Source organism: Quercus suber, unplaced genomic scaffold, assembly GCF_002906115.3.
Source record: "Quercus suber isolate HL8 unplaced genomic scaffold, Cork oak 2.0 scaffold_2, whole genome shotgun sequence".
Classification (NCBI taxonomy): Eukaryota; Viridiplantae; Streptophyta; class Magnoliopsida; order Fagales; family Fagaceae; genus Quercus; species Quercus suber.
The window spans coordinates 3291738-3363826 of record NW_027069469.1 but is presented as its reverse complement, the minus strand read 5'-3'; the positions used below and the strand labels follow the sequence as shown (position 1 = coordinate 3363826).

At 34.1% G+C, this 72089-nt stretch overlaps 5 protein-coding genes across 7 annotated transcripts; 2 read left to right on the top strand and 3 right to left on the bottom strand.

Moving 5' to 3' along the window:
- Positions 1-11715: 11715 nt before the first annotated feature.
- LOC112032935 (probable galacturonosyltransferase-like 1) lies at positions 11716-13358 on the bottom strand. The gene has a single exon (XM_024065699.2). It carries the CDS (start codon positions 13085-13087, stop codon positions 12005-12007), a length of 1083 nt encoding a protein of 360 aa, XP_023921467.1. The 5' UTR covers positions 13088-13358; the 3' UTR covers positions 11716-12004.
- Positions 13359-31034: 17676 nt separating this feature from the next.
- Positions 31035-32602, bottom strand: LOC112032934 (uncharacterized). Its single transcript, XM_024065698.2, has 2 exons — positions 32407-32602; positions 31035-31926 (listed from the first exon to the last, which is right to left on the bottom strand). Exon 2 carries the CDS (start codon positions 31887-31889, stop codon positions 31206-31208), a length of 684 nt encoding a protein of 227 aa, XP_023921466.2. The 5' UTR covers positions 31890-31926; positions 32407-32602; the 3' UTR covers positions 31035-31205.
- Positions 32603-43109: 10507 nt separating this feature from the next.
- Positions 43110-47834, bottom strand: LOC112041130 (uncharacterized). 3 transcript variants are annotated; one of them, XM_024074028.2, is made up of 6 exons: positions 47383-47834; positions 46986-47079; positions 46669-46739; positions 46024-46080; positions 44413-44613; positions 43110-43570 (listed from the first exon to the last, which is right to left on the bottom strand). In XM_024074028.2, the coding sequence occupies exons 1-6, from the start codon at positions 47488-47490 to the stop codon at positions 43499-43501; spliced, it is 603 nt and encodes a 200-aa protein (XP_023929796.1). In that variant the 5' UTR covers positions 47491-47834; the 3' UTR covers positions 43110-43498. The 3 variants fall into 3 exon arrangements, with proteins under 3 accessions (XP_023929796.1, XP_023929795.1, XP_023929797.1); XM_024074027.2 differs by having other exon boundaries at positions 43110-43566; positions 47383-47833; XM_024074029.2 differs by lacking the exon at positions 47383-47834 and adding an exon at positions 46365-46491 and having other exon boundaries at positions 43110-43566.
- Positions 47835-61482: 13648 nt separating this feature from the next.
- Positions 61483-61794, top strand: LOC112041136 (auxin-responsive protein SAUR40). Its single transcript, XM_024074034.1, has one exon. It carries the CDS (start codon positions 61483-61485, stop codon positions 61792-61794), a length of 312 nt encoding a protein of 103 aa, XP_023929802.1.
- Positions 61795-66958: 5164 nt separating this feature from the next.
- Positions 66959-67270, top strand: LOC112041137 (auxin-responsive protein SAUR40). The gene has a single exon (XM_024074036.1). It carries the CDS (start codon positions 66959-66961, stop codon positions 67268-67270), a length of 312 nt encoding a protein of 103 aa, XP_023929804.1.
- The last annotated feature ends 4819 nt before the right edge of the window (positions 67271-72089 follow it).

The window sequence follows — 72089 nt, the reverse complement described above, 5'->3', positions numbered from 1 at the left end:
TATTGTAATTTTGCCCCATAACATAAAGGTTAAAATTAATTTTTATCCAACTTTTCAAGAAAAAATTTGGATTCCAATCACAGGAGTGCAGTGTGAATTCCATGTTTGAGGATACTTTTTTTTTTTTTTTAATAAGTAAACTAGGATATATTGTATCTATTAGAATATTGAGATAGATTGTATTCATAATATTGAGATAGATTGCCACTTTATTTGTCACCACCTACTTTAGGTACAATCTGTCACAAGATTAGTTAGCTAACATCTTCACCAAACCTCGTTCACCAAGATGTTTTCATGAAATGACTTCCAAATTCAAGTTCATCTCCATTCATCCAATATGAGTTTGAGGGATCCTGATAGAATATAAATTCAACGGGCTTAGGCCCATTGATCTAGATTTTTTGTACTACACTAATATTACTTGTACATCTTCACCTTGTGTATTTATATAAATATACTTTATTTTACACAATTTAATACACAGTGTTTTAGACTTATAGTATCAATTATCAAATAGACAAATACCCAAGGCTATAAGTTCAGAACACAAAGTAGCATAAGATGAAAATGGTTTTGGTAATATACTGATTGTTCCAAAGTTTTGTCATATTTTTGAGAGATAGATAATGGGAAAGGGAGAAGGGGGATTCAGATCACAGAGATAAAGCACCCCAAAAAAAGTCATTTATATTGAACTATTATTTCGACCCTGGAAGCTTACTACCTTAGTGGATGTATGTGGAAGTTCTAATCAAAATTGACATTAAACTAAGCAACCAATATATACTGATAAACAATCTATGTCAACGTTTTAGAGCAGAACTCCATTCTGCTTGTTTAATCATGATCGATTGATAGCTGCAGATGCGAGAAAATCCAATCGGTTTCCTTTCATGTGGTACAAATAAATTTAATGAGAAGAAAAAGTGTTTGTTTAATAATAAAATAAGATACAATCGTATTGATTCTCACAAAGTTTTGAAGGTAAGCATGTGAGCTTACCATGGTTGACTCTATCACAATGAGATTTCCCGATCCCATAGGGAACCTTTTTTTTTGGGTGTGTGTTTGAGTACTAAAGGGGAACAACTATTACTAAAGAAAAACTGATTTCTGAGGGTAGTTTTGAATACATCACCAGATTATGGATCATTTTATTGTTGGACAATATTTATTAATGAATTCCTTTTAATGTCACCCTCAGTAATAGTAAACCATCTAACTTTATATATATGAAAGCAACACATGATTTGAAATGGGTGAAGATATGCCTTGCACAAGAATAAACTACTTAGTCCATCAAGGGTGAAAAACTCATGGATTACTCGGTAATTGGTTCTGGCGGATGAGATCAGTTGCCCATAAGAGTTTAATTAACAGTGAAGATTGTTTGTTGTACTGTATGTTCTGCGATATGCAACGAATCTAAGTGAAGTTTTCCTATATCATAAAATAAAATTTAAAAAAAAAGTAAAAAAATTAATAAAAAAGATGAAGATTTGCATGATCTGATGATCATGACTTCCTGCTTACAGTAGCACAACCGTTGTAGTTTCTTTTTCACCCTTTTTCTAAGGAAGGATGTTCAGTGAGTCTGAATTTGCTCAACAGAGAAAGCAACGTTTCTCCTTACTTTCTGTTTTCCATCAAAATTGCCAAAACTCAGTCGTAATCAGCTGGCATATGGAGCAAACCTTATCTTGATGTTGTCTTGCATGTTCCACTGGGTTCAAAGAGAGAAAGAGAATGGAAACTCCACTCCCCGTGTTCTTGGTGGACCATCAACTATATATATTAACTAGTGCAGCTACACAATATATGATTTGACCTTTCGAATAGATAAATCATTTTAATTCATATTTAATTCTCATGTTTTTTTTTTTTTAGAAACAGTAATACTTATTAGAATACACGAATACGAAAATAGTATATAGAGTATTTAATACAAAAGTAGTATATAGAGTTTTTTAAACAGATTTATAATATATTACATAACTAGAGTACCACTACAAAAGGACCTAACATTTATAGTAGTAGCTTGAGATTATAAGGAATGAAGCTCTAACACACACAACCAATATGGGATAAACATCCCTAATTTTTTTTTTTTAGGAAACAGTAATACTTATTAAAACACACGAGTACGAAAATAGTATATATATATAGAGTTTTTTAAACAGACTTATAATATATTACATAACCAGAATACTGCTACAAAAGGCTTATTATATAAACAAGCTTATAATTCCCATGTTAGATCTTCATATCAATGATAAATTGATTGAGATTCAAAATATGCGGTATTTAATCATATAGTTTATATATTTGAAACAATTGCAACATCTTTAATACCAATAAGTCCCATTCCTGAAACTAAAAAACTCTCCATTGAACCATAGATCTCGCAGGCAGAATAGTACTGGATTGTCTGTATTACTTAATTTAGGGGTGTCAAATGGGTGGGTTTGGGATGAGCATAATTGGGTTGGATATATAAAACCCATTTAATTAATTACTTCTAACCCAAATCTAACCCTACCCAATTATTATGGGTAAACCTCAACTCACCCAAATACCCAATTATCAAAATTACCAAAATACCATTAAAGTGAAAACTCCAACACTTTCTTGGATTCCTTTTTCCACTAAATTTTCAGAGAACACAACAATATTATAAAAATAAAAATAATTATAAATTCTATTTTACCTCAGCTTTCTCGACAACCAAATAGGAAATCAAAAACGAAAACTAATATTACTAACATTAGAAGCATTAGAGCACTACCATCAGGTGTGTCAAATGCCAAATATTTGGCATTTGCCACAACAAACACCACTATTCAAGCCTCATGAAGTGTTCCAAATGTGTCAAAAATTTGCAACATGCTACAGTACTGTGATAACTTTGGCACAGTAGAGACCAATATAGCACATCTGTTTATTATTTTTTTATTCTACTTTCTGTCTCTTCTCTCACAATGACATTCACTCTCTCATCCTCTCTTCCTCTCCATCAATCCTCCCAACCTCTGATTCACTCTTTCAGCCTCTCATCCCCTCCCTCAATTCTTCCAATAGGACATTGACAATTAAGCTCCGCCACCGTCCAATCAAGCTCTGCCACCGTCCTCCCTGCTTGTCCCCTAAAGTCCGATCTCGCCTCCAATCTCACCTCGATCTCTCCTCTAAACTTGCTGCTGATTACTCCTTTGGTCGAATGATTTTAAGGTCACTATTCCCGAGAATTTATTATTATCATAACAAGCGGTTAAAAGTAAAGTAATTTTAATACCTTATACCAACCTCCAGTTGAACCTTTACCTCAATACCCAATTAGACTTGTTCTATAGTGACAATATCTCATTTCAATGCACGGTTCCCAGTACGTAACTAACCAATTGCGCGGATCTTAGTACGCGACTTCAATCACCAACTTGAGAAGAATGTTGGCTGCAAAGTTCTTCAGTTTTTCCAGGCGATGCAGATCATGAAGTTGCTTGGTCACAAAACCCTATGATATACAAATACAGCAGCTTCTTGAAGAACTAGGGCAAAACTAGGTCTCCGATCATACTCTTCTTCACACTTGTGAAATTTTCTCTTGTGCAACTTATGTCACCTTTGACGGCCCTTAAAATAATCTTTATATATGTTTAGGGTTATGAGAAAAGAAAGCTTAAACACATACTCGCGGATTGGATAAAAATAGTCTTGAAAAATTGAACTTCATAAACCTCGATAAATAGCCATCTATCGAGCTAGCTGTCGAGTCTCGAGCTGAAATAGCTCTCTTTAAATCTCGATAGATGCTAGCTGTCGAGTTTTAATAAACAGCACTTTCTGACTTAATTCTTGGATAGACTTGCATGGCTTTAACATTTGAACTTGAAATAAGGTTTCTTGAAGCATCAAACATATCCTAAATCTACCCAATTACAAGTAAAGTGCGTTTTGTCAAAGGATTAGTCAATTACATAAAATACTGACATATGTTCTTAACATGTGAAACACATATGTCCTAACAAAACTTCACTAACGTGATTGCTTGTCACAAACAATGGCATCTACACATCTCAGCTCATTAATTACGACAAAATTTGGCTATGGTTATAACTAATGGCTACAACACTACTCAATATCTTTCTATTAAATGTGAATTTTGACACATTTAGTATTAGAATATATTTTCTTTTTATATCCTCTATTCTTGAAAATTTTGAAGAAGATCAAAGATCAATAGTTTATGTTATCAATAAAATATTTAAATTTTAAGTTTTTGTAATTTAAAATTATACATAAAAAATAGGTTTATGAATTGAATAATAAATAATAACTTATCATTGGTAAAAAATTTAACATATGTATTAAAACTTTAAAGAAAGTGCAATTAGATTTTTAAAACATATAATTATTTTAATTTTTTTAGTGAAAATTGTGGTCATATGGTTACAATTAAGTTTGTAACCAAGCTTTGTCTCCTTAATTACTATATCCAAACACGGAAATTGATAAGATTTTCTAAATGCGGATGCACGATTCCCTAATTTGAAGGAGAAGCCACCGACAGTATTCTATTTTTAGCATTTAGAATTATTGATTCCCCCTACCAGAAAAGGTTTTCTTTTCCTTTTACCTTTCTTTAACTTCAAGGTATTCAATCAATAAAAAATTAGAGAGAAAACGCGTACGTTGTTTTATTTAAGGGTATCTCCTTGACTTTGTAAATCTTGCTTTGATGCCACGATTTGAGCTTTATGTTAATTCTTCATTAAGAAAGTAGGGAACCACAGGTTAAAAATGCTACTTACCCAGTTAAGCTCCATCAGTAATCTCAACCAAAAATTTAAGACTCATTCACATTGCGAGTGCATGGTTATGGACTTATGGGACTTGGCTAGAGCTAAAGATTGCCGAAATTATAGTTGAAATAATAAGAGTTTTAGATAACTGGGACCTGAAAGTTTTCATTATCATATGTATAACATGGGTCACAAAATAGAAAATCACACTACATTACAGCAAAGCAGATACAAATAAGTGGTACCAACCCTGTTCATTATTGAGAAACACTTGTACACCATATTTAAGAACAACCTTTTGATTTTATTTTTTTGGGTAATTAAACAGCCTTTGATCACCTGCTTATTTGGGCTGCATTTAATTCACGGTTTTAAAACAAAGCAATACAGTAGATTTTATGAATACATGACCCTAAACATATATAAAGATTATTTTAAGGGCCGTCAAAGGTGACATAAGTTGCACAAGAGAAAATTTCACAAGTGTGAAGAAGAGTATGATCGGAGACCTAGTTTTGCCCTAGTTCTTCAAGAAGCTGCTGTATTTGTATATCATAGGGTTTTGTGACCAAGCAACTTCATGATCTGCATCGCCTGGAAAAACTGAAGAACTTTGCAGCCAACATTCTTCTCAAGTTGGTGATTGAAGTCGCGTACTAAGATCCGCGCAATTGGTTAGTTACGTACTGGGAACCGTGCATTGAAAATGAGATATTGTCACTATAGAACAAGTCTAATTGGGTATTGAGGTAAAGGTTCAACTGGAGGTTGGTATAAGGTATTAAAATTACTTTACTTTTAACCGCTTGTTATGATAATAATAAATTCTCGGGAATAGTGACCTTAAAATCATTCGACCAAAGGAGTAATCAGCAGCAAGTTTAGAGGAGAGATCGAGGTGAGATTGGAGGCGAGATCGGACTTTAGGGGACAAGCAGGGAGGACGGTGGCAGAGCTTGATTGGACGGTGGCGGAGCTTAATTGTCAATGTCCTATTGGAAGAATTGAGGGAGGGGATGAGAGGCTGAAAGAGTGAATCAGAGGTTGGGAGGATTGATGGAGAGGAAGAGAGGATGAGAGAGTGAATGTCATTGTGAGAGAAGAGACAGAAAGTAGAATAAAAAAATAATAAACAGATGTGCTATATTGGTCTCTACTGTGCCAAAGTTATCACAGTACTGTAGCATGTTGCAAATTTTTGACACATTTGGAACACTTCATGAGGCTTGAATAGTGGTGTTTGTTGTGGCAAATGCCAAATATTTGGCATTTGACACACCTGATGGTAGTGCTCTAATGCTTCTAATGTTAGTAATATTAGTTTTCGTTTTTGATTTCCTATTTGGTTGTCGAGAAAGCTGAGGTAAAATAGAATTTATAATTATTTTTATTTTTATAATATTGTTGTGTTCTCTGAAAATTTAGTGGAAAAAGGAATCCAAGAAAGTGTTGGAGTTTTCACTTTAATGGTATTTTGGTAATTTTGATAATTGGGTATTTGGGTGAGTTGAGGTTTACCCATAATAATTGGGTAGGGTTAGATTTGGGTTAGAAGTAATTAATTAAATGGGTTTTATATATCCAACCCAATTATGCTCATCCCAAACCCACCCATTTGACACCCCTAAATTAAGTAATACAGACAATCCAGTACTATTCTGCCTGCGAGATCTATGGTTCAATGGAGAGTTTTTTAGTTTCAGGAATGGGACTTATTGGTATTAAAGATGTTGCAATTGTTTCAAATATATAAACTATATGATTAAATACCGCATATTTTGAATCTCAATCAATTTATCATTGATATGAAGATCTAACATGGGAATTATAAGCTTGTTTATATAATAAGCCTTTTGTAGCAGTATTCTGGTTATGTAATATATTATAAGTCTGTTTAAAAAACTCTATATATATATACTATTTTCGTACTCGTGTGTTTTAATAAGTATTACTGTTTCCTAAAAAAAAAAAATTAGGGATGTTTATCCCATATTGGTTGTGTGTGTTAGAGCTTCATTCCTTATAATCTCAAGCTACTACTATAAATGTTAGGTCCTTTTGTAGTGGTACTCTAGTTATGTAATATATTATAAATCTGTTTAAAAAACTCTATATACTACTTTTGTATTAAATACTCTATATACTATTTTCGTATTCGTGTATTCTAATAAGTATTACTGTTTCTAAAAAAAAAAAAACATGAGAATTAAATATGAATTAAAATGGTTTATCTATTCGAAAGGTCAAATCATATATTGTGTAGCTGCACTAGTTAATATATATAGTTGATGGTCCACCAAGAACACGGGGAGTGGAGTTTCCATTCTCTTTCTCTCTTTGAACCCAGTGGAACATGCAAGACAACATCAAGATAAGGTTTGCTCCATATGCCAGCTGATTACGACTGAGTTTTGGCAATTTTGATGGAAAACAGAAAGTAAGGAGAAACGTTGCTTTCTCTGTTGAGCAAATTCAGACTCACTGAACATCCTTCCTTAGAAAAAGGGTGAAAAAGAAACTACAACGGTTGTGCTACTGTAAGCAGGAAGTCATGATCATCAGATCATGCAAATCTTCATCTTTTTTATTAATTTTTTTACTTTTTTTTAAAATTTTATTTTATGATATAGGAAAACTTCACTTAGATTCGTTGCATATCGCAGAACATACAGTACAACAAACAATCTTCACTGTTAATTAAACTCTTATGGGCAACTGATCTCATCCGCCAGAACCAATTACCGAGTAATCCATGAGTTTTTCACCCTTGATGGACTAAGTAGTTTATTCTTGTGCAAGGCATATCTTCACCCATTTCAAATCATGTGTTGCTTTCATATATATAAAGTTAGATGGTTTACTATTACTGAGGGTGACATTAAAAGGAATTCATTAATAAATATTGTCCAACAATAAAATGATCCATAATCTGGTGATGTATTCAAAACTACCCTCAGAAATCAGTTTTTCTTTAGTAATAGTTGTTCCCCTTTAGTACTCAAACACACACCCAAAAAAAAAGGTTCCCTATGGGATCGGGAAATCTCATTGTGATAGAGTCAACCATGGTAAGCTCACATGCTTACCTTCAAAACTTTGTGAGAATCAATACGATTGTATCTTATTTTATTATTAAACAAACACTTTTTCTTCTCATTAAATTTATTTGTACCACATGAAAGGAAACCGATTGGATTTTCTCGCATCTGCAGCTATCAATCGATCATGATTAAACAAGCAGAATGGAGTTCTGCTCTAAAACGTTGACATAGATTGTTTATCAGTATTGGTTGCTTAGTTTAATGTCAATTTTGATTAGAACTTCCACATACATCCACTAAGGTAGTAAGCTTCCAGGGTCGAAATAATAGTTCAATATAAATGACTTTTTTTGGGGTGCTTTATCTCTGTGATCTGAATCCCCCTTCTCCCTTTCCCATTATCTATCTCTCAAAAATATGACAAAACTTTGGAACAATCAGTATATTACCAAAACCATTTTCATCTTATGCTACTTTGTGTTCTGAACTTATAGCCTTGGGTATTTGTCTATTTGATAATTGATACTATAAGTCTAAAACACTGTGTATTAAATTGTGTAAAATAAAGTATATTTATATAAATACACAAGGTGAAGATGTACAAGTAATATTAGTGTAGTACAAAAAATCTAGATCAATGGGCCTAAGCCCGTTGAATTTATATTCTATCAGGATCCCTCAAACTCATATTGGATGAATGGAGATGAACTTGAATTTGGAAGTCATTTCATGAAAACATCTTGGTGAACGAGGTTTGGTGAAGATGTTAGCTAACTAATCTTGTGACAGATTGTACCTAAAGTAGGTGGTGACAAATAAAGTGGCAATCTATCTCAATATTATGAATACAATCTATCTCAATATTCTAATAGATACAATATATCCTAGTTTACTTATTAAAAAAAAAAAAAAAGTATCCTCAAACATGGAATTCACACTGCACTCCTGTGATTGGAATCCAAATTTTTTCTTGAAAAGTTGGATAAAAATTAATTTTAACCTTTATGTTATGGGGCAAAATTACAATATACTTTGTGTAGGGACCATTTTGCATCAATGTTAGTATAAATTCTCTGTGATGGAGACTGTACTCCAAATTTCTTATTCAATCATAAAAATTTTTACTAGTTGAGCTAATTGGAACCTACCATATATATATATATATATATATATAAAGGTTAATGTTAATAGTTGTATTCATAAAATCTACTGTATTGCTTTGTTTTAAAACCGTGAATTAAATGCAGCCCAAATAAGCAGGTGATCAAAGGCTGTTTAATTACCCAAAAAAATAAAATCAAAAGGTTGTTCTTAAATATGGTGTACAAGTGTTTCTCAATAATGAACAGGGTTGGTACCACTTATTTGTATCTGCTTTGCTGTAATGTAGTGTGATTTTCTATTTTGTGACCCATGTTATACATATGATAATGAAAACTTTCAGGTCCCAGTTATCTAAAACTCTTATTATTTCAACTATAATTTCGGCAATCTTTAGCTCTAGCCAAGTCCCATAAGTCCATAACCATGCACTCGCAATGTGAATGAGTCTTAAATTTTTGGTTGAGATTACTGATGGAGCTTAACTGGGTAAGTAGCATTTTTAACCTGTGGTTCCCTACTTTCTTAATGAAGAATTAACATAAAGCTCAAATCGTGGCATCAAAGCAAGATTTACAAAGTCAAGGAGATACCCTTAAATAAAACAACGTACGCGTTTTCTCTCTAATTTTTTATTGATTGAATACCTTGAAGTTAAAGAAAGGTAAAAGGAAAAGAAAACCTTTTCTGGTAGGGGGAATCAATAATTCTAAATGCTAAAAATAGAATACTGTCGGTGGCTTCTCCTTCAAATTAGGGAATCGTGCATCCGCATTTAGAAAATCTTATCAATTTCCGTGTTTGGATATAGTAATTAAGGAGACAAAGCTTGGTTACAAACTTAATTGTAACCATATGACCACAATTTTCACTAAAAAAATTAAAATAATTATATGTTTTAAAAATCTAATTGCACTTTCTTTAAAGTTTTAATACATATGTTAAATTTTTTACCAATGATAAGTTATTATTTATTATTCAATTCATAAACCTATTTTTTATGTATAATTTTAAATTACAAAAACTTAAAATTTAAATATTTTATTGATAACATAAACTATTGATCTTTGATCTTCTTCAAAATTTTCAAGAATAGAGGATATAAAAAGAAAATATATTCTAATACTAAATGTGTCAAAATTCACATTTAATAGAAAGATATTGAGTAGTGTTGTAGCCATTAGTTATAACCATAGCCAAATTTTGTCGTAATTAATGAGCTGAGATGTGTAGATGCCATTGTTTGTGACAAGCAATCACGTTAGTGAAGTTTTGTTAGGACATATGTGTTTCACATGTTAAGAACATATGTCAGTATTTTATGTAATTGACTAATCCTTTGACAAAACGCACTTTACTTGTAATTGGGTAGATTTAGGATATGTTTGATGCTTCAAGAAACCTTATTTCAAGTTCAAATGTTAAAGCCATGCAAGTCTATCCAAGAATTAAGTCAGAAAGTGCTGTTTATTAAAACTCGACAGCTAGCATCTATCGAGATTTAAAGAGAGCTATTTCAGCTCGAGACTCGACAGCTAGCTCGATAGATGGCTATTTATCGAGGTTTATGAAGTTCAATTTTTCAAGACTATTTTTATCCAATCCGCGAGTATGTGTTTAAGCTTTCTTTTCTCATAATTATGAGAGTTTAATTGATTGCCTTCATGATTGTCCAATTTGATTTCACATTTACAGCACAATAATAGTGCCATTCGAATATCTCATCAAAAAAAAAAAAAAAAATAGTGCCATTCGAAAACAATATAATCTACATGGTTTATTTTGTACTGCTATCTAATCAAATAGTTTTGTACGGAAATTCTCTTACAACGTAGTAAGGTTTTTAGGTTCAATTCAAGTGCACTTGTTTTCCCTTTTTCTGAACAAGAATAAATACTTTTATTGACCAAAAATCTTAATGGGCCCAGTTATCTTCCCCTTCCAGCTGAGATACATGGAAAACTTAATTAGAGATGGGGAATACGCCACTGAGCTCAGAAATGGCAGTACTATTAAGATGTCAATGAGCAAAATTAGCTCTGAAGTTTACAAAAATGTAAAGCAAAGATACCATATGCTTAACAATAGAGCTTACCAACCACGGGGGAGCACAATTAAATAGATGTTTGATCTTATGCCATTTGTTAATTGACAATTTTAACAAAGTTTTGATATTATTTTTATTGAAAAAATTTTTTTTTCAAAACAGTCAATTGATTTTTTATTTTTTCATAAAAAATTTTATAAATATTTTCTAAACTAATGTACTTAAGATATCCGTTAAATTTTTTCTTAATTAATTCAAAACAAACAGAACATACCCTTCTAGAAATGAAGGGTAAGATCAAGCTAAGCATATAGCAAGTCATAGAATTTTCAATTGCTTTTAACATCAATTAATCAATCTTTCTCGTGTTACTATTAGGACATTTGTTAACTTTTCGTTCAAAACAAATAAAGCATCCCTTTCTAGGAGCGAAGAATAATATCAAGCTAGGTTTAAAGCAAATCATAGAATCCCCAATTGTTTTTAGCAACGACTAATCAATCTTCCTCATGTTGTCACAAAACACATAAACAACGCCCTAATTTGTGGAATGACAATTGACGCACCAAACCTTTTTACACCTTTTTCTCCTTGAATGTCTGTATATATGCAAAGAGATGTGAATAAAGAGAAAGAAGTGAATGTTCTTTATTGTCAAAAACTTCAAACTAACTACAGTATAATAAGACACACGAATCATTCAAAGCTAAAAGAGGAAATCGAATAAACCATTCCACAAGTATCTTCTTTCTCCTTTAATAACGCTCAACTGTAATTCACTGTTCCCAACAACAAGAAGCCAACAGACATAGAAAACAAAATAAGGCTTTCATTTTTGTAAGATCGATCTGTTAATATCGTATAATGTACAAAAACAATCTCACCTAGCAGACATAGAGAACTGAGATCTCTTAACCATATATGAATCTCATCTCTTATATATATATTGTCCCCCAACTCATCAAATTTCCAAAAATTGACAATTTATTATGTAAAAAAAAATAATACCATTTCTAAGACTCAAGAGCGAACTGAGTTTGTAACAGATCATAAGGAGCCCACAACGCATCCAAAGGGCAAGGCCGGTTGCCATCGAGTCGAGCCCATGGCTTGCCTTTTCCACTCCAATGCAAGAGACTCACAGGACCAGGATGCAAATCTCTACACAACCCACGAAAGTTGTCCCCACCAAGACCATGCTGGTTCCACCTGTGATCCACTGGGGCTATGTTTCCAGCAAAAACCAACAAAAATGGTGGCAAAGAACCCAGCTCGTAGATCCGCATTCGCTTCTGGAGCTCCATCCATTCAACTATCTTTGTTGTGTAGTCACCGCTTCTCCACCGCACCAAATCGATGACCATGACACCCGTGTTGAAGTAACAGGCACTGCGGCCAGCGAAAGCGAGAGACAGAGTTGGGTTGGACCAAAACGTGGGTGTGAAGTAGGAGGTGAAATTTGCGTTGCAGTACTCTGGAGCAGCGAGGACAGCTTGGTCTCCAAGTGGGGTTGCGGCGAGTTTGGCAATGTCGTCGACGAGGACTAAGTCTGAGTCGAGGTAGACTATGCGGCTGACACATAGTGGGATGAGATCAGCGAGGTAGTTTCGAGCGTAGTTGAGAGCGCAGTCCAAGGCTGCGCGGATTGAAGTGGAGATGAGTCCCATCACGGCCGAGTCGTCAAAAGGGTAGACTCGGAACTTGAGGTACGGGAATGAGTTGGAGATAATGTGAGTGAGATTGTTGGAATTGGAAATGGAGTTTGAGGAGGAAGTGATGAAGTGGAAGAAGACGTTTTCAGGGCAAGAGGAGTGTTGGAGGACAGAGAGAATGGCAGCCATTGAGCCACGGAGATAGGTGGCATCGAGGGTCATTGCCACGTGGACAGCCTGATCAGAGCAGAGGTCCATGGTTGAAGAAGAAATGGGTATAGAAGGGCATGATGGAGAGTTGTAGAATTTGGGGGCTTCACGGAATTTTTGAGCGGTGGTGGTGGCATTGGTTTTTGTGAAGAGGCATTGACCTAGGAGGAGTAGGAGGAGGATGAGACTCAGAAGAGATGGTAGTAGGTGTTGTTGTGGTGGTGAATTTGGCATGTTAGGAAAGGTTTGTGAAGATGAAAATGATGGGTTTGGGTTTTTGTAACTTTTCTAAGAGAGAGAGAGTCTGTGTTTTAGAAAGAAACACGACAGTACCGCGGTTTCTGAAATGGGTTTGAAATGAAGCCACGTTGTTTCAAAGAAGCTGCTGGGACGCCTGGTCAGTGAGTCTTTACTTTAAAGTCATTGGGACAGAACCAAAAACAAAAATAGAAATGCTTTCTTAACAAACTCAGCGCGCACACACACATTCTCTCTCAGAGTAAAGTAAATAAATTTCACGAGGCATATATAATATACCGTAGTATATAAATTCACTTTTGTATTTGTGTTTATGGGACACCTAATCTGCTTTGACATAAATAGTATGCTCCAAATTGGTGTTAAAAGATCACTAAATAACCAGCACATCATTTACAATGTAATTTCTTATGATCTTAAAGTGACAACATTTAATTCACAGATCTTTCGAATACGACAGTCGATAACTTAAAGGGTAGTTAATTATCTTTCATGTACAATTAATGGACCAAAAAGAGTTTTTTCCTTCCATTTTTTGGTGTTTGTTTTCTGTGTTTCGGAGTAGTTTTGAAAGTCCTCACAAGTAGTACTACCAAAACAGAAGGAGGAGGTCTTGATAACCATATTACGATCGATAGTTGATACTCCCAACCCAATCCCACCATTATTGCTTCGAATTAAATATAGTAAGGCAAACCCAAATCCCATTTTTGAGTCGAATCAAATATAGTATAAGACATTGGATCTCCCGCTCTAGTTGAGCCATCCATGTCAGGGAAAGCTTCAGCTCAGCGTCTCACTCACTCACCTTCTATTCCATACGTAAGACAGGTAAGTTTTACTGAATCAGAAATCTGGGGATTTGGGTAATGACCAATTAATGAGAAAATACTAAGTACTACCCTTTTGTTGTTGTTTTTGACCAAAATCTGAATGCCATATATATGATAATTTTAGATAGTTTTATCTTTCCCAAAACTATACTCTTAAAAATTCCTAACTTGTATATACATGTCCTGTTTTTGTTCCGAATATTCCGTGGGACATTAATGCAAAGTCCACCTCGAAGAATTTTATACAAACATTCACGACTCTTGATGAGACACCACTAATCTCATCCAAATTAATGTCTTAAATCTTGGCCACTTCATCTGATTGTACAACCTAATCTGGCCCAGAGTTAATTAGGTCGAGTAAATAGTAAATACAATGAGAGGCCACGTAGAGCCCAAGTGGGACCTAGAGGGTGCCACCTGGGTGGATTATGTTTATTAATGTTAATGAAGGAAGAAAAAGTTGGTTGGTTTTTTTTTTTAGTTAGAAAATGACAGCCAAACTAGAAAAATAGTAGAAGCCTATAGAAGGGGTTTTCTTTTCATGCTTGTGAGTTGTCACCTAACATTTTGATTCATTACTAAACAAAAAACGCAAAGAGATAAAGAAAGAAAGTTATGGTTGTAATTTGCTACTCTAATAAAATACTATCTTTTTAATTAAAAAAAGAAGAAGTAGAGTTACAAAATGAGATTGGGGGGGGGGGGGGGGGGTTTGACCTTTCAATTGTCTTCTTCTAAAGTGATTAGTGTTTGATTAAAAGTATCACTAAATAAAAATAGACAAACAGATCATATTTGGACGTTGTCCTTGAGAGAATGCAAGGAACCTGATTGGTTTGAAAATGCACTAAACAGTAAACACCCTAAGCTCATTATTGTAGTTTTACACACACACACATGCAGATAATCATTGTAAAATGTCCTCTTGCTTGTAGCTGTTATAATAGAACTACCACAATTTTGTGGAATGTTATCCATGTTCTACCACATAAAATTTGGTATTTGCATTTCATTGATGATCATCATTGTTCTCTAATAAGTGTCCATTTGTCAAAAAAAAAAACTTTTTTGCTTTTTCACATCTCATAGATCATGGACTAGGTTTCCTATTTTGTAACATCTCCATCAAGGCCTTTTGAAAGAACTTCCTAAACCTATAATATACTTTTACGAAATCAACCCTGATTTACTAAATGAGAATAGAGTGATTCTCCTAAACAAAAAGATGTCTTTTTAATACTCACGTAAAACTTAAGTATAATTTCTTAAATATAATATATTAAGTTTTACAATTAAATTCAAACACATGGTTGTATTGACTAATATAGCACATATAGTGTTATCTTTCCCAATAAGAATTAAATTCCATATAATTATGTATTTGAATTCAATTGGAAAATCTTAAAGCACTAGCATTGGGGGGTGTAAACACCCCCCCAGGCCCCAGTTGCTAGTTTACATCCAAAACCTCAAAAATATTGCTCTATCCGAGTATAGGTTCTTAGAAAATTTTAGAACTTAAGAACAGTTGGTTCTTATATATAGAACCAATTCATTTGGATGTAAAAATAATACTATTATTTTAATTGAGAAAGGTGAAGAGAGAAAAAAGAAATGTAAGATAAGAGAGAGAAACATAATTTTTTATATTATTTAATATTGTAGTTTATATTATTTTAATGAGTTGTATATAAAAAAAGAAACTGAGATGTTAAGTAAGTTATAAAATAAGATGATAACATAAATAAAATAAGTTTTAAGGTTATAAAATATAACTTTTTTGAAATATCATATCATACGAGAATGATCTAATATATTCTTCTAAAAAATTGTACTTGGTTCTACCATTTCCAACCTTACTCAACAAAGTAAGAGCTGTACAATCAATAACTTTGATCAAAATGTATAATCAATCATGTCATTTATGAAATGTTGCAGGGGTCTCTTTTGTTGGTCCTGCCACATGCTGAATTGATAATCTACTTTCCTTGGACCCGAGTGCATTATCTTTCCAACCTGAAACTCTTGCCAAATGGATTATCCCTTGGCCATAATCAAGGCCGGCTCTCGCGGCACTAGTTTACATTAAAGACTTAAATATATTATAAAGTTAAAAGGAAAATTACAATTTAGCTACTTCGAGATTGGCCAAAATTTAAGTTACTTATTTGTAGTTTGAGATTTAATATTTTATCAACTTGAAATTAGCTCAATTAGATTTTTATAGTTTAGCTTTGTTTTTAATACGTAATTTTGCTGCACATTTATATCTCTCTCTTCCAAAAAATAAAAAATAAAAAATACAAGATCAAAAACTATCTATTGGAACATTTGCATCATGGAATTTCAAACCATAAGTAGGCAACTTAAATTTTGATCAAACCTGAGGTGAGTAGAGTTTCAAATTTTAAATCACAGATAGACAACTTAAATTTCAGTCAAACCACATATGGGTAAATTGTAATTTTCCCTAAAATTAATTATACTACCATAGTCAAGAGTTTTGTAAATCAACTGGTTGGTAACTTTTGGTATTTTTAAATTGGAGACATTCAGTATTCAAACCCCTTTTCTCCCATTGTAATTCTTAAGTTATCAAAAAAGTATACATAGGCAAAAAGAACATTTTTCTTGTTTTTTTAAGGAGCCCAAATTAATTTTACTCCTCCCTATTGCCATATTTCCCCATTTCAACATTACTTATTCCCCCCACCTTTTTTTTTTCTAACTAATAAGTTGATAGGGAGAGTATGTATAGTATCATCGACTTAATAATATAAGAAATGATATGTCTACAACATTTTTACAACAAATTCTAAATGGCAGGTTGTTACTGGTTGTTATTGTTGGGGCAAAAAAGTAATCTTTATGTGAGTTTCAAATTTGAACCAATAACAACTAACCACTTGTGATTTGTTGTAAAAATGTTGTAAAATTGTTGTAGACGTAACATCTCTCTAATAATATAACCTCAACTATATTATATTATTGAATTGAATAGAAAGATTATATACTTTCCATTAACTAACTTCTAAAAATACAAACTGCTCTATATCATTGAATAGCATGTGCCTCTCATGTGCGCTTCAATAAATTGTTTGCTTTTCAACAAAAAAGGTGGAGAATACATCCACCATTACTAGGGTTTCATTGATCCATTTTTGAATGAACCGTACCATGTGCTAAACATGGCAATTGGCCCCCAAAACACACCTTCCAATTATTAGGGTGACTTCAATATTAGAATTGGTTAGTCGTTTAAATTTCCTTTTTGTCTTGTTGCTTTTTCCATTTTTTTTTTCTTGGAATAAAATAGCAACTTTTTTGGGTGTTTATATATATAGGATTTTACTAATGTGTGCCTTAGGGCACATATTAATTTCTATTTTAAAAAAAAATTTCTCAAAAATTAAAAAAGTAATGATAACTTTTTCAATTCCTGAAAAAATGTTTTTAAAAATAAAAAATTTAACGTGTGTCATAAGGGCACACGGTAACCCGACCCATATATATAGAAGAGCAACCCGGTTAAACACACAGTTATCAAAATATCAAGACCAATTTTAAAAGTGAACACATTTGCTTTGATCAGCAATTTCCTGACGTCGGTTCTAGTTTTAAAGGACCAAAAATATATCAAGTAGAAGGAATCTCATGGGCGCATGCGACATTTGCTTCACTGACAAGTGGGCCAATTTCAAAAGTGAACACTTGCAATTGCTTTGAACAGCAATTTCATGGCGTCGGTTCTAGCTTCAAATGACAAAAAAAAGGTGTAGTAAAAGAAAGTATAAGGAAAAAAAGAGAGGCTCATTCATGTTCTTTTTTAAAAATCCTTTTGACTTTTTGGAATTTTACTGCGGATATATTTTTATATATTTTTAATTATGAAGACTGTCAGCCTCTAGGTTTGTTTAGGTTTACTGAGTAGTCAGTACAGACCGACATCGATGGTGGGGTCAAGAACGTCCTAAAAGTCAGCCGAATCAGCAAATATAGGAGCTTTATATTGATATAATATTGTCTCCACTCTCTGTCCACTTGCGAAACAATCACTATATATGAAAGTACTTAAGTACATGAAAAGAGTCCTACTGGTCCGCTGTGGACACGATTGATGTGTAGGAGAATGACCTAAATGAGGTGTATTTTAGCAGGATATGTCTTGAGCTTCTTGTTTATTTTTAGTTTGTTAATGAATTGTCTTTCTACCCAAAAAAAAAAAAAAAAAAAAAAAGGGAAAAAGAGTTCTACTGGTGCTGCTGTGCCTAAACGTATTAATCAATTAAGTTGGTAATTTCAAACAAGGAACGGAGAAAATTAGGACATTACTATATAATTACTAGCATTCCAGATTTGAAAATGTTAGTCCAAGACAATGTGCATTTTCAAAGGGTTTTGAGACCACACTGCTGTAGAATGTAGACCAAATACAAGTCTCTTTTACCAGTCTTTTGAGTCACTATGGGCTACGAACAAGTTCTATTAACTTTGCCTTCTCGGTAAGCTTTTTCCTATATGTCAAGTTTCTAGCATTTTTGAGAAGACTAGACATTATATATGGATAAAATTTAGTTACAAAATTGATTATAACTTTAATTATAACCTTATTCAATATCTTTTTATTGAAGGTGAATTTTGACAAATTCACCGTTAGATTACATCTTCTTTTTATATTCTTTATACTTACAAAATTTCTAAAAAATTAAAAATTAATAGTTATGTTATTAATAAGTTGTTTATATTGTAAGTTTTCATAGTTTAAAATTATGTATAAAATATAAACTTATAGATCATATAGTAAATAATATCTTATTAACACAAAATTTAACATATGTATTAAGAGCGTAAAGAACATGCAATTCAACAGTTAGATTTTCAAAATATATAGTGTGGGGCCAGAAAATCAGGTAGCCACGGTCCACTTCAAGCCAGGCCTAAGGGCCCGCGCCGAGGATGCATAAGGGGTCCGAGGATGAAAGCGCGAGGGCCGAACCCTGAGGACCATATCCGAGGAGGGCCTCGTCCTCGGGCGTCCGAGACCTCAGAAGAACGCGAGCACCATCCCACCAAAGGGGACTTCTTGAGTATTCGAGGAGGAGAGGGTCCAGTGCCACACGTCGGCGACGGGAGCACGGCGAAGGAACAAGCCTTAGGCGAGCTGTCACCTCTGCATTGAATGCCCTCAACTAACGTCCTGGCCGAATTAATGAGGACAGGACTCCTGAACAGCGCCGCCTTGGGTGCTGCAACCCACTGGAGGAACAGGGATGCGGCTGATGGAACAGGCCCTCAAGTGGTAGCCTGATTGATCGACAAATGGAGGGTTAGGATCAGTTTAGAGGGGTATATAATGTAGGGAGTCTCTCCTGAAAGAAGGAGGAATGATCGGCATTAAGGAGTTCTGTAATGACCCATGCCCTCTGGAACCTTTGTAATGAATCTTAAAAGAAATAATAAGAACATCAAACTTCGGAAGACCAGTCCGAGGAACATCATTGTGCATCCCAATCCATGTTCAAGTTAATAAAGTCACATGCAACCATGCAGGGCAGTTGTACCCCTTACTAAGGCCTAGTTCTTGAGCCCACACTCTATAAATTCATTGAAGGGCAAGCTGGGCTTGGGTCCACTCTCTCAATCTGAAGAAGTGTCCCAAATCCGGTCCTTACATATAGTAATATCTATTTTATTGAGTAAAGTTGTAATTTTAGACTATAACCAATTTTATAACTAAACTTTGTCCATCATATATATATATATATATATAAATTTGGTGAAGATATTTTCTACTTAATTTATAAGAGTTATTGGTACAAAAATCAAAGAGTTAAAAAAAAATCCAATTAAATTTTCAATTTGAGTCTAATTTTGTGCCTTATGGCCAATATAATTTTTTAAATTTTGTTCCAAGTGAGTTGTTAGTGCAAAAGTTGAAGAATCAAAAATAAAAATAAAAAGGAAAAAGAAATGTTTGGTTTGATTTTGAAAATGTATTAACATGATTGTTGACAATGAAGATTAGGAAATTTTTTAAAAAATAAATAATAACAAAAATGGAATTTATATTTATGTTGGATTTAGGATTTAGCTTAGGTTTTGTTCTTATCTAGACGAAAACTAAATCAACGTAAACTAAACTCTAGCACAAAACAAAATTAATAACATTTGCTATCAATAGTGGTTGGATAAACTAAAATTGAGAATTTCATGGATAACAATAAATGAACTTTTTTATCATTTGTTTCAAATAAACTTATATTTATTTTATAAGTAGCTATTTTATATTTCAAATATACAAATATTATATATTATATATAAACTTGGTAAAATTTTAATATGCATTTAGTTATACTTATTTGTGAATGTACATATCTCATCCCATGCACATGCAATAATTAAGTTAATCTATATATCTATATATATAATAATAATAATAGATAAAGCTGAGAGAAAATCCAATTAGATTTCAAATTGAAATTCAATTAGAGTTTAATTTTGCGCCATGTGTCCCATCTAATTTAAGTTTTTAAATTTTTGTACCAAGTGAGTTAATTCAATGTAAAAATTGAATTTTAATTAAAGTTTAATTTTGCAACATGTGTCCCATTTAATCTAGGTTTTTAATTTTTTGTGCCAAATGAGTTAGTTTAGTGTAAAAAACGAGAAGTCCAATATAAGTAAATCACAAAAAACATAATCATATATCTAACATTATATATAAAATTAGATGAAGAGAGAGTTTGAATGATTTTATATTTATGAGCCTTTTTTTTTTGTTATAACTTAAAACAATTCAAATTTATAAGTCATATAAATATATAAATTGTGGGGCCAGAAAATCAGGTAGCCACGGCCCACTCCAAGCCAGGCCCAAGGGCCCGCGCCAAGGATGCATGAGGGGTCCGAGGATGAAAGCGCGAGGGCCGACCCCCGAGGAACATATCCGAGGAGGGCCCCGTCCTCGGGCGTCCGAGACCTCAGAAGAACGCGAGCACCATCCCACCAAAGGGGACTTCTTGAATATCCGAGGAGGAGAGGGTCCAGTGCCACGCGTCGGCGACGGGAGCACGGCGAAGGAACAAGCCTTAGGCGAGCTGTCACCTCTGCATTGAATGCCCTCAACTAACGTCCTGGCCGCATTAATGAGGACAGGACTCCTGAATAGCGCCGCCTTGAGTGCTGCAACCAACTGGAGGAACAGGGATGCGATTGATGGGACAGGCCCTCAAGTGGGAGCCTAATTGATCGACAAATGGAGGGTTAGGATCAGTTTAGAGGGGTATATAACGTAGGGAGTCTCTCCTGAAAGAAGGAGGAAGGATCGGCATTAAGGAGTTCTGTAATGACCTATGCCCTCTAGAACCTTTGTAATGAATCTTAAAAGAAATAATAAGAACATCAAACTTCGGAAGACCAGTCCAAGGAACATCATTGTGCATCCCAATCCATGTTCAAGTTGATAAAGTCACATGCAACCATGCAGGGCAATTGTACCACTTACTAAGGCTTAGTTCTTGAGCTCACACTCTATAAATTTATTGAAGGGTAAGCTGGGCTTGGGTCCACTCTCTCAATCTGAAGAAGTGTCCCAAATCCGGCCCTTACATAAATATATATATATATATATATTAATAGGTAAAATTTAGAGAAAATTCAATTAAATTCTACAATTGAAATCCAATTTTGCGTCAAATGTCCTAAATTATTTATTTTTAGAGAGGGTTTTATTTCTTAATTTTGGAATCAAATGTGGGACCATATCATAAATATCCATTCAAATGGGTTATTGTATACAAAAACCAAAGAGTCGAGAATTAATGAACATAAAAATATTTTAAAAATTGACAATTTACATTTTCTACCTAATAACATTCTTATAGGACTTTTTAAAGAGTTAAAAAAAAAAAATGACTATCAATAATACTTAAATTATATATGTAAGAATTATATTATGCATCTTAATGTGTATCTTTTAATTATATCCATGCATATGCATGGAGTTATAAGCTAGTATATATTACTAGGCAAAGTTTAGAAAAAGTTTGATTAGAATTTGAAATTAAAATCCAAATTTGTGTCATATGTCTAAATTTAGGTGGAGACTACACCATAATTATCCACTTAAGTTTCTGCCATATTTCCACTTAAGTTTTTTAATTTTTGTGTCAAGTAAATTAATGAGTGCAAAATACTAAAAATCTAATATTAATGAATTATTAAAAAAAAAAAAAAACAATCATGTAACAAAGATCACTACACATTTTATTTTATTAAAAATTATAATAAATTTTTTTTATAAATAATTATATATATATATATTAATAGGTAAAATTTAGAGAAAATCCAATTAAATTCTACAATTGAAGTCCAATTTTGCGTCAAGTGTCCTAAATTATTTATTTTTAGAGAGAGTTTTATTTCTTAATTTTAGAATCAAATGTGGGACCATATCATAAATATCCATTCAAGTGGGTTATTGTGTACAAAAACCAAAGAGTCGAGAATTAATGAACATAAAAATATTTAAAAAAAATTGAAAATTTACATTTTCTACCTAATAACATTCTTACAAGACTTTTTAAAGAGTTAAAAAAATATATAAAAATGACTATCAATAATACTTAAATTATATATGTAAGAATTATAGAATTATATTATGCATCTTAATGTGTATCTTTTAATTATATCCATGCATATGGGGTTATAAGCTAGTATATATTAACAGGCAAAGCTTAGAAAAAGTTCAATTAGAATTTGAAATTAAAATCCAATTTTGTGTCATATGTCTAAATTTAGGTGGAGACTACACCATAATTATCCACTTAAGTTTTAGCCATATTTCCACTGAAGTTTTTTAATTTTTGTGTCAAGTAAATTAATGAGTGCAAAATACTAAAAATCTAATATTAATGAATTATTTAAAAAAAAAATCATGTAACAAAGATCACTACACATTTTATTTTATTAAAAATTATAGAAAAAATTTGTTATAAATAATATTAAATTTACTTAAGAATTTTAATATGTGACTGATTACATTTACTTAAAATTTTTTTGACTAATTATTTATATTTTTATGATAAAAATTGTGTTTAATTTTTAATGCTTCCATATGTATGCACATGTTACATACTATTTTTTTAAAAAAAATTGACTAATTATTTATATTTTTATGATAAAAATTATGTTTAATTTTAAATGCATCCATGCATTTGCATGAGTTACATGCTAGTTAATATAATATATAGAGACACCACTTGACCCAAAAATTCAAGTCTATGATTTTGATCCTAATTATGTTATATTAATTACTCGGCTCTTTTATATTTTCTCCATGTAGGACTACCATTCACACGAGTATACCTAATATGGCACTTGTTAGGTCACAATCTAGTTTTATGTGAATTGAGAAAATCAACTAAATTGAGTCCCCTTTGATAAAATGACACTAATGTGGCAAATGGAAAATTTTTTGTTAGAAGTATTATAGGAAAAAAATGTTAAAACTAGTTAATTTTTTTTTTTGAAAAAAAAAAAATGAGGACATTTGATAATGTTGTTCTAGTAACGTTGTTTTATTATTTTTTTTAATACGTGTGAGTGAAAAAATATGTGAAAATGCGTGTAATATTTTTAAAAACTGAAAATATTTAGTAAACAACTCTACAACAGGGCTGAAAGTGCTAAAAATACTGTAAAAGAAATTCATCAACAATGCAATGGGCCTATATTAAAAAAGAAGTTGCTTTTTACACAATTCATAGGCTCACATTAATAGTGCAATAGGACTCATTTTAGAAGCAAAAATAAATTTGAAAGTAAAAAAAGTTGGCTTTCATCAAATCCCAAACACAACCTAAGGTTCTAAAAAAACAAATAGGTTCTAATGTTCTTTGTATGAAATTCATGTGAGATTTCTTGTTTACTTAAGGACAAGAGCATTGCCCTTCACAAAATATTAAGATAATTTTTCTACCATTGATGTGTGCATTGAATGTCATAGCAACTATTTAGCCAGCACGCCATGGCAATGCATTGCTGAATTGAAAGCTGGGTCACGTTAGAGATTGCGTGTGTCAATTTCTTGAAAAGGACATTTTACTTCCACAAAGACAATAATTAAGTAGGTCATTTATGTGGATTTGTATCAGGCGATCAGCCAATTATTTGTGTTGTGACTTGTGAGAAGTAAAAGCTATCAAGGTAAGAAAAAAAAAATTTAATCTAAGGTTGAAATTTAAAGTGAACTTTCTAAGTTTCAAGTTTTAATTTTCAATTTAAACCCTTGAAAGAATAAAAGTGATATTACATGGTGCAATAAGCTAGATATACAAGAGCACCCAATATCTCTAGTCACTCTCACCCTTTTGTGGTCAAAATCTGGGAGCCGTAGGTTGAAAAAACAAAGTAGGTGTGTACATTTAATAGATAGATAGATAGATACATGACATTTATCCAAAAAAAAGAAAGAAAAAAAATGACATCTACGAATGAATTGATTGAACTCACACTTACCAAAAAAAAAAAAAATCTACAAATGAATCCACGGCAGCTTGTTAGCATTAGATCAAGATCTGTTTTTCATTATAATCTTTTTTTTTTTTTTCACTATAATCTTTATAAGTGAAACTTTGGATTAATTGTGTGTGTATATTATATATATATAAATTATATATTTAAAAAAAACACTCCGCCTTAAATAATGGGGGTATTTATAATTTACACATGAAAATTTGAAAACTTAAATAATATTCCTAATTTAACAATTGTTTCAGTGTAAGTATGTAGGAAGATGATGCATGCAAGTGAAAGAAAAAAAACCCATAGATAATGAGAAACTAGTAAGACTTGTTCACAGACTATAGAGGTTTCAAAACTTATAGAGATGCAATTAGCTTCATATNTACTTCTAACAAAAAATTTTCCATTTAAACTGAAAATACTTTTCTCTAACAACTTAACGCTGTGTGAAAATGAAGAATTATAACAACCATCGTGCAAGATAACGACTCCAATTAAAGAATCAGAAACTTGACAAAGCCAAGTCTTCTTGGTCTTCGACCTTTGAAATATACAAAGCAGGACCGTACAAGCCTGACAGAACAAAAGTTTGGTGGGAGTCATAAAATATTAAAATCCAAAAGAAAAATGGGATCAAACAGTACGGCAAATCCACGCGGAAAACCAGATCACATTGAAACATTTAACACGTTTGCCTATAAAGTGCGTTTAGTAATTTTTTTTTTTTCTTGAAAGTTAATTAATTTATTTATTATTAAAGTTTAGTTAAAGTACAATCATACTTTTAAAAAATTAATTTAAACAACTAAAAGAAAAAGGTTTTACCAATTTAAAATATATATATTTGGTTTAACACAAGTTTATTTTTCTCCTTAATAATTAATTTTTATTATTAGATCAAAATACAAATTAATTTTTGATGTAAACAAAACTCGAATCTTATATTTTCTATTAAATAATAAAAGTTTTACCTAATAAACTAATAGAAATCATATTTTCAATTTTGTTTTTTTTTTTTTTCATGCTTGAAATTTTCTGGTCAAAGTTGTCAACTCAACTAGATCATTGGAAATGAATACAGATCTCAAAATGTTACTGCTTGATCCTATCCCTCTCTTCTATCCCCATCTTAATTTAGCTTTGGTGGATAAGGAGGTGACGAGTAGCCTTGCTTTGTTTTAAATTTTTCTTTGGTTTTTCTTTTTTGGAAATGTTTTGTAAAAAAATAAAATAATAAAGAATAAATCTACACAATTTTTCTTTAAAGATTTTGATAATTAGAAGTGATTCTTTTTCTCTTTTTTGTAATAATTTGATAGTTATAAATTACAATGATAAGTGTAGGGCCTTTTTTGTGTACTATGCGTTGGGCTGGGCTGCCTTTTGCGGTAGTAGACTCAAGTATTTTGAGTAAGAAAGTTGAGACTGATCCAACTGTAACTCAATTTGGGTCAGCTTGTGCACAAATTATGTCTCATCTGCCAGGAGTATACTTATGGCAGGCAGAGCTGTTTCAAATGAGTTATGGCAGGCAGATATAATAACAACAAAAAAAAGAGTCCAATGACTTTTTAATAGAAAATGACCAAGTAATCCCTACTTATGAAACATAATCATAGTGATAACAATGGCTTTTACAAAGAAATGAAGGAGTAAGTGATAATATGTGTTAATCAAGAATAAATATGAATCAAGTCAAGCTTGGTTCGTAGAAGCAAAAGAACAAAGAGGAAGAACGCTTCCTCCCAATGAAACTAATCTCCCAGGAAAGGTCCTGCCGTAGGGATTAATGGTTCTGAGAGAACCGGACCTGAATAGTTATTGTCCAAAGGAATCCCTTTTTACTTTTCTTTTTTGGAAGAGAATAGGATTTTGAGAGAGAGAGAGAGAGAGAGAGAGAGAGGGGGGAAATTGACCAACTGGTGCATGCTTACCGTATTAACTCTCTCTGTTTTCTCTCTTATCTTTTTTCTTTCCCTTGTTTTTACTTTCTTTCTATTTTATTTCGTGATCTTCCCCTGTTTTTCGATACCCCTTTCTGGGCACGGCAAGGTCCTTTTATAGTGCCTGCCGTGACCAGATTTTATTACTTTGCCCCTTAACCACCTTTGTCTGGTCCGGGTGTACTTGCACTCCCCTTTACCAGACAAAGGCAGGTTGTTTTATTCATTAGTCTACCGTGGCACTCTTTCCTGCCACGGTGTAGGTGCTTCCTCTCTCTATCCTTTAGGGCATGCACCTAACGGTTCCTCCCTCAACCTTATTTCTTTTGGGTGGTCTGTCATCCCAGCAGGGCGTACCCCCCAAAAGAGCTTGGACAGGAGCCACAGAATAGGTCTATTCCCCTCTCCCCACCACCAAACCATTCCCCCTTTACCTCTGACCTATGACCCCACCACGTCCCATATTAGCTGGGTACAGGTTGGTAGTGCTTGGGTCTTGTGTGTGCTTCCCTTTCATGTATGTCCAAAATCTGTCTGCTGCTCATGCGTTTGCCATGGTCTGGAGCCTTGTTTGCACAGTCTGCCACTCTTCTTCGCCATTTTATGCTATTTTATAATTCCTTGTTCCTTTTTGGGGCTGGGTTTCATTTGATACTGGGCTTCACATTTCTTCTAGCCTATTTCTTGATTGCCATCATGTCCTACCATATTGTTTTGTCACTCTTGCTGTATTGACTTGATCCTGCCAGGCCTTTTCTAGGCCCGCCATGTATTCTTTCCCCAATAGTTTAGCATGACCATTGGTTTTCTTATTTATGATCTCCTGTGTTACTTTTGTTTTCCATTGGGCATTCTTGGCCTATTTGCTTGCCTTGGGCTTCCTCGGCCCTCTTTCCTAACTTTGTGTTCCCATGGGTTTTCACTAACTTCATTGGGCTTCCTCGACCCAATTACCTCATACTCATCTTTGGGTTTTGTGGGCCTGCCATCAATCCACTACTCTCTTTGTTTGCATTGCTTTGGGCCTGCCGCGGCCCATTCTTACTTTTTCACATCGTACACTGCCCATGGGTTTGCTATTCACTATTTCTCTCTTTCCGGGCTCTTTTGAGCCCATTTTCTTTCTTAAGGCCCATTTATTTATTTTATGGACCTGTGATCCATTATTCATGCCGCTTAGACTTAATTGTTCTTGTTTTCTATCTGGGTTTCTTTTCTTCTTTATGACTTCTCAAAAAAATGGCCCTCAACAATAAGGAAAAAGCGATTTAAACCCTAAGTTTTCTTAGTAAAACTTGCAATATTACTAAATTACAAGATTCTTAACAATTAAAAATAAAAAATAAATAAAAACTCACAGGTGGCCAAGATTTTGATCTAGCTTCAAAATTTTTCTTCTAGCACTATAAATTTGGCCATCCACTAAAATTTTAAAACCAAACAAAAGTTAAAAAGGTGGCAGAAACTATAATAAGGAGACATGCAAAATTTTAAAACGTGTCCCATTATTGTTAGAAAAAAAAAGGGAGAAAACAACATATTGTTATCCACTCTCATTTTCATAAGAAATATCTTCTAAACAGCTAGGCAAGATATGTGATAGAGGGAGATTATGCCATTTTAGTGTCCCGTCACAATCCTATAAACATTGCATGTGATTGATCATTGCAAAAAGAAGGCAAACCATTGATAATAATTAAAGTTGGACTAGACTCTAGAGCACATGGCTTTGTTCTATATTCTTTTGCAGGATGGCTGTGTTATATCTTCACCTCATTAATCTTTTAATGCTTGTCATAACCTCATAGTTTATTTGCTAAGAGTTTTATAATTTAGTGATATTGTCTACTGTTCTTTACAAAGAAAACTAGAGTTCACATCCCCACTCTCGATTGTATTTACTATTAGGTTATTAAAAAAAAGAGTTCATTTTATAACTTGTGGTTAGGTTTTAAATGCAACAAACAAAATATCTAACTTATAACTATTCACATTAAGTTACATCATGAATTATTTGTAAACTTTCACTTATTATGGTAAGTTAATCTGTAGTCAATGACTCAATTTACTCACTTTTCTTCATGAAAGTAGAAAAATATTTATAGTATTTTAGTTCTTTTAATGAATAAAAAAAATAAAAAAAAAGTGAGAAAATAGGGATTTAGCCAAAAAAATGTTTTGTGGCATGGCATGATTGATTGGACGATAAATGATAACTTATGTGTTTAACTTTCCTAATTGGACATTAGGATTTGAAATTTAAATGTTACAAACTACTTTAGCAATGTCCCTCAAAAGAAAAGAAAAAAGTCTCATTTACAGCATAACAAGATATTTTCTCATAAAACATAGATTTTAGTTAACTCAACTAGTAAAGTTTATTGTCGTTGAATAAAATATTTGGGGTTCGAATATTCAATCCTCACCTATAAAAGAAACCAATTAGTATTTTGGTCTAATGATAAAGTGCAATCATCAAGAGCAAATCATAAGTTGCTGCAACTCAAGAGGGAAAAAAAAAAAGTATACTCCATAAATAATCGCTCTAATAGTATGCTGCTTGCATATCCTGCTTTTGTCAATCTTGATTTTAGAATTTAGAAGTGATTCACAATTGAAATTGCTTACCATATCACAAAGGAAAAGAGCAAGACATTTCACCTATCAACCTGTCATGACTGAGAATGACGTGATACCAACAACTAGTTTTTACTGTACATCATGTTCAAGCCCTGTACCAGTATGCAGCGCGTTCATATAAAGGCAGAACAAAGAAAGGGGCATCTTATCTGATGACAGACTAGTGCAACCTCTGGTGCATTGGTCCTTTTTGTGTGAGAATATGTTTACGAGGTTCATACTTCACACCAGACTGGTGAAAAAGTTAAAGACCCATCTGACAAAAGCGTGTTAAGGACTTGAGGTTTTATTTTTTCCTCTCTGGATTCACATCCGACGTCGGCCAGGTTTAAAGCACAAATGGTATGGCCCATAAACTCGTGGACACCAGAGCTATTCCCTGGTTCATTCCTAACCATCCATCTTGCACCAATACATATTTTAGAACGAGAACCAGCAATGGAATCTCAATTTTATTGTCAGTTGAGTTCTTCACTGAAAGAGTCAACGTTTTTAAGAACTGTGCATATCCAATTTATTTCTATCACGGTATCCGATTTACCCGCAGTATCCACTCCTTTTAACACGTGACTGCATCAATTTCATAGGGAAACTAACAAGGATGGATCCAAATCCATTTATGCAGCTAATATAAATTTTCCAGAAATTGAATCTCAATTTTATTGTCAGTTGAGTTCTTTAATCAAAGAGCAAGCACATTAGTAGAAATCATCCATGGAATGATAGGAGTTGGACACAATTACAGTGTCATACATTCTTGGTTCTATAAAGAACTAATAAGACAATAGTTTAGAAGAAAAGAGGAGTGATAGGGTGTAAGAGATCGAGAACATCCATCTATCATTTTGCTGCATCTTGCATCTTTAAAAAACATGGACAGTCACCAGCAACTAACAATGCAAGTGCTACTGCACCAGCCAGCCACAGAATATCAGTACTGTTTACAAGACATGTAACACAAAAACCACCAGCATTGTTCACTTTTTGAGTACCATGCAGTGCCACGCTCATCCAAACTCAATATCGTATTTCAAAACCATTAAGATTATAAACATTCAAATGTATTGTGTTAGTTGCTGGTGAAAAACACCAACATTGTTCTCTTCCCTTCTATGAGAGACACATTTCTGAGAATCCAAATTGAAGTTTGCATAGAGATGAGTTTCACAATGGAAAATTCATAGAGTGAAAGAAGACAACATGTGTTTTAATTTTTTAAGTTTTATTTTAAATACTAACAGAACTCTTCGAGCGCCACTATTCCTCAGGTGTGTGTAATTACCTAGTTCCCCACACACAATCCCTTGGGATGACACCATGATGCTGGCTAGAAGTTCTGAACCCAAGACAACACATATGCTAACTGGCTTTATAGTATATCTACTAATTTTGCACCTCACTGATTCAAGACCTTATGAGACTATGTCCAGGAATGATGTTAGCCAGATCTGGCCTTTCCTTCTCCAGATTTCAAAATCAAAAACTTATTTTCCCCACCCATCAAATAATACAAAAATATTTTCCAATCCTCCACTATCCATGACCCTCAGTCAGTCCCACAACTGCGGATGGTATGATTGCAAAAACATCATTCTGCAAGAAGCTAACAAAGAGGTGCCTAAAACATTGTTTCCAATTTTACATAACAGTTCTCCAATTATTGCAAGAATAAGAACACAATTCTTTGATTTGTTTAAATGTAAATATAACCATTCCAAAAGCATGTTAAGTCTCAAAACCAGTAAACTTGATGCAATAAGAATCTCCTGGAAAAATTTTGCATCAAAAACATTGATTAATAATGTTTACCTACTTGAAAAAGCTTCACTGTACAAATGTCAATTGCAAGTAGATATGCCAGATTCAAACTAAAGTATCATATGAAAGATGGCAACTTAATCACATAGATCTGCAATGCACCATCCCTAGGAAGAAGAAGTTAGAAGGCCATAAAAGATACAGACACTGAAGAGAGAGGGGTGAGAGAGATTTTGAAGGCTATTTATGAAAATGATACAAGTCCATTTTTCAGATGTCTATAACACCAAACCGCCGACCACAAAATGAACTCACGAAGCAGCTAATGTATATACATACATATCATGTAAATTGTAAAAACCTTCATAAGTTATATTTAAAAGGCAAAACAAATTACCAACAAATGAGAGCGATGATCACAAAAACACCAATCATCAAAAGAAGATTCTTCAAAACATTATCAGCATGCTGTCCTCGATGGATTGGCTGTGGGAACCTGTGGGTATGGCCCCCCTGAAACGTATTAAACCCATAGGGATAACCAGAAGTCTGCCCATACACAGTAGCATCCGGGAAGCCCTGAAACTGAATATTGAATAAGGACGGAATCAGACCACCAAAAGCAGTAGCCAGTGTGAAGTTACCAATCCTTGCAGACGCCATTGGCATAAAACCCCCTACCAATCCAAACCCATAATTGCTAAAGTTAAACTGATTTGGTTCCGGGGGAGGAGCAGTTGCAGGCCTTTGACCAGCCGGGCGGTTAGGAATGTCAATACCCGGATACGACTTTGATCGTGGGTCAGTCTGTGTTTTGCCCCGTCCATATAGAGGAACCAATTTTTCCTCTTCTACGATTGCCTTGCAAACCGGGCATTCCTGGGAATGAGAGTGATGATGGAGCCATCTGTACAGACACGGCCAACAGAAGAGGTGACCGCAAAGTGTCACAATTGGGTCCTGAGCTAACTCAAAGCAGATATTGCATTCAAAATCCCCCGCATCATTGACGTTATTGCCCGAGCAAGACGGGCTTTGGGGTGGCACACTAGTTGATTCCCCAAATCCACTTGTCATCTTGAAACCTCAAAATATACTTCAAACTTTTAAAAGCCTGTATTGACACAAACCCAAAAAATCAACACCACAAAACTACAAAAAAACCCCAAAACCACATAGCAGAAAAGACAACAAAACACAAAACAAAAACCCTGATTACAATCAAAATATCAAATCTATATAAGTTGTCTAATCTAATCAAACCCACCTCAAATACCAAGAGAATTAGCGAATCAAAATGAAAATTTTAAATCTGGAATCAGATATAAATCAGAAATTAAAAACAAAACGAATCAAAACCCACCTAAAATCTTAAAACCCTAAATCTCTTAAGTCCCGCAGATATCAATCAGATCAAGTAAATTACCGATTCAAACAGCGCAAAATAAAAATAAAAATTGCTACAATTCCTAATTTTGAATCCTAATATTATCACAGGCAGATCATATAATTGAAATTTAGAAACTAGGGCAAAAAAAAAAAAATTAATTAAAAAAAATCAATGTAAAGATTGAGATTGGAATAAAATACTGACCGCGAAGTTGAATTAGAGAAGAATTGGTATTCGTGAGAGACCGAGTTTGGAAGAACTACGGAGTCTGCGTAAAGACCCAAATGTGTTTTTACTTATTTTTGGGTTAGGTAAAGACGACGAGGACAATGTGGAAACTTCTAGATTCTTTCCTTTTTTTTTTAGTCTACGTTGTTGCTGGGAATTTGGATTCGGGTACCGCATGTTCTGACTGAGTTATGCAAGGGACAAATAAAATGATACAATATGTGCCGTAATTTGTGCATATAGTGAGTTATGATGGTAAAGATGTATTTTCGTAAAAATAAATATGATGATACTATATTATTTGTATCAAAATCTAAAAAATAAGTGACATGTCATATGTGTGTAAAAATAATTACTCATTAACACATCTTTCATTTATTAATAGAGTAGTTACTCTTTACTAAAATGTCTCACACTTATTGAATTTTGATACCGATAACATGATATCATTTAATATCAAATACATTCTCCTCTACATGAACCCAATCGTTATGTGAGAAAGTTGTAGCACAAATTCTGTCCCTAGGATTACGCGGTTCTAATTTCTAACTACTAGTTTCTCAAAAAAAAAAAAAAAAAGAGTTCTAACTACTATTTATTTGTTAATTTTAATTTAATTCAAATTATTGCGTTTATTAACGGTTTGATTTTGTTGGTTGAAATGGATCAGCGGTTTTGATCGTTTCCGCGTCTTGTTATTGCAATTCTTTTTTTTTTTTTTGACTGAGTGGTATTTCAATTCTATGGCCTACAAAAACAAATATATTATTATGAAGTCCAGCATGTAAATGGGCCCAGTTCGAGTAGGACCAGATTCGGTCGGGTGGAATTCATGTCGGCAATGAAGGATTATTTTATCTAAGGCCCACAGTGGTTTGGAACTTTGGATGAAAGGGATCCGTCAACACTGTTTAAACATCAGCTAAATTATTTGGGCTGAGATTAAGCACAGAAAGATTACAAATTAGACCTTTGGGCCTTACCAGACATGTTCTTCTTTTTCTTTTTTTTTCTTTTTCGAATTCAATAGTTGATGAAGCGGTGATTTAGAACTTGGGTGTCACGATTAGCGACAATTCAAATTATTCAATCATATGTAAATGTTTACTTTTTATTTTTTACATATCAACTAAATTCAATTACACTAAAATGCCAAAAAAAAAAATGATGCTTACAAAAATATTTTAAGAAATCGAAAAAAAGTATTTATTTCATCTCCACCGTCCTTAACTTTTCATCTCCTCCGTGCCACTATCCTCACCTCCACTTTGCAATCAAACATTGCCACTATTAGCTCGACGGCTTAGGCCTGACCACTGCTACCAACCATCGACACTAGTTGCCAACTGCCCCCACTACCAACTATGGGCCATTAGTTGCCATTGGACCTAGCACCTACACAACATCCACTACTTGCTTGCTTATCATTCACCACCAACCACCAATGGTTGATCTCCAAAAATTCTTGGCCACTGTTTAGCCATTGCCATCATCACTAGCCACCTCACACCCATCATTACTGCCATTACCATCTTTGATCATGCATCACTGCTACCAAAACCACCACTACTTTTCTCCCCAAATTGCCACCATTATTAGGAATTTTTAATAGAACCAAACAAAAACCATTTTGTATAAAAATATTTTCAAAGATTACATTTTACACCAAAAGAAACAAAGTCTTAATATGTTGAACAAATTCTCATCCGTTTTAGCAGTTTTAGGTCTTAATGAACAAATGATGGTGTGGTTTTTACAAATCAATTGTGTATATATGTAATTTTTACAATTTTGGATTGAATTTCAGTTTCTGGGCTATAAATATTAGTTTGCAAAGCTGTAATGACTCTCTCAATTCACTAACATACCGAAGACACCAAAGTAAATCTGAAGATCAATATTGTTGTCAATTGGTGATCAAGCTAAAGCCATAGTACATTAACGCCGTCAAGTTGCTACAAAATCTTTTAATTGGTCCTCGAAGTCGTTGGTGCGAAATCTACAATAAAAGATTCCAACTGGGTTGGAACTATATATATATAATCAAGTGAGCAAGTCATTACTTGATGTAGGTCATGTAGCAACTAAAAGTTAGAGTTGATTTTTATTATAAAAACTTCAATTTTATTAATAAATCTTTTCTTGGGATTGTTGGCTAAAACACTCAATGTGTTTTTTCCTATGATTTTGAGCCTAGGTTTTTCATTTCATCAACAAATCACTATATCCTTTATATTTTATACACCATTATATATATATTATATTGTGATTTATAGTTATAGCATCACTGAAATTTGATTGAATAAACATAAGGACAAAGTTTAGTTATAAAATTAGTTGTAGTCTCAAATTACAATCTTACTTAATAAAATAAACATTACTTTATATTTTGAAAATCTAACCGTTGAATTGCATATTCTTTACATTCTCAATACACATGTCAAATTTTGTATCAATTGAATATTTTTTACTATATAATCTATAAACGTATTTTTTATGCATAATTTTAAACTACAAAAACTTGCAATTTAAACAATTTATTAATAACATAGCTATTAGTCTTTAATTTTCTATAAATTCTACAAGCAATGAGGATATAAGAAGAAGATGTAATCCAATAGTAGATTTGTCAAAATTCACATTCAATAAAAAGATATTGAATAAAATTGTAGCCTAAGGTTACAACCAATTTTATAATTAAACTTTATCCTAAACACAATTGAATAATTCAATTTAGCATGATTTCACATATTTAATAAACGGGATCTAAATTTAACTTCCCGCCATTAAATTATACATCTTCCATGTTTGGAGAAATTGTGGAGTCTTAAGGGTTTTTTTTTTTTTTTTCAATAGTTGAGATTTTTTCTTTTAAATAATTCAGTTTTGGCCTAGGGAGGCTGGGACACACTTGGAAAGAAAATTTGAATTAACATCTGCTTCACTAGCCGATTGTATCATTACTCCATGGACTAGAATTTTAGTTTGCCAGGCCCAAGCATTTTCTTTAAATAATATTCTTTGCCTGACACTTAAATTGGCATTTATAACTCTTCAATCATTCTTGATGCCTGGTTAGTGGTTTTTTTTTTTTTTTTTTCAATAGTTGAGATTTTTTCTTTTAAATAATTCAGTTTTGGCCTAGGGAGGCTGGGACACACTTGGAAAGAAAATTTGAATTAACATCTGCTTCACTAGCCGATTGTATCATTACTCCATGGACTAGAATTTTAGTTTGCCAGGCCCAAGCATTTTCTTTAAATAATATTCTTTGCCTGACACTTAAATTGGCATTTATAACTCTTCAATCATTCTTGATGCCTGGTTAGTGGTAACCAGTCTCGTTCACTTTGTAACAATAGTAGAGGTCTCGAACCACATAATGTGCCACCTTCATTACTGCATGCACCGTCCAGTTCTGCAGGTTTGTAAACATCCATCCACGTACACATTTTCTGGGACTATGATTCCACCAAACATCTATTAATTCCTATTCACATCAACCATAAATTACTGATTTCTTGTTATATAAATTTCCTTCTACATGAATGGAGTAAGTGCAAAAATATACTATGGTTTTATTAGGTCAAATAGCCATGCGTGAAAACTTAAACGTATTTCCACTTATGTATTGTGTCTTTTTTTTTTCTTTTTTTTTGCCGAACTTTGCTGAATTATGTGTTGCTGCTTTTTATAATATTAATGATTGCTTTTGGAGAAATCGGTCAAAAAGTTTATTTATTTATTTTTTATTTTTATAAGTGATATTCTTACTTTTTTTCTTTTTAAGGAACATGAGTTGGGTATCCATTAATTGCAGACTTTGCAGTGGTCCAGTTTGTTATAATTCTGCTTCCTACCGTTAGAGTCAATTTTGGTGTCACAATCAAGGAAGTGAATCTCGTACCGTGCCAGCCGGTATATACCGTACCGGCTAGTGATCCGGTACGCTCAATCCCCCTATTTCGTACCGGGAAAAATACCGGGCGTACCGGCCTTGTATCGGCCGTACCGGCGAAATCCGGGTGTTCAGGCCGGTAAATGCATACCGGGCCGAAACATGAAATGCTTTTTTTTTTTCTTTTCTTTTTCTTTTTGATAATTTTAGCAGTTTTTTAAGAGTAGGATGATGCAAATTTGAGTAAGCTAAGAAAACCCAGCAAAAAGAAAGAGAAAAATGAAAGAAAAATGCACAATAACTTTGCAAAATGAAGTTCAAATCACCTCATGCACTTACCATCTCTTTTTTCACTGAAGCCAACGGCGTCTCACTGAATCTTGAGTGGTGATGGATGGTGGCACTTGAGAGAGGAGATGAAACTAGAGAGAGAGGTGAGCTGAAAGTGAAACTAAAGGAGATAGATTTGAAGTAAAATAAATGAATGAATGAACTTTGAAATGTGAAGAGTGTTTAAACGTGTGAAGATAATGCATTCTTGGAAATTGGAGGTAAGTGTCAGGTGAGTGGATAGGCTTGTGATGTGGAGGAGAAAAAAGGAAAACAAAATGTGAAAGAGCTATCAATTAGGCCTGCCGCCTGCCTGCTTGTGAAGCATTAAAAAAAAAAAAAAGTGTGAAAGAAAATAAATTCAAGGTGATAGAAACGAGGGAAGGAGCAATTAGGTATAGGAAAAAAAAAAAAATATATATATATATATATTAGAATAATAAAAATACATTGCAAATAAAAAAATAATAATAATAAAAGATACTAAAAATAGTGGAAGAGAATACAAACTAAAAAAAGTAGTAACAAATGTGGCAGTATATTTTGGCTTGTACATGTGCAACAACTTTGTATTTGAGTAAAAAAGAGATATAAAATTTACCTTATAATTTTTTTTTTAAATGTCTAGTCAATTAAACAAAAATTCACATTTATTGTTAGTTATATATATATATATATATATATTAAATATATAAAATAGCGGTAAATCCGAAACGGTACACCGGTATTAACCGGTATCTGAAATATATCGTACCGGTGGTCAAACAAGTACAGCCTCCGGTACGGTATTGACTTCCTTAGTCACAATGACTTATTATAACTTTTTTTTTTTTTTTAATGATTTTGACATGAAATTTGGAAGGATGCCCAGTTCCAAGTTCCAAGGCCTATTGACTCCAAGTCACAATCATGATTATCTCCTAAAAATCAGATATTAGAGACATAAATTCCACATTGAACTGCTTTTGGGAATGGTAACTGTGGTACGCAGAAGAAGTGCTTTTTTTTTTCTTTTTTTCAAAGGTTCCCAAGAGTCAACCAACTTGTGATTGCAGTTTGGAACGGGCGTCGCCTATCACACATTTTCCTTTTTGGCTCCTCTTGTGCATTTTCCATATAATACTAATTAAAAATGAATGCTTTTAGTTTTAGTGTTTCTTAATTTTTTCTATACTTTACAGGATTTACATCTTGCCATCTTGACCTTTGTGCTTTTAAAATTTCCTTTCTGTGTCTCAATGATATGAATCCGTATTGGTTATTTATAGATTATTTACTTGAGAGAGAGAGCACCCATTAAATATCAGTGGCTTTTCCACCCACAGTGAGTAGAAATATCAAATATTAATAATATCTGCCGCACTTTCTTCTCGAATGGAACACAAGAATTGTCTAAAGACTCTAACTGGAGGACCCCATATCCTTTATAACATTCCAGGTTTTGAGTAAAACTGATTGTCGACTTAGAAATTTGGTTTGGGAACAGTCCAATATATACATCTCCATCGCTTTACAAAGAAAATGCTAGACACAATAATTTTCATATTTTTTTTTTCATAATATGATTGTGATTGCACTATTCTGTACTATCAATCACCAACTTATATAATATCTCAACAGTTATGGAAAAGAAAAAATTATAAAATTGATTGTGCAACTAAACTTATTGGTATAATGCTGATTAATTCCATGAATAGTTAGATGATATTTTCACTCGGAAAAGAAGATGGCACTGAGTAGTGAGTCACTGAACCACATGTCCGTCCAAAAAATTGTTCAATGCGTGCACCTTAACAAATTCTAGGAAAGGCTTGGATGAACAGCTAAGTATATTGGAAACGAATAATAACTAATTGTGAATATGTGGAATCCTTTTTATGTTAGCACTAAAGTTTTTTTTAGTATGTGATGCTCACCTGATTAATTCTAACCAGAGACGAAAGTACGAAACTAGAGTTTTAATTTAGGATTTTTGGGGACCAATGTAAACAATTTTAAAAAAGATATAAACTAGTATTAGTATTAACAAAGAAAAAAATTGATAAATTAGTGTTAGTATATAACTAGTAGCAACTTTATGAAACAATTTAACTAATACTTCCAACTAAGACATTAAGGTCAAATCCAACTGTGGGGCCCGTGGACCTGATAGCCTCGGCCCATCGGGTAGCAGACCCAAGGCCCATGCCGAGGAACACTGACTATTCAAAACTAAATTGGGGAAAACCTCTTTTCCTAATCCACGCCGAGGACCTCCTCATCCTCGGCCTGACAAAGATGATTTTCGGGAAGACTAGGCCCAAAGTAAGCTGTCACCCTCGCATTTAATGCATTCACCTAACCCCCTTGGCCGCATTAATGGGGATATAACCCCTTAGCAGGGTAACGTTGATCAGAGTGAACCACTCGAGTACTGATAAGGCCTCTGATGGGACGGACGGCCAGAAGAGAGGCAAATGAATGATCAACAGATAGAATAAGGAGATAGGAAGATGAAGACTATATAAGGAAAGCAAGTAAAGTAAAAAGGAGAGGAGGGAAAAAGAAAAGAAAAAGGCTTCCTCGGCCATGGGCCGAGGAGCATCCTCCCAGTTGTATAGAAACTCTAAGTATCTTTTTATAAATAAAAGTTCATACTTGATGAACGACGGCCAGTGCCTAAACCTTTAACCCACTCTCTATAAATTTATTGTTTGGGCTTGTTGGGCTGAAAACCCATTCATACTCAGGGTCAATCCAAATTGAGTCCCTACAATTGGCGCCGTCTGTGGGAAGGATTAGGGTGCTGGCCGGCGCACCAGGCGAGTGTTCTAAGTATTCGTTTTACAGTAGGTTGAAAAAAAAAAAAAGATTTGACAGCGAAAAGAGAAATCTTGATATTGTTATTTCATAAATAGAAAGAGTACAAATTACAATCAGAGGCTCTGGCAGGCATGTTTTACAAACAAATTTACAAGCTAATCCTACCAGCTATTTCTACAATCAGAGGCCCAAGTGGAGCCGCCCTAAGAAAAAACTAGCCAGTGGGAAGTGTCAAGCCGTTCCTTTATTGGTATAAAGAGAATGGGAGAGCTTGACAAAAGGCAGAGAAGGGGGAGGGCCATCATGTTTCCAGGCCGCCGACAACTCCCTTCTCGGCCAGGCGGAGCTGGAACAAAGAGAGGAGAAGATGTAGGGGCTCCGGGATACCTTCCCCCATGATGTTTCCTTGATTCTCTCCAATCCTCGCGAGTGTTGGCCGTTGGAGACGGCAACACTCGAGCACCACCCATGAGGTGATTTCGCACGTCTTCTTCGTCGGGGGTGCGCTCTGAGGAAAGACGTTAGGTACTCTAACAACATCCCTCCGGGCCACTTTGTAGGGCACTATCGGGGTTATGCCTAAATTCTGTCTCACCGAAAGCCCAGTGGGGGCTACGGCCATACCAGCTTTTGCCAGTTCCGGTCACAATTCCGGCGGGGTTGTTAAAAGGGCTTGGGAAATTGGAAAAATGTGTTCTGTTTTTCTGTTTGTGTTGAAAGGTCCATGGGTTGTGGAGAAACCATCTCGCCACCTTTTATAGGGGGTAGGGGTTGGTGAGAATTAATTCATGCAGAGTTCGAAAAGAGAATTATCAGCTGGGCTAATAATGAAGCTACCAATTTCCAAGGAGTCTTCTTCTTCTTTCACTGGGTTCGGTGATCTGGGGTTTCTTTTTTTTTTTTTTTCTTCCTTTCTTCTTTCACTAGTTCAGGTTTGTGGGTGCTGGGGGGGAAAAAAAAAAAAGCTGCACTAGTGACAGGTATAGGGCCCAAAAATAGTGTGAAAAAAATTGAGTGATGACATTTCAGTGATGGAGCCAAACGGGTATTAATTTTAGAGTGATGAGTGATGAGGGATGCATAATGAGTGATGAGTGATGGAAATTGAGTGACGAAAATTAAGTGATGAAAAAGTAGGAGCCAAACAGCCTTTAAATCTCTTAACTTATATTTTAGAGTAAGGTACAATTTATACGGATAGTAAAAACGTTTCAACCTGCTTAAACCACTCTTACCCTACTTTGTCTCATGCAGATTTTTTTATCCCGAAAAGGTGATAGGCAAAGATAGATTTTGCTTGTCTCGTTCCATCTCATCTTGCTCCATTCTTGACTGAATGTATACATAAATAATTTATTTTGAACAAGTTTAGTATAAATCTGCTCGCCCCATTGTCATCTTTAACAATTTCTTAAATGCTATACTTTGTGTTCACCAATTCATTCTAATACATTTGCCAATAAATCACATTATTATTATTTATTATTATTATTATTATTTAGAAACAAACATTCACGTAAGAAAGAGGAAACGTGATTCAAATTGTGTTTGAAAAAGATAATTAGTTTTTTTTTTTTAAGGGCCATTTTCTTTTGTTAAATTTAATTGTGTTTGAAAAAGATAACACGCTAATAAATTCAGCCTAAAAATCTGTAATCAGATTTTGCCGTGTTGTATGACAGTATAGGATAGATTCACTTTGTCAGCCCGTAAGGAAAATGACCATCTCTGTACTTGGCAACCAAAAATGCGAGACAGCCGATTGCTTGAAATGCCCTCGTCACCTTATGTAGACCTTTCGGTGTCCTTGTTTCCTACTCAACTAGGTACTGATAGAATAAAAGCCAATTGACTAGGATTCACGTTAAGATAAGTGGAGTTTAGTGCATGTACGTTTAACATTGGCCTGAAAAGTAAGTTTTTTTTTTTTTTAATTATTATTATTATTTTTTTACTATTTAACTTTTTTTATTTATTTATGAATTTTATTATACTTTTTAATACTAGTTATAAATTTAACTGTATTATTTTACCTATCTTTTAGTTTTACTTATAATACTTTTAACAAAAAAAAAATTTAATTCCAACTAAATAATTTATTTTCAAATAGAGCCTCCAAGTAACAGAAAAAATTGCCATCACTTTTTTTTAATGGAAAATGACCATCATTAATTTCATACTAATATAGGACGTATGCTCAATTTGACTTGCCACAAGTGACCGATTAAACTATTGCAAATGACTTCAGATTTTGAAACCCATTCTTATCTACGTGTAACACATGGCTGCAAAGGCCATTGGTTTCTTTTCTATGAGTCAAAGAACAAGACAACCAAAAGCGCCGTCTTAGACACAAAAATGGGTGCCATTTCCTCTAGCCGGCCTTGGAAATGTCAAATGGAAGCAAAATTTGGCATTTAGGCCCAAAATATGCTCAACAGCTGAAAGGCTAAAAGTGAGAAAGTGCAAATTTTTTATTCATACTTTTCTCTCTTACATGTAAGATGGCACTATAGCACTATGCCAAAAATAATACTAATATTTTATTCATACTTTTCTCTCTCATCTCTCATATCTCATCTCTCTATCATTCTTTGTCTCTCACTCTCTTTCCTCTCTTTCTCCCTCTTCTCTATCACACTTTCTCGGATACTATATGGCGTTGAGCATCATGCACCAGATTGGAGCTCACGCTGAATCGGAGCTCACATTTTCTCTATCACACTTTCTCAGATACGAACTCAATCGAGACGACTGGGACAATGAGCGCAGCGTCTGTATGGAAATCTCCGGTGTCGAGTCTTTGATGCAAGGTCCAAAAACCAGACGTGGATTTCAGTTCGTCACCACCGTTGAGTCTGTGTAGATCGCGGGTGCTTGGAGCTACATGAGCCAATCTCTCAGTGGCATGTAGAGCCTTCGCGATAGAGCCAATCTCTCCGTAGCGTGCAGTGGGTGCTGATTGGGTTTTTTCAGATCAGCAGGTGGCGGATGTGATGGTTTTGCCTTGGGGGTTATGGTGTGGTTTTGTCGTGGGCGTTACGGTGGTGGTGATGTTTTAAACCTAGAAAGACATTGCTGGTTTTTTTTTTTTTTCCTTATCTATTCTTGTGTCATAGGTTGAGCGAGAGGGACAAAAAGGAAAAGAGAGAGAGAGAGAGAAATAGTAAAAAAATAATAAAAAAAATTTAAATAAATTGAGAAAAAAATAGATTTTTGAGATGTTGGATGTATTAAAAAATAGTAAATCTTAATTGATAAAATAACTTTTTAGAATGCTAAAATAAGATGGGATGAGATTTTCGATTTTGGATGCTAAAATGAGGCAACCAACAGCCTTTACGGGCCACCCTAACATTTGCCGCGTTGAGAGCACACTAGCATGGTCCAAATGTTTGATTTAGATTACACAATGCTAGGCACAATAATAGAAAGAAATTTATTGTTCCACAGGGGCAGCCTTTCTGATTTAGACTACACAATGCTGGCTTTTACTTCTCTACTTCATTGATAGCCCAAGGTTAATATTCTTTCTTCCACGCATAAGCACATAAATGCATCACATTCACCAAGTCTTTGACTAGTTCACAAAACAATTTGAGGTAGGAAATTTCTCAGTTTTGGATTAACAATAATAGCGACTAGAATCTAGAGAAGAAATCATTAATTTGTATCCAAAGTAACATAACAAATGCTTGGAAGCAGGGCGTAGCAACTAAAAAATTAAGATTAAACACTGGCTTAGCGATGGCAAAGCAGTACAATAGGGCTAGAACAAGGATTCATGAGTCCACTGGTGACAGTATTGTGACCGCATCCACTTATATAAGCAAAAACAATTTGTAGTATTTTCCTGGATATATGGTGCCTCATTCCCTATCAAGGTCAAGTCAATTTTTTAAGCTATCCGAAATGCTAATATTGGATTTGCAACTATTAGTGAATGAATTAGGGGATCATCAAACAGAGATGCCAGAATAGTTGGTGGAGGAGACATCATGACCAGATGAAACCTTTTGTTTCCTGCCATGTCTTCGTCTATCGCCGGCTCCTCCTGGAACTTCTCTTACCCCTTTCCCCTTCATGGCATCTTCTTGCTGTTCCACCTGTCTTCAACACAATTATGAATAATACATCAGCATGCTGCCGATACAAGAACCTTCAGTTTTGATCTTAATATTCACAGACAACTTAGCACAAGTCAAATAAATAATATTGACGAAGAAGTAGAACCGGTTGGCATGTCTAACACTATGTTGATTGTTGCGTACAAATTTCTAATATAAACCATTCCATGTTCAATGGATGACCGCAAACCAAAAAGAAAAGGTCTAATACATTACAGATTCCATTGTAATGTTGCTTCAATTTTAAGGTCTAACTTTTACAACGAATCTCAGAAATAATTTTTGCAAAGGCTATCACTAAGAGGGATATTTTTCTTCCATCCACCGATGTACAATTTTATAACATGCCAAAAGATAAATCAACTATCGGTAAGGTTCATGTTACAAGTGATTGTTCATTTATGTAAGAAATTGAACTGGAAGTTTCAAAATTCTAAAGCACTGTATTCAAATTCCTAATAATCATTATGGTACAAGCCAACACCTATTTTTTTTTTGGGGTAGCAAAGCAAACACCTAATTGATTCCCAGTCTTGTTAAGGTGAAAATTCTCAGCCATTCATCTAAAAAATTATGTATTTCAGCCATCCTCTAAGTTTAGACTTTAGAGCTTAGAGCTTCTATAGTCTGTTGATATCATTTCCCAGGGAAAGAAAAAAAGAAAGAGGTGCACCGTATGGTGCATGCTAGCAAATGTGATAAGCCTAAAAACACTGCATTTTTTATAAGCCTTAAATTAATAATTTTTTTAAAATTTTCACAGGACATGAAAGGATTCAAAAATAAATAAAGAGTCCATTAACTACATAAAGAGAGTGCACTGACCCCTATACAGAAATTCTGAAAGTTCAAGTTACCCTCCAAATCTGAATTCCCAAAATTCATTTCAGAGGAATTGCGTTTGTTGTTGGAACTAGAAGTTTCACTGGTTGTAGTCTGTGAACTTGAGCCAAAAGTGTCCTCGTTCCCTTGAAACAACTCTTCAAACAAGTCCTGCAATTCCTCAAAGGTCTCCTCCCCTTTTTCCTGTAAATTTATCAATCAACGTACAATGATAAGGATATCATTAGTTTGTTAATGATTCTCATTATCATCATTGTAATTTATCTTCAAATCTTACGGCAACAGCATTGCAAAGGTTCCTACAAGTAACATTAGGCAATATTGGGTCACCTTATTCCAACTCCAAAAGTGCATTTCTGTGTGCAACACAAATATTCAATAAGACTAATAGTTTTTGTGCAGAATACCCAAAAAATAAAAAAAAATAAAAAGGCCCGCAAAACTATCTGATCTTCTCATTTTTATCTTGGATGGATAGAGCTTCTTCACCTTTTGCTTGAAATGCATTTTGGTCACTTTTCTTCCTTGTACGTGTCTTCCATATGGATGACACGACATTGGAAACAAGAGCACATGAAAAAAAAAATTTGAAATTCTAAGTAACATTTCTAACTTGATTGCTCAAAATACTTTTTGCATACATTTCTACACTTTAAAGGAAAATAATTACAACTGCTATCTTTTAGCCATACAGCACGACAATTTACAAGTCTGAAGTGCCTCACCTCAAAACACAAATTCCTCCTATCTTCCTTTGCCATTTTAAAGCTTAATATTTTTTTCCATTGGTCACTGTACCAAGGCTCAAAGTCAGTAAATATATTGTAACCCAAAATTCATAGGGCCACAAAAAAGAAATATCACTAAGGTGTGCTAATCACATCTCATTGAATAAAGGTATGGTGGGCCAATTAGGCTACCAAATCAATGGACCAACACAATGCTTCACAGCCGTAGGTTTGTTAGTAAAACCTACTCTGCAGAAATGAGTTTCCTTGGTCATTAGTCAATCACTTCAATGGCCCCATCATACTCATATCATCTCCCACTTACAGTTTTTTGGGCCTAAAGGAAACTAAAATTAATTTATTGGACCAATGACCTTAAATTGGCCCATTTTACAGTCTCTTGATTGGAATTGGAAGTGACACATGATCATTTAACTTCAAGTCTCAACAAAATAAAAATTGGTCTTCCATAAGATAGCCAAAAACATAGGATTAGACAAATTTTTTCCTAATTGGGGGCACTACAAAATCTGCCTAACAACAAAGGATAAAGTAAATTATTCTAAAACTTGATACAAAAATTTAACTAAGAGAGTGTTTGGATTGCGTTTACGTTGCCTTTTTGCTCTTTTTTTTTTTTTTTTTTTTTCTAAACCAGCGCCTATTACACTGTTCATCTATTACACAGTTCACAGAACATAAACAGTACAAATAGGCAAATAAACAGTATTTTGTGAACAGTCATTTGAATTTTTTTTTTTTCCTATTTTCAATTTTTCACAAAATAAGCTATATCTAAATCCACGCTAAATAATCAAATAGGACACAGGTAGAAGTTAAAAAAAGAAAAAAAGAAGAAGCTTACACTAGATTTTGTTTGGCTCATCATCGCTGCCATCTCATTCAGAAAATCACCCATTCCCTGCACGTGATTAATGATAGTTAGTTTACATCAAGTAAAAATCTTATATGCGCCGCACTTGTCAGTGAGACAAAGGTCTTATAAGCCATGCGCACGAGATATCTTCCCCATCATTAAACAATTTTCTTTTTTGTTTTCTTGAAGCACCAACCAATTACTAAACACAACCATTTTGAAAAGAAAAAAAAATATATGCAAATTACCAAACCAACGAAGCTAGAATAAAAGCAACTCTAATGCTTAATACCACCAACAACTAAAACCAAAATTTGTGGCAGACTTACCAAATTACAAGACAAACAAAGCATGCAGAATAGCCAAACCGAAGTCCCCCATGGCCAAAACCACAAAAGATGCAAACTCAGTTTATGTATCAAGCTTAACCAATGGAAAATGCCCACGGTGAAGGCTCTGATGTGAAGCAATGATAGGACAGGTCAAGCCCCGCAAAGTTTAACAAAATGATTGGTCAAGAGGAAGAAAAAGTCAAACATATAATGACCACACTTTTTAACCAATCAAGATTCTAAAATTCTGACACGGCCTAATGGTGTACGTTAGCTAGGTTGTAGAGAATATGAAACTTACATTTTCGTCGTCATCATCACTGTCGTAGACTCCTACATCGTACAGAAACCTTTTGTTCGAGTCAGATAGAACTGTACACAAAGCATAGAAACAAGAAGATAGATGTAGCATCTCGTGAATCCAATTATCCAATAAACTATTACCCAACACAGAAAACAAAAAAGTGTAAAAAAAATAAATAAATAAAAAGAAAAGAACAATCGTGATTCTTTTGACATTTAATACTACTGTACTAGTACTAAATATTGCAAATTGCATTTCATTGTTTAATACTTTCAGTAAAATAATCATAATAATGGTAAAGCAGACTTAATTACCAGAATAGGCTTGTTGGATGGCCTGGAATTTTTGCTTAGCTTCTTCCACGAACTTTGAATTCCCTGATGCTGAACAACGATCTGGGTGCCATCTCTATCCCAACAAAAAAAATATTGTTTCTTACTACAAATTCTCTCAATTCCTAGGAAACGATTTCCCAGGAAAAACCCATATGTAAAATCCACTTATTTATTGCAAAACTATGGAAAAGAAAGTAATTTTTCAATAATTTAGAAGGAACCCAGATGTTCGTTTGAGCAATTAAGCTCAAAAAGACTGATTTTAAGACATGTTTTTGAGATTCAAAGAAGACCTTTTTAAATTTTGATTGAATTTTCCAAAGAGAAAACATAGGCTTAAAAAAAGAATGGTTAAGAACAGGTTTACAATTCTAACCAGTGCAAGTTTCTTATAAGCATTTCTGAGCTCCGAAGCAGTGCATTCCTTTTCCAACCCCAACACTGCATACAAATCATCATTGCTTTTCTCTTCTCCATTTGCCATTCTTTCAAACACCAAAACCAAACCAAACCAACACACAAAAAAACACAAAAGAACTCAAAAACACACAACACCGGCCAGCAACTAAACCAAGACACGGTTTTTCTTGTCGACAAATTTTTTACACAACTTATTGTGGCCTATAACATATATATATATATATATATAAATGATATCTATCACAAAACTTGGATTACATGTTTTGTGAATTGGAACACGGAACCTTAGCAAAGAAGGGGAAGGAGAGAAAAGAAAAGAAAAGAAAAGAAGATTTTTGGGAGAGATCACACACAATATAACCTCTCCCCCTAAATGCTAAAGCTCAAGAGAACACTCCAGAAGTCGGACCAAGTTATATAGTTTTAAAAAACCTTTATATTATAATTGTTTATTTTCTCAACTTGTTGTATATGCCAAGGTATTTAATTATTTTATTATATTATAATAAAACATAATACGTGGTGTTCTTATTGTATGTTGACTAAGAGATAGGGAACTGGGCGATGATGAACGGTTGAGATTGAATGGAGGTGGTAGATATTTTATCAGATTGTCTCCAGAAAGTTCTGTTTTCACTGTTAAGTCTTTTTTGACGGCAACACTGTAAGAGGGATGAGATTTCAGACTTGGGTCCCACTGGTAACTTGGGACCTCACTTGGGTAATTGGAAATAAAAAAAAGGGTGTAGGGTCCACATTCCACAGTTAGAAAAGAGGCACCCATTTTTTAGGAAATTTACTGAACTGCCATCCCATTTTTGGAATAAGATTAAAAAAAAAAAAAAATTGTCCCAAATCCAAGTTGTTTCTAATTTACTACTACCATTTACAGCTAAGTTTTCCTGTGTTGGACAGGAATATATTGCTTTCTTTAATATATAAATTACATTATCATAGATTAGTCACAAATCATGTGTGTCACGGTGTCAGTGTGCGTATATATATAAATTACTTAATTATTAAACTTTTCATTTTGGGCTAAAACAAATCATATGTATAATAATTTCAATCTATGACCAATTATTTTTGGAAAATTGTCTAGTGAAAAAAAATAGTAATTAGTGTCCACTTCTGCGTATATACCATCTGCAACAATTTTATCTATGCAATTTATTTAAGGCTAGACATAATTTTTTTTTTTTTTTTTTAAGAAACCAGACCCGAAAGCCATGAATTCAAGGTTAGATTTCAAGCATAAAAATACAACTTGTATCAATTATTCATTTATTGATTATGATTTATTTATTTATGGGTGATAAAAACGTTGCATTAAAGGGAAATATGTAGTACTAGTAAAAGATAGTTAAGCTTTGTCAAAAGCTAGCAAGTAAATTACCATAGGCCGTGGGCTGTAATTCAAAATAATACAAGTAAATTGAGAGAGAGGCGGGGGAATATTTAGATTTTAGACAATGAATCAGTGTATTGGTTTGCTTCTCTAAACACACATTAGAGAGTCTCCCGAGAAAAATGCAGGTTCCTACAATTAAAAATGAGAGGTAAGAGAGGTTCTAACATAAAGTTAGAGAGAAGACTAACAATGCATTTTTCAACAAACTCTATGCGAAGGTGCTGCAATTGAAGATCCAGTGGTGGAATGAGCCCTTATTTAAGGGCCTCCGTTGCCTACATGTCACGGGGGTTACCAATGGAGGAACCATTAGTGTTTAGTTTATACCAACCAATAGGGGTTTTGGTCCGTACGTTTGACAGGAAGAAGGGACTAGGTAAAGCATAGTAGGAGCGTTAATGACTTGGTGAAATACTCATAATGAGTGAGATGGAGTAAAGGGTTTGGTATTCCGACATGCGGGAAATGTTGAACATGGAATGCCAAGTAATTAGTGAATCTCCAACATGTATACCATGAAGCAAATTAATGTGTGGATGTTTGGCAAAAAAGGGTAGCAATCAACATGAACATCTTTGTGTATCATCTTTTGGAATGGAACTAAATCCGAATATGTACACTAAATTTAGCTTAAATTGCTGTTAGTTGCTCCTTAATTAAATAAATTTCACTTTTCATAAAATAAAATAAAAGAGAGAGTGTAGGGGAGATAACACTTCGATAAGCCTTCAATTGAGTAGTTAATATAACATATATGAATATTACTTGACCCAAAATGTTTAAGCCTATGAGTTTGGGTCCAAATATGTTATATTTTTATGCAATATGGGACTTCACTCACATGTTTATGCCCAGTATTATATATCTCCCATTTCGTGTGAGTTTTTGCCTTTCAGTGATTTTTGATAAGTCCTACGAGCAACCCCTTGCTTTATGGCTTTTTTCATTCATCAAAATGTCATCCATGGACTTCTCATACATTATCCATGGAAACTCGACTCACACTTTCATGTCCATGGGAACCCAATGTCACAGAGTGATTTAGCGCACCATTAGCAAGACTCCTTTGTTGGGTCTTTTTCCAAGATCATTACACATTCTTGGAAACTGGCTCACACTTCCATATCCATGGAAACCACACACCACAAAGTGATTTAGCGCACCATTAGCAATACTCTCTTGTTGGGGAGATAGCATCTTGGGGAGCATCTAGATAAGTGGTTAATATAATATATAAAGATAACACCACTTGACCCAAAGAGCTTAAACCTATGAGTTTTGATCAAACTATGTTATATAAACCACTCCTTCTTGAATTTCTTATTAATGTGAGACATTAGTTACACGTAAATACTTAACACACTCAAGGAGAGTGTAAAAAAAAAACACTTTTAAACATAAACATAATTGGGCCAAGGTAATTATGCTACCCAAAAGTAACTTTCATCTAACACAACTTAGCACAATCTCAGCCTATAAATTTAGGTATGCACAGATTCACTTTGCTTGGGAGAGCTTTCATCTTATTAGGTTTTAGATCCCTATAAACTAGATTATTTAATCTAATTAATTAACCAAGTGAATACTTAGATTTATTATTCAGATTTAGGTTAAAACAATAAAGTCATATCATGTAAAGCAATGGACAATAAAGAACACAATGATATGATCACCTAAGAAAACCAAACCGGTAAAAAACTTAGAGAGGATTTAATCTAATTATCCCTAAGGTAAAAAGCAAATTCACTAGAAAGAATTGAAGTTTACAATAAAACTTAGATCACTAACATTTTATTGCTACTATATATAGAACTTACTACCACGACCCCATGATAACTTGGAGTCCACGGACTACTTCTTTCCTTGGTCTTTACAACACAAGCACCTACACTTGTGACTTTGAGACTCCACTCAAAGATTTATCAACACAAACTCTCCTATTTGTGACTCTAAGACCACCCTTGAATGTTTAGATCATTAGCACCTTTAATGACTAGAGAAGGCAGCAACTTCTACAACGCCAAATCTTGAGATTCTTCAAGGAATAACACCTGTAAGGTAGGAATTTGTTCCCCCCACATCTGATTGTATCCTACCGCGGTGCCTGGCGCGGTGCGGTTTTGTCCTCGTCCCCGAGTGCAGGCACGAGCAAGCAAGCGTCTAGCTTGGACTTGTACTCGTCGAGTCCCACATCGGTTAGAGAGAGCGCCCCACTACCCTTTATAATGCTTCAGGAGCTTGGGCAGTGTATGAGTAGTGGTACACTACCCAAGCTCTTGAAGCATTATAAAGGGTAGTGGGGCGCTCTCTCTAACCGATGTGGGATTCCAGGCTTGGGGCTGAGACTATGAAACCCTCCTTGCTTGCCTGCACTAGGGGACGAGGACAAAACCGCACCACGCCAGGCACCGCGGTAGGACATAATCAGATGGGGCGGAGGCAAGCTAAGGCTCATCCTAACCCCAAAAAGCGCTTTTTGTAAGGTAGGAATTTGTTCCCCCCACATCTGATTGTATCCTACCGCGGTGCCTGGCGCGGTGCGGTTTTGTCCTCGTCCCCGAGTGCAGGCACGAGCAAGCAAGCGCCTAGCTTGGACTTGTACTCGTGGCTCATCCTAACCCCAAAAAGCGCTTTTTGTAAGGTAGGAATTTGTTCCCCCCACATCTGATTGTATCCTACCGCGGTGCCTGGCGCGGTGCGGTTTTGTCCTCGTCCCCGAGTGCAGGCACGAGCAAGCAAGCGCCTAGCTTGGACTTGTACTCGTCGAGTCCCACATCGGTTAAAGAGAGCGCCCCACTACCCTTTATAATGCTTCAGGAGCTTGGGCAGTGTATGAGTAGTGGTACACTGCCCAAGCTCCTGAAGCATTATAAAGGGTAGTGGGAGGCGCTCTCTCTAACCGATGTGGGACTCGACGAGTACAAGTCCAAGCTAGGCGCTTGCTTGCTCGTGCCTGCACTCGGGGACGAGGACAAAACCGCACCGCGCCAGGCACCGCGGTAGGATACAATCAGATGTGGGGGGAACAAATTCCTACCTTACAACACCGGTATAAGATATGAGAGGGGTTTTTGGGTACAAAACCCTAGATACAAAAGAGGCACACTCTTCTCTCTCTAAAAAGCCTTAAATAAAACGTGCTTAGAGTTTACTTTATTTACTAAAAGAAGTAGATTTGAAATCCTAATCATTTTTGGGTTTGAACCACTATTCAGGCTTAATTAAAATTCTACAGATCCGTATTTCGATTAGTCGAGCATGTCTTTCAATCGGTCAAATCAGGCAGATTTCGAATTTTTCTTTCTGCAGCTTGTATATTCTTAAATCTTAACTTGTATCACTTTGTGTATTGTCTAATAATACATATAGACTCTAGGATCTATATCTAGATAAATTTGTGTTCACGGTTTGCCAATTGTTCTAACATCTATTTTATGTCATAACTATCATCTCTCTCTAGCAACCTTAAATTTCGTACTTTTTGTCTCCATAAGCATCAAATCAATTGTTTATTGACGATTTTGTTGTCTACAATTCCATCTCCCCCTCTTTTCTGAGTGATTAATTAATTAATATTTTCTCTAACTTCCGCAAAGTGATTTAAGTTTTTGTTCCACATTTTCTTCCCCTGTAGTTCAGAGGAAAGGACTTCTTTCCAAGCCAACATATTAAAATCTAAGCTTACAACACAACGAGGTCATTTGATTCAGTTGAACTACTATAAAGTATGAACAACAATGGGTTGGTTTTGTGAACCATTTAGAAGAACATTTTGGGCCATAAAACTATATATATTCTCACGGTTAAGAATAATACGGTAGTTAAATAATTAAATTAATTATTTTTAAATGATTTAAACTTTTAAGATTAGTAGTAATAATTTATTACAATATTAGAGCAATCTTTCTTGAGTTTAAATCTAATTTTCTCTTTATTTCTTATTTAAAATGTTAAAAATTATACATATTAGACTTCATTTATTAAAAAATGAAGTTTTTGGACCCATACATAGAGGAGAGTGTTATAATAAAAATAAAATAATTAAATTCATTATTTCTTAATTGTTTAAACTTTAAACTTTGTGCCTATCGATGATTTATGGTGTTTTTGAAATAACAAACACGAAAAAGTGCAAGTTTGGGACCATACCTAAGCAAAAATTGTGGTTGATGATGAATGAGAACCTTAAGAGGGGTGAATAAATTTTGGTTTTGTAGCTTTAGAATTTTAGAATCAATGGGCTTAGCTTAGTGATCATCTACTATTGTCAGTGACTCAGTTAGCACTTAGCACATCCATGTTTGGGACCATCAGGATCTGTGCAATTGAACCATTAATGGAAATAATGGCTTGGAGACGGATTCATATGTGACCAACTCGCAAATGGTCCACTTTGGCTCAAAATGTCCACGTGATATTCAGCAATGTGGGATTGGAATTTGGAAGGCCCCGGAACATATGTTCCTCTTTTAAGTATACCATCTAACTCACCCACTCAATTAATTGGAAGAGTAGGGATAGTGACCTACAAGCTCTTGTATATATGGAGAGATAGACATAAAATTCATAGAAGATTTATTTATTTATTTATTTATTTTTTTGAGAATTCATAGAAGAAATTAATTGCACATCATCTGGGTCCAATAATTTGCATCTTGTTTAGCAAGCTTGTTATCACCAACCTTCCATCATGTTCCTATGGAAAAAGATGTGCAATAACATGGACCCCAAAAAAAAAAGTTATATTCACTTGAGCAATAACATGTATCTAACTTCGGTGTTTAATTTTCAGGTTTAAGGGGTAACAGATCAGGATTAGGATTCTTAAGTTATAGGGTCAAGAGTTTATTTGGTTTTATTTATTTATTTATATAAATATACCGATTGGAACAAATAAGAAAGAAAATTTTTTACTTTGCAGAATATATATATATATATATATATTAAAGAAGTTAATTTTGGAACTCGAATCTCTACCCTATTATTTTTAGTTCATTGGTTGCAAGGCACAGTTTCTATGCTTACCTTTTTAATTGGTAATATAAAAATAGTATATATTATTGAAAAATACTAACAAATGCTCTTAGAGTATTGGTTAATAATTCATTTAATGAAAGTTTTTATAGAAAAAAAATAATTAATATTTTGACAATTTTTTTTTTCATTTTTCATAAAAATAATGTCAAAACTTTCCTAAAATAGATTGTTAATTAATATCTTAAAAATACTCATTAGCATGTTTCTATATTATATAACAGGAAGGTCATAATAGTTTGAAAATATTTTAGTTATAATGACCAACTTTCAAACATAGAACAAAACACAAGGAAAAAAAAAAAAAAAAACAAACAAAGGGGGAAAAGAATGGGGTTTGGGGCGGTGCAGTTAAGTCCTCATTTCAAACAAAAGATTCCCATTAGATAACACACGCAGCATTTCATTTTCGGCTCATGGGTGATGGTCCTTTCTGGAGAAACATAAATTGCAGGCTGTGCTTCAAACTTCAAGAAAGACACATGGGTGATGGGGAGTGAATGAGTGAGTAAAGGAGGTTGATATTTTGTATTTGGAGCATGGAACTCATTTGTCCACGTCGTTCATCGATTCCATGCATCTAAAATTTTGTAACCCGAAAAGTCCAAAGACAAGCTGGCTGGCTAGACCTTAGGTGAGTCCTTCAGTAGTCTTCTTTTTTTCTTTTTTGCTAGGTAATTAGTTATTGCAGGGGCTCGAATCCCGAGCTAGCGATTTCATGGTAAACCGGATGCCACTTGGGCAACTAGGCCCGATGGTGTCCTTCAGTTGTCTCCTACAAGCTCCATATATTCTAGAGTGTATATCATGATCTGTTATTATCAAGTAAAGTATCCAAAGAAATTGATCCAGCGAATCCAAATTTCCTTTGGGGGTCTACCTTGGGGGAAAAAAAAAAGAAAAAGAAAGAAAACTCCGTTAGAAAAGTCCAAAGATACACACTTTCACAATTATTACACATGTTAAGCGGTTATTGGAAATTTTTCACAAAATAATAATATTGGTTGTCATATGTAATCTAGTAATGGAATCCATTCACACAATGACAAATGTGTAAGTTTTATCAATGTTTATGCATAAATGCGGTCAAAATGGCTATATACTATAGTTTGGTAAAATATTTAGTAATATATTACTATTTGTAACATATTCAACAATCTTTCACATTTTTTAAACTTGAGTTTGCCATGTAACTCAAGTTTCTTCTTTAAAAAAATAGCTTTTAAATTTGCCGTACCATTTTTTATGGAACTCAAGTTCCATAATTTTTTTTTTTCTTCATAAATTCAAGTTTTAAAAAGTAATAGATTTCTAATTATTTCAGATTCATACATATTTTACCAAACAATGATACTTGGCCATTTTGGCCACCATATATGTCCATATAAGAACACTTTTTTTCAACACACATTTGTCATAATTAGTATTTGTCTGCTGGATTGATTTTTATAAGTACTAGTAGTGGTCCCCGCATGGTAAGTGATATAATTCAATCACGAATAGACAAAAATGCAAATTATGTCAATGACTGTTACAAATTGTTTGTCCCTAAAAGAACAACGTAAAATGGGATAATGTCACTCTTCCAAGAGGCTATTGAGGTTTAGAATAATAAGAAACCTTTCCCTTAGCTAAACTCAATTGGAGATTGCTCACTGAAAAAGTTTCCCCATGGACCCGTGTGATGAAGTGTAAGTACCTTACTAACCAAGCTATCCTCTCTACCTAGAAGCCAAAGAGTACTTGCTCTAAAGTAAGGCAGCCAAGCCTTTATTGGATATCAACTCTCATACTACTTATTTTGGAAATATCAGTGGTCATCTCTCTGTACTCTTCTCTATTTGTTTGCATGGACCTTTCATCATTAATGAGGTAGAAATCCTTGTTAGCCAGGTTTTAAATGCTCAACTACAACAGCGGTCTAAGTGCTATAACAGGTACAGGTTAGGACCAAGAACAAGAACATAAAGTTTGAGAGCTAAAATGAGAGAATGGGTTCTCAGAGATTTGATGGTGGGACAGTTGTTGAGGACATTTTTTATTTTTTATTTTCCACAACTATGGGCCTATAACAAAGCCCATAAGATCTAACACCAATCAATAAAGAATTTTGAGTCGAACTTGCTTTTTGTACTCCTATATGCTATATAGACCAAAGCCTGTACTAGAAAATATTTTGATGGCCATGGATGGTCTTCACAATCAAAAAATTCGTTCTTTTCACATTTAGCACATGGCATGGGACACCACCTTCATCAGCATTCAGCATTGGTAAATAGAGACAATATCAGCCATGGCTACTAAGATAGATTCATTCCACATTTGCATTAATAGCATTTCCACTCCAATATAAGAGTTTCCAAAGCCAACCCAACTTCTGGTGTCCAGAGTCCCATGTGGATTGTTTATCAGCCAATTGCTAGACAGATATGGAAGAAAATTCACCTGGCCCCTAAACAGATCTGGTCAATTTTCTTTTGAAGTCCATGATAAGCTGTTTAACTCTTTCCTCTTCTCTCCTCCTGAGACCTAATTCATAAAGCCTAAGGTCCATCTCAATCTGTGTTATGGAACATGGATAAATGCTTTAAAAGAGGCTCAAATCCAGTCGAATTATTCCACCACACCTTCGCAGGGCCCTTGATTATCTCCTTAACTTTCCCAACTTTTGTTCAAAACCAATCATTTACTAGAACTGAAATACTTTCTGCTTATATATGCAATAATTATCCAACACATTGAGCATTTGCAACATATCTCTCACAGTATGTGAATACTATAAGTGCACTTATAGCATGTGAATATTGTGAGTGGGCATGCTTTAAGCGCATATATCCGATGTAAGAGATACTTATTCTTTTGTATGACTTATATGGTCAATATGTAGCCTTAATCTTGGCCCAAATCATGTTCCCTTGCGACTTGAGTGGTCTCCAATTGAGCAAGATCATTGGTGCATGTTTTAAAATGTAATAATATCAACAATGGTTGCCATTCTTCTGCAGAGTCGACTCTAACTGTTGTGCAATTTCCATTACACAGGNTTTTTTTTTTTTTTTTTTTTTTTTTTTTTTTTTTTTTTAAAGTTCGCCAGGTTAGTGTTTTTTTTTTTTAACCTGTACATGAGTGTATTTTATTATTAAAAAAGAGTAATTAATTCTAGCTTTTTTTATAAAAAAAGTATGTCTTTAAAAAAAAAATATTATGTATTAGGGTATATTAGTAAATTTATGCAAACTCTATTTTCTATCTTCTATCTTCTAATTTTTCTTTTTCTTTTTAACAAAAAAAATAATAAATAAATCCATTTCTTAATTTTTCCACCTCTCTAACTAAATACAAACAAGGAAAACTAAAATCTCTTCTATCTTCCCACTTTTTTCATTCATTCTTCATTTTCTATTCTCCCACATTTCTATTATTCCAATCAAACAAACTCTAACTCTAGCTACTTTGACTATGGTAAGCAAATTAACATTTAGTTTTTTTTTTTTTTCCTTAAAAAAATTGCGTTAACTTGCCAAATCAGCGAGAGAGTGGTGGAGGTGATGAACGTAGAAAAGTTGTGATTAGTGGAGGATGGTGGTGGCAGCGGTTGTAATTTGAAAATAAAATAAAATAAATGGTTTTAAAAACTGGAATGGTCAAATAATTAAAATTGGGGCCGGGTATTTCACTCGTTTTTATCCAGTTTTTACCATACCAATTTAAGGTTCGATTACTGGTAAAATTGGTTGGTCAAGTCTAATTTAGTTTTTAAAACAACTAAGGGTTTGTTTGGGATCAGCTTATTTTGCTAAAACTGAAAATTTTTTGCTGAAAATACTGTAGATAAAGGTAAAAGTTAACTGAAATAGTACAGTGAGACCCATGAATAATAGAAACAATAAGCTGAATAGTAAAATAAGCTGACTTTTTAAACTGGAGCCAAATGCACAAAAACTTATTGAGGAAAAAAAATGAAGTCTTTTGGCTAAATATTACTTAAATGAGAGTTTATTGGTGATATGTATATTGTTCAACGTTTATTAGTTGAGTGTGGAGAGAGGCAAAATTCAACAATGTTGTTGCCAAATTTCTAGAAAAAAAAAATAGTAGGACAGAAGAGAGAGAATGACGCTACCAATGAGAGAGAAAAAGTAAATTCGACACTCTGAATGTCACAATTGTTACCCATTTTTTCTTTGCCCGTGACCAAAAATGGAGGAGAGAGAAAAAGTAAAAGTAGCAATTGTGTTGCTAAAATAAGAGGGGAAAGAGAGAAAAAGAAGTTTGTAATTGTGGCAATAGTGTTGCAAAAATAGGGGAGAGAAAAAAAAATGTTAATTGTTGTAATGGTTTTGCCACAATTACCAACTTTATTCCCTATCTCTCTTATCTCACACTAATTTCTACACCTTGTACAATTTTTGAATGAATAAGGCTATAGTAATAAAAAATTTACAACATTTTTACAAACTGATAAGGTGTCAAATTCTTATTAGTTTTCATTTTGGCCCACCTTTTACATCACTTTTTTACTTACCATAATAATTACTCACCACATCAACAGTTTGTAAAAATTTTGTAACTCTGGCATTTTCCTTTTTCAATAATTATTTGACAATAAATTTCTCTTCTTTCACTCTCTCTCTCACCAATTTCAGCATCACCATTACCACAATTACCAACTTTGTTCCTCTCTCCTATTTTGGCAACACCATTGCCAGTTTTACATTTTCTCTCCTCTCCATTTTTGGTCATGGGCAGTCTATTCTTGAGGAAAAAATGGGAAGCAATTGTGTCACAAAGAGTGCTGAATTTACTTTTTCTCTCTCCTCTCTCCTCAATCATGTCATTATCTCTCTCCCTTCTTACTTTTTTTTTTCATAAATTCTACTGAATTTTGTCTCTCTCCTCGCTCAATTAATAAACTTTGAACATTCCACATATCACAAATAAATTCTAATTTAAGAAATATTTAGCCAAAAACTAAAAAAAATTGCATACTCCAATCTTAAGTTGGAGCAAATGGATCCTCAGTTTTACTTAACCACAGTCGAAGTTGCTAGAGTTAAAAGTGGAGGATTTTTCTTTGATATTTTATGTGTTGTTGCCATGGTGGTGATAGATTTTTCTTTTATTTATTTATTTATTTATTTTTGTGTTGTTGCCGTGGCAGTTGTGGAGATGGATTATATTATTTTATTGGGTAGTATATATTATTTTAATGAGTTGAATAGGAAAATAAAAGTTGGGATGTTAGGCTTGTTGTAAAATAGTATGGTATAAATGATAAAGTAGGTTTTAAGATGGTAAATTAGAATTTTTTGTAGAAAACGAATGGAAATGCTTTTGTTACGTTTTGGTTAATGGGTCTTTTGCTTTTTGTTTTGAGATATAGGGAGGGCTCAACAACCCAACCCAATATTCTAGATTTGAGGATCCAAATACTATATAAACAAACATTCCTATACCAAATTTCACCACTTTTTAATTTGTGCAATGGTAATTAGTCAACAAAAAATATTCACACAAATAAGCAATTTGTGAAATTATATGCAATATTTGGTATGTCTCTAGATTAATTTTATGCTTATTTAACTTAAGTGTGTTGTTGGCTATTGCACCAAATTGGTTGATTATAACGTCCTCAAGTTTTATCGAGTTCTAACTTTAATGCACAAAGTATTTAGAGGTTTAGGGGGAAAGGGTTTAAGCTGCAATGTTAGTAGCATATTATAATTATCTCTAAAAAAACCTTTAAATAGGAATGCTTGCTTTCTAGGACAAGCAAACAATCCAAAGAAAAATCTATCGAATAGATAACATGTTGGACTTGGGTCATTTAACATGAGGTACTTCATATTAAGTAAAAAATGTTTGGTCAAGTACTTGTTTTGTACACACAATCCGAATTGTCATCATGAGTATTTCATGGTCTAAATGAGTATAAAAACAAGGGGAAAATGCCCATAGACCCCCTAAACTTTGAAGGAGTGGCCAAAACACCCCATGAACTTTTTTATTGGCCAACTTACTCCATAAACTTTACATATTTGCCAAATTAGTACTTCCAATCAGTGTCCTGTCAAAACTAATGGAATAGTCACGTGAGTTTTAAAAAAACAAACTCATACCCCATAATTTATAACCTATTGAATTGATGGAAAGAACAAAGAACAGAAGCAAGGTCTGGCCGGATAGAGGATGGCTTTCCATTATTGCTTCCCACTTGAGACCTCAAATAGCACCACAATTTTCGGATCAGCTCTCTCTTAACCCCACACTATGCAAACCTCTCTACACCTACGCACTACCCAATACCCACAAAGCAAAGTCCAATTGCCACCATGATAGTGGTGTCTCTCACCACCAAAGAACCAACACTCAGTACAAATCCCACCCTAAACCTTCTTCACAGTCATAGAGTAATAGGAAGAAGAGCCACTCCCAGGGATAGAGTGCCAAAAGTTTGGGGGGCCAAAGTTTGGACTTAAAAAAAAAAAAAAAAAATTGCAACTTCAAGAATAATTTTTTTGGGGGGTCATTTTAATATTTTATCAACCATTTGGGTCAATGGATTCAACGAATATCAAGATAGTGAAAGAATAAAAATCAAGCATGGGAGCAACCTTTGCGCAAAGCAGAGGAGTAGCCTACGTGTGGGGATGGGAGGATTTTTGTCTAATATTTTGGTCATTAAGAGAGAGAATTTAGGCTAAGTTTGGTATTGAGAATCCAAAAGGTGCAGTACGAGAAATTAATTTGGGTTAAAATTAAAAAGCTTATTTTTAATTCTTTTTGTTTCGTTTCATTCAATTGCTCTGTTCGTTGTATATATAAGCAGAGCTGTACTATTCCTATTCATTCAATGTGAAATTTCTCTCAATCTCCGAGTTTAGCTTCTAACATGAGATGGCAAACAACATATACATAGTGGGGTGTTGTTAGGGAAGGGGGCAGTCATAATATAGCTCCGTCCCTGGCCACTCCAAGGAGCAAAAGATGAACGATGATTAGCTTAAAAATGAAAATGAGAGTGACCCACCAAATGTTGATTTGATGGATTTGATGTGTCTCACGTGACCGTTCTGTTAGTTTTGACAGTACACGAACTGAACGTATTAATTTGGCAGATATGTAAAGTTTATGGAGCAAATTGGCAAATAAAAAAGTGCAGGGGTGTTTTGGCCACTAGTTCAAAGTTTAGGGGGGGTGTATGAGCATTTTTTTCTAAAAACAAAGAAGCACCGAGAGGATTTTTACAAGAGCCTTCTAAATTTCTAGAGATAGGGTCGGCAAGGTGGAATTATTCTCTTAATCTCAGAAAATTTGCACTCTATATTCCAAATTCACCGAGGATGATTGTTACATTAAATAATATAGTAGATGATTATAATAATTGATCTATAATCAACTTTGTGGTGACGGCATGCAAACTCTTTCAAGGGCAATTTACCTTAAATTTAATCAAGAACATGACAAGCCATATATTTCATTAGCATATCACCATCATTTAATTATGAAAAATCTCTAATCATCATCCAATGTGACATGGCAAGGACACCTAGTACATACGGCTTTAAATCTGTTTTAGGAGCCATATAGTGAAATTGGAAGCTTTAGAGGATGGGGTTGAGAGCCAGTAAGTTGAGCAAACTTATTGGAGCTCAAGTACTAAGGAAGCGCTTAAGTGGCTCTTCATTGACGCCTAGAGGTTACATCCCTATATGTGTTGGTATGAACAATGATACGAAGCGATTTATGGTTCGTGCAGAAGTGCTAGAGGATGCAGATTTCTTGGAGTTTCTCTACAGGTCAGCTGAAGAATATGGCTTCTGTAATGAAGGAGTTTTGAGAATTCCATATGAAGCAAAAGACTTTGAGGAGTGGATGCTGAGAAGGTCCAAGAGAAACGTTTTTAGGGTTAAACCAATCTAGCTCTGGGAATGGGATACCCAATACTTTGTTTTATGTGAATAATATGTGTTTGTATTGTCAATGCTATATAATTATGTTCATTGGCAATCTTGGCTTGGACATAAGAATAATGGGGTAGCATATAGCACTGCCTCTTCAGGGCTTTTTTCTTGGAATAAGATTGTCATTTACAAGTAGGCACAAGGGGGAAATAACTCAAATAAGGACCATTGATTTATTGAAAGAATGGTGACTCCAAAATGTGTAAATGATGTTTTGCAACGCATTCCCCCTAATCCCTCATGGTTTTTGGTTCTTTTTCTGTTCTAATTAAGTTTAAGTCAATTTTGAGCACTCTTCTATGTTAATGTTGGGTTTTCATTTTTGTTAACGGGCTTATAAATTTTGTTGGCTCATCTTGGTCCTTAGACTGTAATTTGCAAACGGGTGTCTAATATTTTGGTTCTTTGGTCATGCCTTCTAAGATTGATTGAATTACAATTAAGTTTATATTATGTGATTGCTACTTGCTAGGTATGCTATGTTAGTTCTAACTAAACGGTAATGATTCTTGTAATTTGGACCACCATTTGCTTTTTAGTAGTTGCTTGTGGCTTGTGCCAAAGTTTTTAGTTGGTTTGAATAAAATTCTTATTCATCCCGAATATCAATCAATATCAGAGCAATTCACTAGCAAAACAAGTTGACGAAACATACATGGCAAGCTGCTTTTGTTAATGGCCCTGAAGGGCATGTTACACACCGTCTTTTTCTCTCTTTTTTTTATTATTATTATTATTTTTTTTAATTTATGTAACTTATCTTTTTCTCTTGCACTAAATGGCATGCCCTTTTTTTTTCTCGATGGCAGGTCATCAACTAGAGGGCATGACATAAGTTGCATGTCATTACTAATTAATCAAATCTTAAGCAATTCTAGTTTGCCATAAGCTGCATGCCATTGATCAAATCGCATGACATTTTAGTAACACAAAATGGCATGCCGTTATAATTGATTAAGATTCTCTAAAGTTCTTAAAAGTAATTTCTCTATGGAATTCTTAAAATCATATTCATCAATTTTGAGATGATCAATAGTTTTGATTTTCTCATGTCATCAATAATTCAAACTAGCCTTCGTGTGTGCATGAGGCTTTCCTTTTTTTTGGGTCTAATGTCATAATTTCTATTCATCACAATTCGAGGTTTAAGTGTATGGTCAATTATATTATGCATTTGAGAACTACTTATACAATCAAGAGTGTCAATAGGCTACCTTCAAAAAATGAACACATTCACACGTGAACATATGATTTCAATGTTTTTCAGTGTTCATTCTTTCTGGCTAGCCGCATGACACTCCGGTTGTATAAGTAATTCTCAAATGCATAGTATGTTTGAACATACACTTAAACCTCAAATTGTGATGAATAGAAAATTATGACACTGAACCTAAAAAAAAAAAAAACTCATGCATGTGCAAAGTGTGTGCGATATTGAAGAATAAACCAATGCATTATTTAGTACATTTCCTATTTTCTAGCTATTTCTCTGTGGAGGGTGACTACCTCAAATCAATTCAATTTCTCTACAATTCCTTCCTATCTCCACTAGGAACCACTAGGATCCTTGTTAGGTTATAAATTGACCCCCGTTAATTAATTCAATTACCTAAGTTGATTAATTATGTTAAGTTACATGCAAATTACGGAGGCACGAACAAATTACAAAATAAACTAGAGTGCAATGGAAAATAAATTTGACACGGTGATTTGTTGACTAATGGGGAAAACTTCTCACAAGGCAAAAACTTCACCAGGTGATTTTCAAGTCACCACTCCCAAGAATCACTAATCAAGAATCAAGTGGTTACAAGTATAAGGAATCTTACCATTATAAAAAAAAAAATGTTAATTTTGTAATGGTTTTGCCACAATTACCAACTTTATGCCCTATCTCTCTTATCTCACACTAATTTCTACACCTTGTACAATTTTTGAATGAATAAGGCTATAGTATAAAAATTTTACAACATTTTTACAAATTGATAAGGTGTCAAATTCTTATTAGTTTTCATTTTGGCCCACCTTTTACATCACTTTTTTACTTACCATAATAATTACTCACCACATCAACAGTTTGTAAAAAGTTTGTAACTCTGGCATTTTCCTTTTTCAATAATTATTTGACAATAAATTTCTCTCCTTTCACTCTCTCTCTCACCAATTTTGGCATCACCATTACCACAATTACCAACTTTGTTCCTCTCTCCTATTTTGGCAACACCATTGCCAGTTTTACCTTTTCTCTCCTCTCCATTTTTGGTCATGGGCAGTCTATTCTTGAGGAAAAAATGGGAAGCAATTGTGTCATAGAGAGTGTTGAATTTACTTTTTCTTTCTCCTCTCTCCTCGATCATGTCATTATCTCTCTCCCTTCTTACTTTTTTTTCATAAATTCTACTGAATTTTATCTCTCTCCTCGCTCAATTAATAAACTTTGAACATTCCACGTATCACAAATAAATTCTAATTTAAGAAATATTTAGCCAAAAACTAAAAAAAATGCATAATCCAATCTTAAGTTGGAGCAAATGGATCCTCAGTTTTACTTAACCATAGTCGAAGTTGCTAGAGTTAAAAGTGGAGGATTTTTCTTTGATTTTTTATGTGTTGTTGCCATGGTGGTGATGGATTTTTCTTTTATTTATTTATTTATTTATTTTTTTGTGTGTTGCCGTGGCAGTGGTGGAGATGGATTATATTATTTTATTGGGTAGTATATATTATTTTAATGAGTTGAATAGGAAAATAAAAGTTGGGATGTTAAGTTTGTTGTAAAATAGTATGGTATAAATGATAAAGTAGGTTTTAAGATGGTAAATTAGAATTTTTTGTAGGAAACGAATGGAAATGCTTTTGTTACATTTGGTTAGTGGGTCTTTTGCTTTTTGTTTTGAGATATAGGGAGGGCTCAACAACCCAACCCAATATTCTAGAATTGAGGATCCAAATACTATATAAACAAACATTCCTATACCAAATTTCACCACCTTTTAATTTGTGCAATGGTAATTAGTCAACAAAAAATATTCACACAAATAAGCAATTTGTGAAATTATATGCAAAATTTGGTATGTCTCTAGATTAATTTTATGCTTATTTAACTTAAGTGTGTTGTTGGCTATTGCACCAAATTGGTTGATTATAATGTCCTCAAGTTTTATTGAGTTCTAACTTTAATACACAAAGTATTTAGAGGTTTAGAGGGAAAGGGTTTAAGCTGCGATGTTAGTAGCATATTATAATTATCTCTAAAAAAACCTTTAAATAGGAATGCTTGCTTTCTAGGACAAGCAAACAATCCAAAGAAAAATCTATCGAATAGATAACATGATGGACTTGGGTCATTTAACATGAGGTACTTCATATTAAGTAAAAAATGTTTGGTCAAGTACTTGTTTTGTACACACAATTCGAATTGTCAGCATGAGTATTTCATGGTCTAAATGAGTATAAAACAACGGAAAAATGCTCATGGACCCCCTAAACTTTGAAGGAGTGGCCAAAACACCCCATGAACTTTTTTATTGGCCAATTTACTCCATAAACTTTACATATCTACCAAATTAGTACTTCCAGTCAGTGTCCTGTCAAAACTAACGGAATAGTCACGTGAGCTTTAAAAAAACAAACTCATACCCCATAATTTATAACCTGCTGGATTGATGGAAAGAACAAAGAAGAGAAGCAAGGTCTGGCCGGATAGAGGATGGCTCTTCATTATTGCTTCCCACTTGAGACCTCGAATAGCACCACAATTTTTGGATCAGCTCTCTCTCAACCCCACACTATGCAAACCTCTCTACACCTACGCACTACCCAATACCCACAACACAAAGTCCAATTGCCACCATGATAGTGGTGTCTCTCACCACCAAAGAACCAACACTTAGTACAAATCCCACCCTAAACCTTCTTCACAGTCATAGAGTAATAGGAAGAAGAGGCACTCCCAGGGATAGAGTGCCAAAAGTTTGGGGGGCCAAAGTTTGGACTTAAAAAAAAAATTGCAACTTCAAGAATAATTTTTTTGGGGGGTCATTTTAATATTTTATCAACTATTTGGGTCAATGGATTCAACGAATATCAAGATAGTGAAAGAATAAAAATCAAGCATGGGAGCAACCTTTGTGCAAAGTGGAGGAGTAGCCTACGTGTGGGGATGGGAGGATTTTTGTCTAATATTTTGGTCATTAAGAGAGAGAATTTAGGCTAATTTTGGTATTGAGAATCCAAAAGGTGTAGTACGAGAACTTAATTTGGGTTAAAATTAAAAAGCTTATTTTTAATTCTTTTTGTTTCATTTCATTCAATTGCTCTGTTCCTTGTATATATAAGCAAAGTTGTACTATTCCTATTCATTCAATGTGAAATTTCTCTCAATCTCTGAGTTTAGCTTCTGACATGAGATGGCAAACAACATATACATAGTGGGGTGTTGTTAGGGAAGGGGGCAGTCATAATATAGCTCTGTCCCTGGCCACTCCAATGAGCAAAAGATGAACGATGATTTGCTTAAAAATGAAAATGAGAGTGACCCACCAAATGTTGATTTGATGGATTTGATGTGTCTCACGTGACCGTTCCGTTAGTTTTGACTGTACACGGACTGAACGTATTAATTTGGCAAATATGTAAAGTTTATGGAGTAAATTGGCAAATATAAAAGTTCAAGGGGAGTTTTGGCCAAGAGTTCAAAGTTTAGGGGGTGTATGAGCATTTTTTTCCTAAAAACAAAGAAGCACCGAGAGGATTTTTACAAGAGCCTTCTAAATTTCTAGAGATAGGGTTGGCAAGGTGGAATTATTCTCTTAATCTCACAAAATTTGCACTTTATATTCCAAATTCCCCGAGGATGATTGTTACATTAAATAATATAGTAGATGATTATAATAATTGATCTATAATCAACTTTGTGGTGACGGCATGCAAACTCTTTCAAAGGCAATTTACCTTAAATTTAATCAAGAACATGACAAGCCATATATTTCATTAGCATATCACCATCATTTAATTATGAAAAATCTCTAATCATCATCCAATGTGACATGGCAAGGACACCTGGTACATACGGCTTTAAATCTGTTTTAGGAGCCATATAGTGAAATTGGAAGCTTTAGAGGATGGGGTTGAGAGCCAGTAAGTTGAGCAAACTTATTGGGGCTCAAGTACTAAGGAAGCGCTTAAGTGGCTCTTCATTGACGCCTAGAGGTTACATCCCTATATGTGTTGGTATGAATAATGATACGAAGCGATTTATGGTTCGTGCAGAAGTGCTAGAGGATGCAGATTTCTTGGAGTTTCTCTACAGGTCAGCTGAAGAATATGGCTTCTGTAATGAAGGAGTTTTGAGAATTCCATATGAAGCAAAAGACTTTGAGGAGTGGATGCTGAGAAGGTCCAAGAGAAACGTTTTTAGGGTTAAACCAATCTAGCTATGGGAATGGGATACCCAATACTTTGTTTTATGCGAATAATATGTGTTTGTATTGTCAATGCTATATAATTATGTTCATTGGCAATCTTGGCTTGGAAATAAGAATAATGGGGTAGCATATAGCACTGCCTCTTCAGGGCTTTTTTCTTGGAATAAGATTGCCATTTACAAGTAGGCACAAGGGGGAAATAACTCAAATAAGGACCACTGATTTATTGAAAGAATGGTGACTCCAAAATGTGTAATTGATGTTTTTGCAACGCATTCCCCCTAATCCCTCTTGGTTTTTGGTTCTTTTTCTGTTCTAATTAAGTTTAAGTCAATTTTGAGCACTCTTCTATGTTAATGTTGGGTTTTCATTTTTGTTAACGGGCTTATAAATTTTGTTGGCTCATCTTGGTCCTTAGACTGTAATTTGCAAACGGGTTGGTCCATTTCCAAATCCTTCTCTTTCTCCTTGGGTCTTTACAAGGATAGAGAAAGACATGGAATATCTTCAAGGGTGTCTAATATTTTGGTTCTTTGGTCATGCCTTCTAAGATTGATTGAATTACAATTAAGTTTATATTATGTGATTGCTACTTGCTAGGTATGCTATGTTAGTTCTAACTAAACTGTAATGATTCTTGTAATTTGGACCACCATTTGCTTTTTAGTAGTTGCTTGTGGCTTGTGCCAAAGTTTTTTGTTGGTTTGAATAAAATTCTTATTCATCCCGAATATCAATCAATATCAGAGCAATTCACTAGCAAAACAAATTGATGAAACATACACGGCAAGCTGCTTTTGTTAATGGCACTGAAGGGCATGTTACACACCGTCTTTTTCTCTCTCTTTTTATTATTTTTTTTTAATTTATGTAACTTATCTTTTTCTCTTGCACTAAATGGCATGCCCTTTTTTTTCTCGATGGCAGGTCATCGACTAGAGGGCATGACATAAGTTGCATGTCATTACTAATTAATCAAATCTTAAGCAATTCTAGTTTGCCATAAGCTGCATGCCATTGATCAACCCGCATGACATTTTAGTAACACAAAATGGCATGCCGTTATAATTGATTAAGATTCTCTAAAGTTCTTAAAAGCAATTTCTCTATGGAATTCTTAAAATCATATTCATCAATTTTGAAATGATCAATAGTTTTGATTTTCTCATGTCATCAATAATTCAAACTAGCCTCCATGTGTGCATGAGGCTTTCCTTTTTTTTAGGTCTAATGTCATAATTTTCTATTCATCACAATTCGAGGTTTAAGTGTATGGTCAATTATATTATGCATTTGAGAACTACTTATACAATCAAGAGTGTCAATAGGCTACCTCCAAAAAATGAACAGATTCACACATGAACATATGATTTCAATGTTTTTCAGTGTTCATTCTTTGTGGCTAGCCTCATGACACTCCAGTTGTATAAGTAATTCTCAAAAGCATAGTATGTTCGAACATACACTTAAACCTCAAATTGTGATGAATAGAAAATTATGACACTGAACCTAAAAAAAAAAAACCCTCATGCATGTGCAAAGTGTGTGCGATATTGAAGAATAAACCAATGCATTATTTAGTACATTTCCTCTTTTCTAGCTATTTCTCTATGGAGAGTGACTACCTCGAATCAATTCAATTTCTCTACAATTCCTTCCTATCTCCACTAGGAACCACTAGGATCCTTGTTAGGTTATAGATTGACCCCCATTAATTAATTCAATTACCTAAGTTGATTAATTATGTTAAATTACATGCAAATTACAGAGGCATGAACAAATTACAAAATAAACTAGAGTGCAATGGAAAATAAATTTGACACGATGATTTGTTAACTAACGGGGAAAACTTCTCACAAGGCAAAAACTCCACCAGGTGATTTTCAAGTCACCACTCCCAAGAATCACTAATCAAAAATCAAGTGGTTACAAGTATAAGGAATCTTACCACTATCCTGAACTATCCTAAAATACCAACCTACTGTTGAACCTTTGCACCAATCTCTAATTGGACTTGATCTTGTAGAGACTTCTTCCTTGCCACAAATCTCAGTACGTAACTAACTCTGAGCAACTAATGTTTGTTGTTCGATGCAAAGTTCTTCACTTCAAAACACATTGAAGATCTTGAAGTACTTTGTTACAAAATCCTAAGGCGTATAAGAATACAGTAGTGTCACCAATAGTATATGAGTTCTCTAATTAAGTCTCTATATCTTATAATGACTTTGAAATGAAGTTTTTATATCCCCTAGAAGTTTTGTGAACAAAACCCTAGTAATCCAAATTATCATGGATCAAAAAATAGATCTAAGATTTCTATATCTGCGAAGCTTGATAGATTGAGAGGTGTTGAGATTAGTATCAAGACTCTTCATTTATTTTCGATAGATGCTAGTATCGAACTAGTGTCGAGGTTCACTTTTCAACTTTTCATCACTTATTTCTTGGTGCAGTCTTCATTGTCTTCAATAATACCTCGTCTTGTTTGTTAAACATACTTCATGACATTCTAAAAACCACTTAGAACTATCCAATTATAAGTAAAGTGCGTTTTGCCAAATGATATGCCAACATATAAAAAACGTGACCTTAACATTCCTAACATTCAATCCTTCTAGTGATGATCTTGAGGATAAACTTTAATGAATAAGAGATGCTAGTTATGAAGGTGGAGAGAGAAGCTCTTCTAGAAACTCATTCATCTACTCATCTTCATTAAATAAAGGGGAAAATAATAATTTTCTTCTTTTTTGGTACTCCAATTCCATATGCATTCTTCGTTAGATTCCACATCTCATCTAATTTATGGTGCTTGGATTCCACAACTTATAGCCCTTAGAGCTTGGATCATACCAATAAACACATACTTCTCACTATGGTATCTAGCTTAAATCTTTCTTGATATGGTATATGCGCATATGCAATGCTCCTAAACAAACGTAAGTGAGAAACTGTAGGATTCTTTCTGCTCCAAGCTTGCTATATGGGGTTTTTCCTCATACAATCTTTATGTGAGACAATAATTAGACAAATAGATTGCATTGACAGGTACAACCCAAACTTTTTTGGATATTCTCATACTATTTAACATTCTTTTAGGCGTGTTACCACTAACTACCGTATATGTTGAGATATGAGTAACACCTTCATTCAAATATTCTAATTATTAGGGATGGCAAAAACAACGTGACCTGCGGGTACCTAATTCAACCCGACCCATGAAATAGTAGGGTCAAGTTTGGGTTTTAAAAAGTAAACCTAAAACAGGTTCGAATCAAGTGCGGGTTTTAGTAATACCCGACTCGAACCTAACCCGTATATATATATATATATATATTTAAAAAAAAAAAACCCTAACTATAAATACAAACTTTTCCTAAATTCTAACCCTAAATCCCTCACATTTACTCTCACCCTCTCTTTCCCTCTTTTAGCCACCCTCTCTTTCTCTCCCTTACTCTTACTTACTCCCTTGCCAGCACCCTGCCTTTCAGCCGCTACTCCCTCACTGACGCCGCCCCTTTCTCCATCTCGCCGATCCCTCCTCCCTACTTCCCTCACCTTGTCACAGTCAACAAACACCACTCCTCCTCCCTCACCTTACCAGACCCTTCTCCACCTCACAAGGCCACAACTTTATCATCTCCCTCACCCATCTCGCACAACTCACATCCTCATCAATGAGCAGCGATCTTGGATCTGATTGATGAGTAGCGATCTTGGGGTTTTGTAGCTACTTTGGTCTTGATGAAAAAAAACTACAAAATAAAAAAATAAATATAGACTAAAAACCTAAATTACAATTCTCAAATTTTTACCCTAACCTCACTCTTCCTCCCCTAAACCTCATCAACACCTCCAATCTTCATCATTGCTACTGCTGTTCTGCTCCTCCTCAGATTAGATCCGGACTGTTGCTACTGCTACTACTCCCCCTCAGAACCGGACTATTGCCGCTACTGCTCCTTAAATCTTTTGCTATATTGCTCTGCCTTAGTCGGTTAGCCCTCTACCCTCTGAGTTTTTTTTATGAGCTGTGGTGTTTCATGTTTGACTGCTGTGTTTGTGTTATGGCTTTTGTGTGGACAGTGGACCAATTTCAGTGTTTGTAAATTGTAACCTTTTTTTTTTTTTGTTTTACTCTTATCTATAAAGAAATAAAGGGGGACCACTAGGAGTCTAGGACAAGGACGTGACTAGTTTTGTGAATCTGTGAGACTAGTGTTTAAGTCATAGTGAGACCAATTTACCAAAGTCTTTGGTCTTATTGTTTTGATTTCATCAAAATTTTTGTCTTTTTGACTTTGTGTGGCTAATATTAATAATATATATGAACTTGTCTTTGTCACTTTGTGTGATGTGGCTAATATTAGTAATATATATAAATTTGTGTTTGTCTGTTTGTGATTATTTTGGTTTTAGAATATTTTGTTATTGTTGAGAAGTCCCTTTTTTTTTAGTTGGTGTATAGAACTACGAAATATGTAAATAATGAAACTTTTTTTTTTTTAATTTGTAGATCATGAGTAAGTCCACTATAATATTAAATTTTTTCAAAAGAAAAAATCTAAATAATTGTGAAGTCATAGCTGATGATTTTCTAATGGACTCTATGATTTTGTACATTGAGAAGGAGATTGCTGCAAAATTTGGTACAGAATCAATCATAGACAACTTTCGAGACTTATAAGAGCGTCGAGTTCCATTTTGATAAATGTGTTGAAATGTTTGAAAAACACTTATTTTGTATGTTATACTTTGTCGACATTTTTATAATATCAAATGTTTGAGAAACACTTATTTTATACATAGTATGTTGTTGAAT

What these genes read in the sequence shown, in the direction of transcription:
- LOC112032935 (XM_024065699.2), bottom strand. Translation starts at nt 13,087, where the DNA reads ATGCCAAATTCACCACCACAACAACACCTACTACCATCTCTTCTGAGT.
- LOC112041137 (XM_024074036.1), top strand. Translation starts at nt 66,959, where the DNA reads ATGGGGTTGAGAGCCAGTAAGTTGAGCAAACTTATTGGGGCTCAAGTA.
- LOC112041130 (XM_024074027.2), bottom strand. Translation starts at nt 47,490, where the DNA reads ATGGCAAATGGAGAAGAGAAAAGCAATGATGATTTGTATGCAGTGTTG. An exon ending in CATCCAACAAGCCTATTCTG is followed by an intron (nt 46,740 to 46,985) that starts GTAATTAAGTCT and finishes CTTTGTGTACAG; the next exon opens with TTCTATCTGACTCGAACAAA. An exon ending in TGAGCCAAACAAAATCTAGT is followed by an intron (nt 44,614 to 46,023) that starts GTAAGCTTCTTC and finishes ATAAATTTACAG; the next exon opens with GAAAAAGGGGAGGAGACCTT.
- LOC112032934 (XM_024065698.2), bottom strand. Translation starts at nt 31,889, where the DNA reads ATGACAAGTGGATTTGGGGAATCAACTAGTGTGCCACCCCAAAGCCCG.
- LOC112041136 (XM_024074034.1), top strand. Translation starts at nt 61,483, where the DNA reads ATGGGGTTGAGAGCCAGTAAGTTGAGCAAACTTATTGGAGCTCAAGTA.